Here is a 72,089-nt window from a genome sequence, read left to right on the forward strand (position 1 = left end):
TTAACTAAAGTGAGAGATATCTTCTCTAAGAGATACCAAAAGACCTTACTGACTGTACACTTATATTTTTTTGCCTGGGGGTAATCCCAAGAAATGCTCAAAAGATGTGAGGACACTCCTAATAAGACTCAGCCACTGAACCTTGATGGTTCAATGCATTTGAAGCTATGATGCTTCTCAGGCACGGTGGTGTTGGAGAACACAAGACTGTGTGTGGAGGTGCTTGGATGCCCCAACAGAGGAGTTGGGCGTGCAAATGCTGGGCACTGATTGGCACCATGCATGCAACAAAGCATGTAAGCTATTTTTCTGGTGATAGACTATGCTTTTGAAGCATGACAAACTTGCTAATAAATGAAAATCTGAATGAGTAAAATGAGTTAATAAATCTAAATTAATATTAATCTACTCTATCTGCATTCAAAATAATAACATTAATGTTTAATTAGTTTAGAAAGAGACTGATAGCCAGCAAATTAAGAAAGGCTGACCATGTAATTTTATATTTTGTGATCAATCACATTATTACATGGAGTCTGGAGAAATTAAATGTATTCCTAATTCCACTTTCTTTCTCATTTCCTCAGAATTATTTTTTCAAATTTCTGTTTCATAAAATGTCTTCCCAACGTGACTCGTCACCTCTCTCTTCACTACCTACATTACAACCTTTTCCCTAGACTATTCCTAGACTATTTCTTACTTTTCCCTATACCATTTCCTAGTCTCTCTAGCTGTATCATCTCCAGTTTCTTCCAATCTAGTCTATTCTTTCCTCCTGAAATCGCATTCAAAAGTGAAAATCTTGTGACTCTTCTTATCTTAAACTATCCCTTTCCAAATTACTACTAAGACCTGAATTTTTGAAAAATAAAACTTTTCTTTATTAATTTTTGTTACCTACACCAAACACCTAGATTATTTTCAAATATTTCTCATGCCACAATCTCCTTTTTTTTTTTCCTCCAAGTTTACATCCCCACACTTTTGTTAGGCACAACAAACTGGCATTTTTGAGCAAACATTTCTTTCCAATTCCTTTCTTTCTGACTAGAATGTCTTTCCTCTTTTTTCTCCTATGTACTTATTAAATCTTTATTATAATACTGTGATTTACCAAGCTCTTAAAACAATAGTCATTTCAGGCATTAAATATTCAAACACCAACCTCACCACCAGTGTGACCTTTCCTTCACTGGTGTCCTCAACTTCCTGCCCACCACCATTGTCTTCTCCTTTCAGATTGTTTGTTGCAAAATAAAGATAAGTGGAATTAATATAACTTAGATGAACAAGGGTCAATTGGAAATCATTGTTCTATCTCTCCATGGTGTTACTAAAGTCAATGTCTAAGGATTTACTACTATGTTGTATTTGGTGCCAGTTGAGCCTTCTGTGTTACTATTTAGACACACTGAGATGGTAGATTTCTCTGTTAATGTTCCATCAGATTTCCTATAATTTACTGGGTTGGCAGTACTATATAACATTTTGTGGTGACACTACATGGTCCAGGATCTATAGATCTGAAACAAATTTGTTGGCTTGGCAGTTTGATAAAGTTAAATTATGAAGCTATCCATTTTTGTTAGAGGGTGTAGGGTGTGGCACTGTGGTTCATGAAGAAATTTGGAATTTTGTCCCCACCCATCTTGAGAAAGCTGATGCAGAGGTACCAGACTACCTGGGAAGACTTTGTGGCTATTATTTTCTTTTGGAGCTTGGTAGAGGAGCTGGGATGTTTGCTTTTTTTTTTTTCTGCCAGAAAGATGGTGAGTGTGGGTGGAGGCTTTCTATTAATTTTTTGAGCTCTAACATAAACATCATTATATCTGTGACAAGCAATTCATGTGTTTTAAGCAAGATATAATTGTGCAGTCTTGGAAGTCCCTACCCTTTTCTTTTTTGGCACAATTAGAAGGTTTTGTTTTTTTTTTTTTATTTAAATCATTGTGATTTACAAAGTTATTCATTGTTGGGTTTTAGATATACAATGCTTCAGCATCAACTCCCACCACCAGTGTCATCCCACCTCCACCAATATTCTCAGAGCCCATCTCATACTACCACTCCCCACCTCAACCTACCATCATAACAGACCCATTTTTAATTTTGGTTGTTAAAGTTTGGGTTATGATTTCATTGTTGTTGTTTCTGGCTTAGATATTTAGTTATGTTATTTTTGTTTGTATTTTGAGTAATACTGAGCAGCATTCAGGAGTTACTCATGGCTCTCTGTTCAGATATTATTGTTGGCAGGCTTAGGGAACCATATTGGATACCAAGATCAGGGATTAAACCTGGGTGGGCCACATGAAAGGCAACTGCCTTATTTGCTGTGCTATCATTCTGGCCCAATTCTGCACTTTCTTAAAATCATCAATGTATCTGAATACCCAGGCCCCGATTCCCCATTATTTCACAATTATCTTATTCTCACTATACTCTGGGACCAAGAGTGTTCCCCACAACCTCCAATTAAACCATTGCCTTCCCCTTCCCCAACATCTTCCATATTAAATAAATATCTTCAAAGGTAGAGCATGTGTTTCAATGATTGTTCTATTCCCTTAAGTTATCCTTTTAGAATCAGAAAAAAAAATGTTTTCTGGAATTCTGGAAGGAAGATGAAATTGATCCCCTCCATCTTCTCACTGTAATCCCATCACTCCCACCAACATTGTCTTGTATTTTAAGGGAAGTCTAGGTTTTGAAACGCAAATATTTCATGCCATAACCAAGACTGTAGGCATATAAGGCAAGTTAGAAGGAAGTCTTGGCTAAGTTGTTCATATCTTGTCTGTCTAGAATCTACTGAACAGGTTGGCTTATCATGATGGGTCAGATCCAGAAAAAGAGGCTGCTTCAATGGTTTAACTAGATGTCCTGCATTTCTTGTTACTTGCCTCCAGATAACCAGTGTAGTTAAATCTTCTAATTCAGGCTGGGGTGGGAGAGGAAGGAGATGGGGACATTGGTGTTGGGAAGGTTCCTCTTATGACTGAAACCCAACTATGATCATATTTGTAATCATGGTGTTTAAATAGAGATATTATTGTAACCAAAAAGAGATTAAATCTAAGGTTTACTAGCCACAAACATTTCCTCTGTAGCTTGGAGGTTGCAGTTCACAATTATCTAGTCTGGACTCCATTGAGAAGTGCTAATTAGGTGCTAAATGTTAACTGAATTACAGCAGGGATGACTCCCACCAGTCATTTAACACCTCCTCAGGGGTCAACCTTGAATGTTGATTTCTACCTTAGTCTTCCGGTGCAGCTGCCTCTTCCTGACCTTTCTTCAACAGTCTATTTTATTTTTTATCTTTCTGTCCAATTTTGGGACAGTCACATCTGTTCATCACTTGATAGAAACAGCATCCATGGCATATAAGAAGGAATCAGTGACTCCTTTAAGAGGATAGAGCCAAGAATTACTTGGTGATTCTAAATTTCTCCTAGAATAGAGAGAACTCATTGTGTTCAAACAATCATTGGTTGATGACTTTCTATGTGCAAGAGAACCAGTAAGTTTCACACAAGGGTGAGCTGATGGCTTTTGTGCTATATACCGGTATATTGTTTTTACTTGCCAATGACATTTTATTTCATTTAAAACAATTTTTAATTGTAATCATTGTAATTTACAAAATTCTTAATAGTTGGGTTTCAGATAAACAATGTTTCAGGACCAACCCACCACCAGTATCGACTTGCTTCCACTAATGTTTCCAGAGTCCATCCCATATGCCACCACCCCTGTCCTTCAACCTGCCAGTGTAGCAAGCCCACTTTGAGTTTTAATTGTTAAAGTAAGGGTCTCATGGTTTCATTTTTGTTGACTCTGGCTTGGATATTTAGTTCTGCCTGTTTTTTTTTTTTTTTTGTTAATCCCGCCTTTTTTTTAATTAAATATCCTCATTTTCTAAAAATAAGCAACCAAAGCCTGTCAACATTTTTTAAGGTTGATTACTACAAAACCATTGCAAAGTTAAATGTAAAAACCATAGTACATCAGAAACACAATAATAAATGTATAATCATATGTAAGTTCTGCCTGTTCTTAACCCCACCAATGCACCTGAGATTTCTTGGTCCCTATCCTTTCATACTTGTGTTTCTCATCCTCCACTCAATTTCTTTCCTTTTCCTCACTATACTCTGGCATCAAGAGTGTTCTAGACAACTCCCAATTAAACCACTGCATTTTGTCATGCAGTTTTTCTAAATACCACCTATAAGTGTTATTATTCTGAATGCATCCATTTCCTTCTGGCTTACTTCATTTAACATAATATCTCCCAATTCCATCCATGCTGCTAAAAATTTCGTGATTATATCATTCCTTACAGCTATGTAATATTCCATTGCATATATGTACCACATCTTCCTGATCCACTTGTCTGCTGATGAACATTTAGGTTGATTGCGATTCTTAGCTATTGTACTGAGTTCTGCAATCAATAACAGTGTGCACACACAATTTTGGATTAGTGATTTTCTGTTCTGGGGATAGATACTTAAAAGTGTGAAGAATCAAATAATTAATGATGGTGGTGGATGGTGAAGGATGGAGGGATCTTTCTCTCTGCCATCCCAGGCCACGTGGCTCCGCAACCCCCATTCAGCTGGCGGGTCCCAGGTTAGGTGAACGGCGGAATCACTCATCCAGAGACGGGCATCAGGAAGCATCAGCTTTATTCATCCCTATCCACCACATGTGTGGTTTCTATCATAACCTTTCAAGCACAGCCATTCTTCGCTAGCCCTGCATCTTAACTCCTTTCAGCCATCTCCCTTTGGGCTCCATGCTGGTCAAAGACCAGAACGCAGAGACCCAAAAGCCAGAGAGCCGAGCCGGGCAAAACAGCCCTAATCCCCTGGCTCAAAGGTTTATCTATCTATTCCAAGACCCCTCCCAGGAATGGGCGTGGTCTTGCAGGTAAGGTCACACCAAATATTCAGTTCCCAAGACCCCTCCCAGTAATGGGCGGGTCTCAGATAGGTACACCTAAATCCAGGGTGGAGTTACAAAAGTGGGATTGCTGGATCATAAGGTAGATCAATTTTTAATTTACTGAGAACCCTCCATACTGTTTTCCATAGGGGTTAGACTAGGCAACATTTACACTAGCATTGGATGAGAGTTCCTTTCTAACCATATCCCTGCCAACAGAAATTGTTCCTGATATTTTTGATATGTTCCATCCTCACTGTACAAGATGATATCTCAGAGTTGTCTTAATTTGTATTTCCCTAATGATAAGTGATGATGAGCCTTTTTTTCATGTGCTTGTTGCCCATCTGTTGATCTTCCTCCCACAAGTGTCTGTTCATTTACTCTTCTCATTTTTTAGATTGTATTTGTTTATTTATTGACTGATTGGTTGATTGGTTTTGGGCCACACCCAACAGTGCTCATCAGGGGTTACTCCTGGCTCTGCACTCAAAAATCGCCCCTGGCAGGCTGGGGGACCATATGGAATGCCAGGAATCAAACTGAGTCCTGCCCAGTTGGCTGCATGCAAGGCAAACGCCCTACGACTGTACTATCTCTCTGGCCCCTCCCTATATTTTGATGAAGTTTTTAGGTCTCAAGGGGATAACCTTTGTGAGTACTTTGATTACCCTAGATATCAATCCTTTTATCTGATATGTTGAGCGCAAATATTTTCTCTCATTAAGTTAGCTATTTTTTAATTTTAGCCCATGGTTTTGTGTGTGTGTGTGTGTGTGTGTGTGTGTGTGTGTGTGTGTGTGTGTGCCCTACAGTAATTTTTTAGTTTGATGTTGTGCTATATACATTACCACTATTTCCTGACACAGATGTGGAAACTAGAGCAGTAGGCAGTTTGCAGGTTGACTAGATGGATTCAAAGCTCATGTTCTTACCCCTGCTCTTCTAAGACCTTTCACACTTTATTTGGGACACTTTCTCCTATGCATTTGGCACTGTGGCTTCAATCTTCTGTTCCCATTCACTGCTTCAGGAGTTAAGGTTGTATGTCCTCCTCTGTGGGAGCACACAACCTTAAGTCTGATGAATCATGAAAGGAATATTAACTGGGAAGCAAACTGGGAATATTTTCCAGAAGATAAAGACACTATTGAGATTTTCGAAAGATGCCAATCTACTGCTACTTTTCTTGTTCTCTCAAGAAGTCTCAAAATAAAAATTGTAGCAATATCTGCAGGTAACTCTTATTGAATATGAGCTGATACAGAGAAGTTTAGAAAAACCCAGATAGGGAGGTTCCAGCTATCAATTAATTCCAGTATCCTCTTTACTCCTCAGTGTTTTATGTCACTTCAACAACAATTGAAGACATTATATAGTAGATATATTTTTCTAAAGGGTTAATCTTATCTCCTATTATAGTAATACACAATAATAATTTTCATTTATTTTTATTTTTCATGTGGAATTTAATAGGGAGGTTCACAATTCAAACTACTTTTATGCTTTTGCAGTAGACAATATGGTAGTCCTTACTTAGTACTTTTTGGTTTTCAGCTTATATTTTACTCTGAAATTTGTCTATCAACATGTACTGTGTCAATAAAAAGAACTTATTATTATGCGTTTTTCCTGTAACCCAAACCACTATGAATATATACATATTAATGAAGATGTTTGCTTAGCTGTTTTTGTTTTGACTAAATATTGCCCTGAAATTGTAGTTTCCGAAGGAAATTTGAGCTTCCACTGACTTTCAAGTTGCCATTCAAGACACTTTCTCTGGTACAATTTGTTATTCTGAGGTTTTGCTCTGGGTGGTAGGTTTTTACACTTTTTCTTCCGAATGCATTTTCTTGGTGTTAACTATGTATCTGGCTTGATCTTGGTACAAACTCACTTAGCATTTTAATCTGAGTCTCACTTAATCCTTGTCACTCAGCGGATGTAGACCTCACATTTACAATGCGAGTTTAATCATTCTGGAAACATTTGGTCATGAATAAAAGAACACTGCAGCTGTTCCAACTTGCAGGCAGATGAGACCCCACTTTCCAGAGCTGTTCCAGGGGCAAGTGTATGCTCATGTTGACCTTCTCTCCTTGTTTGTGAGAGATACAAATATCACTCTTGGAGCTGAGGCATCTCCTAAACTCATCAACATTTTATTAAAATGCTGTTAATTTTCTCAGCTTCACTAATCAGTCTCGGGGAATTAAGGGACTTTGGGGGTCATCTGAGTTTTTCCTCTCTTCTTCATTTCTAGAAAAGAAATAATTTGTAATTTGGTAGTAATTGAGCATCAAAATGGCAAGCAAGAATAAAGGACAGAGAAGTTTGGTCCAATGTTTTTCTACTTGCTGTTCAGACAGATTATTATGCACAAATTCTGTCAGTGCTTTATTTTCTGTTGTCCACTGATGAATAGTTGGACTAAATATGTAAACATTGGCCTTTGGCTTCCTCTAACTTCCCCATATTCTTGTGTCTTCTGCCCAATGATCAGAAAGGCCATTGGCTTTCTCCCTTGCTTCTCCCAGTTCTGTCTGTTAACCTTGCAAAAGAATCTTCAAGAAGCTGAATTTATGGTCTCTTGCATCAATTCATTCAGATTGGCTAAACTTTGGGGGGAAATGACACCCGAATCTCAGTAACTTAAAAGCACAAACATTATCTTGCTTACATATTTTACACTGGGTTATTTGAAGATCTATCCTTTGTTGGGGTTGCCTGGAGACCAGATCTACCTCTTAGAACCAATATAGGAGCAGGAACACATGGTCTATGGAGCATCGCCCTTCGAATTTTTTTTTGTTTGTTTTTGTTTTGTTTTAGTTTGGTTTGGTTTTGCTTTTTGGGTCACACCTGGTGATGCTCAGGGGTTACTACTGGCTATGTGCTCAGAAATCACTCCTGGATTGAGGGACCATATGAGACGCGGGGGGATCAAACCACAATCATTCCTAGGTTAGCACTTGTAAGGCAAACAAATGTCCTACTGCTTGCGTCACCACTCCACCCCCCCCACCCCGAATTTTTGGCCCAGGTGTAACATGATCACCACCTGCTGTAAGCCCATCTTTGACAAGTTCTAGTTCAATCCCTGCATCTAGAAAGAGAACTCCAAACACTTGCCAACAGTACCAAAGACCACCATACTCCCAAGGAACTAAGTCTTGTGGAAATGGCTGGGCGCAATTATTTTCTATTCTCTTTCCAGGTCTGAGTTGATACACTCATCAGAGCTTTAACGTGACTTGTGAAATTATTGTAAAATGAAAATGTGTCATTATTGTTCTAAGTTACTGAGCTCTAATTTAAGAATGTTCAAAAAAATGCAGGCTCTTTTCTTCTTTCTCCTTTTTCCTTTTTCTTCTTCCTCCTCCTCATTTCTTCTTTTTTTCTTCTTCCTCCTCCTCTTCCTTCACTTTCTCCTCCTCTTCCTTCACTTCTTCCTTCACTTCTTCCTCTCTTCCTCCTCCTCTTCTTTCTTCTTCTTCTTCTTCTTCTTCTTCTTCTTCTTCTTCTTCTTCTTCTTCTTCTTCTTCTTCTTCTTCTTCTTCTTCTTCTTCTTCTTCTTCTTCTTTTCCCCTCCTTTTTTTATCCAGGCGTCAAACCTATATCAACTACTATTTTCTACCTCTGCAGAGGTAGAATGCCCCCAAATGCCTGTGCTAAATGTGACCATTAGCAACTCTACAGGTCACATCTTTACAATGCTTAAACTGTATACACCCAGGAAGGGATGAAGACAGGCTCTGGAGGGGAAGAATTAGAGGATGCTAAATGAAATGTGTAAACTGTACTAGAGAGGCCAAAAATGAAAATGGTGCCAACACTTAAAATGGTGTCAGGATAAGCAAGAACATGTGGGAATGTGGGCTGTTCATCAGTGAACCCCTATGGAGAGGTGATATCCAAATTCAAGACATAATCATTCTCCAACAGTGATTTAATGACATTAATTGCATTTTGTTAACTGAACTGTCTCGCTCTTGTAATTTCCTTAGAGAAAAATTGTTGGAAGCACCTTTTTCTTGCCTGAATTTCTCTGGGGGAGAAAATATGGTGGCCTGTTAATATATACTAGGGAAATTTTCATTTTCCTAAATCCTTGTCAGTAAAACAAAGCCAGAAGAACAGGTATAAATAGAGAGTGGACAGGAAGGTTATTCTCTTGTTGAGATGAACCCCACCCAGTATATTAAAGAGTAAGATTTTTGGTGTAATAAAACTTAAATTTTATTTTATATTTATTGGAAGCTGGACCACAGCCAGCTGTGTTCAGGATTTACTCTTGTCTCCGCAATCAGAGGTCAGTCTTGACAGGCTTGGCAAGCCAGATGGGATGCCAAGGATTGGACCTATGTTGGCTGCATGCAAGACAAGCACCTGACCTGCTATACTATCACTGCAGCTCTAATTTTAAATGAAAGTCTTGGAGGCCATTTATTGAACATTTCTGTATCTGAGATTATTCAGGGTTATATAAGGATTAAGTGATTAGAAACTCAAGGGGCTGAAAAGAGAAAGCACAGTAGTAAGGTGTTTGCCTTGCATGCAGCCAATCCAGGACAGATGGTGGTTCAAATCCCAGCAACCCATATGGCCCCCAGAGCCTGCCAGGTGTGATTTCTGAGTGCAGAGCCAGGAGTAATCCCTGAGGGCCGCCAGGTGTGACTCAAAAAGAAAAGAAAAGAAAAGAAAAGAAAAGAAAAGAAAGAAACTCAAAGCACATATTTCCATTTTTTTAGGCAAGAAATCTGAGCCAAGAAGATAATGAGTAAAGGTCTTCCTCTCCTCAATACTTTGTTTTCTCCTGGAATTTTTGAAGGTTGCTTAGGAATAGCATGGCTTTTGCTCAGCTCATGTCAGAAATTTTTATTTGTGCCTTATAAAGATAGACAAATATAGTTTCAGCAGTTATATAGGTCAAAATTTCATTTTCAGAGAGAAGTCGAGCCTAGAAAGGAAAAGACTAGTTCCAAGGTCCCAGGTCTCTGCTTTGCTCACATCCTATCCAGTCCCTCCTCCTGGTCTCAAACTCATATTTTACACATTTTAGAGTCCATGAGGCTAGAATCACCTTCCACTAATTGAGATTGAAAAGTCAAGCAGTGTTAATCTTCCACTGAAAGGGCCTTGCATCTACTGGTGGTAAACTTAATTGGATTTCCTATTAAAGCAAAATTTTCCTTGGTGATCAGCCATAAAGCAATGAAACAATTAGCTCTCATTAGGAAACACTAATGAATTACTTACTATGGACAAAGAAAGAGAGAAAAAAGAAAGAAGAAACAAAGAAGAAAGAAAGAAAGAAAGAAAGAAAGAAGAAGAAAGAAAGAAAGAAAGAAAGAAAGAAAGAAAGAAAGAAAGAAAGAAAGAAAGAAAAAGAAAGAAAGAAAGAAAAGAAAGAAGAAAGAAAGAAAGAAAGAAAGAAAGAAAGAAGAAAGAAAGAAGAAAGAAAGAAAGAAAGAAAGAAAGAAAGAAAGAAAGAAAGAAAGAAAAAAAAAGAAAGAAAGAAAGAAAGAAAGAAAGAAAGAAAGAAAGAAGAAGAAAGAAAGAAAGAAGAAAAGAAAGAAGGAAGAAGGAATGAATTAATTTAGTTAGGGCTGGAGGGATAGCACAATGGTAGGACGTTTGCCTTGCACACAGCTGACCCAGCACAGACCTTGGTTGGTCCCCCAGCATCCCATATGGCCCCCTAAGCCAGGAGCAATTTCTGGTACATCATCAGGCGTAACTTCTGTGTGTCACCAGGTGTGCCTCCCCCCCCAAAAAAAAAGAAGAAGAATTTAGGGTGAGGTTAATTTGCTGAATATTGTTTTTGAGAAGTCAATCACCACTGGTGTTCTTACTCCATGACCTTCTCAGGAAACTTAATCACTAAAACTAGTCCTGGTTCTTTCATTATAATGACAACCCAGATATGTAGAATCCTAATTAAGTTCAGCAAAAATGAGCAACTTCTACCACTAACATGTTCTACTTCAACCTGCTTATGTGAGGAAGAGAAAGGATCACAATCTGTATCAAAAATATCTATCTACAGAGGGAAATACGAGGATATTATCTGGAAGGAAAGCTTTCTGGAGCTGTGAACGGCCACAAAAATGATTCTCAAGATGATCATCAAACCAAATCAAACAGCAACCTCATTATAGCATTTGCCTATTCCTATTGTGTAAATTCTCCTGCTATATTTTAGCCATCTAGGAGACCTAATTTCCTAAATATATTATAAACAATCAGCCATTTTTGAATCGAGCAGACTCCAGAGAACATAAGACTTGATTACTGAATGCTTTGGATAGGGAGGTAAGACTCAAAAGCAGAAAAATAAATAGTAACCGGGCTAACTACCTGTTCACTGAAGCTGTGATTTAGCTTAACAACTACAATAGTAAATATAGAAGTTTGGGGAAGAGTGAATTCTAATATGAAATTCCTTTGTTAATCTCCTCCAAAAATGAGGCAGGATGTTCGTTGAGTCAAGCGATTTGCCATTTTATGAACTATATAACCATCTTCCCTCTGCAACTTTGAAGCTTCAGGTGAAGTCAGCCCCTCTCTTTACCCTGTGGAGAGAATATGGTAGGGAACAAATGCATTCCAGGAGATTGCTGGGATGGAAGAAGAGAAGAAGAAAGGCAGTACACACTTGGTGGTAGGTTGAGACCATCACAATCAACTAGATTAAGGCAATAAACAGAGTTAATGGGAAAAAAATGGCCCATTTCACTGCATTGATCCAAATGCCATCCAGGGTGCCCAGTGCAATTCCTCTGGCAGAGAAAAAGAGACTCACAGGAATCCATCTGACCTTCAAAAGCCAGCGGATCCTGGTGGGCGTCTCTATGACGGAGCCAAGGCAAATTATTCATTTTCACATTTCCTCTTAGCATCATACAAGCCAATAGGAAGACTAGAGGGAAAGGGAACAGACTGAAAGAGCTAAAGAACTTCAGCAAAGCGAAGAGGACTGACAGCAGGTAAGAATCAGTCCAAAAGGCAAGCCCAGAAAAGGGAAGAAGAGGAGAGAAATGTTTGCCCACCAAACAAGTAAGATTCTGGGCCCAGAAGATCCATAGAGTTAAGGAGGATGGTTATCTAGAACCCCCAAAGATTTGGGGGGGGGGGGTGGGCCACACCCAGTGATGCTCAGAGGTTACTCCTGGCTATGCGCTCAGAAATCACTCCTGGCTTGGGGGACCATATGGGATGCTGGGGGATCGTACTGTGGTCCGTCCTGGGTCAGCATATGCAAGGCAAACGCCCTACCACTGTGCCACTGCTCTGGCCCTACCCAAAGATATTTTTTAAATGAATAACACCGTTTTTCAGACCAGAGATTTAGAACTAAAGTGATAAAACGGCAGGTAAGGCGTTCAATTCCCAGGCACACATGGTCTCTTGAGCACTGCCAGAAATGAGTCCTGAACACAGAGCCAAGAGTAATAAGTCCTGAGCACCACTAGGAATGGCTCTAAAATCAGACGAGAGAGAGAGAGAGAGAGAGAGAGAGAGAGAGAGAGAGAGAGAGAGAGAGAGAGAGAGAGAGAGAGAAGGGATTCTGGAAATTGATTATCCATCACATTAACAACAGAATCCAGACCAGCCAACTTCCTCCCTACTCAGCCCAGCGAGAATTCCCAGCATTCTCTCCCCAAATTAGTGAGCAAATCCAAGTCTAGGGCTGCCCTGTCGGTTGCTGGGAAGAGACAGAGACATGGCCTGGGGCCACTACTGACAACTCCTTCTGATGACTCTAATGGTCCCCTAGTTGTCTTCTCATGATACAGTTCCCACTGCGGGCTCTCCCTGGCCTTGATTAAACTGCAGATGGACAACACAGCATCCTCCTTCAGCATTTCCTCTGGTTCCACGGGAAGCCAGTTCTGGAGGCAAAGTGCCTGCCTGCTGATGCCTTTAATTCATCTTGTTCTAAGCTCTTCCAGGCAACTACCTTTCACCTTTGGAACCCTGAAAAGTAAACACGGTAGAACAGCTTTGGTGAGAGGGGAGAGAGATTTTAAAGGACAATGTGACAATCAGCTAAGATATAGATAGATAGATAGATAGATAGATAGATAGATAGATAGATAGATAGATAGATAGATAGATAGATAGATTAGATAGATTAGATAGATTAGATAGATGATAGATAGATAGGTAGATAGATAGATGATAGATGATAGATAGATAGATAGATAGATAGATAGATAGATAGATAGATAGATAGATAGATAGATAGATAGATAGATAGATAGGTAGGTAGGTAGATAGATAGATAATAAAAAGCAGGAAGCCTGACCGAACAACATTTATTCAAGGAAACCAAGAACATCCTCTTAGACTAGCTGGAGTCCTTTGGTCCCCTTTGCACAGAGAAGAATGAATGTGCATGAGAGGACAATAGGCTTAGGAGAGAACTGGATGTTTTGAAACACTTGCAGTTTTTCCCCATGGAATAAGTTCTTTTGGCTTTTAGCATCATACAGCTCAGAAAAAAAGAGCTTGGCAATTAGCATGCAGCCTGCATACCCAGACCTCACAGTCAGATGCACCCTGGAATTCATCTCGGTGATTTTATTAAGTCTTCCTCAGCTCTAAATTACTGATTCAGAGCTCAGAAATGGCACCACTGGGGAGTAAGGAAAGGTCATCTGGATTGCCAACATTTCCACATCCCCCTGCCTTAGCTGACCAAGTACCATTGCAAGAATCTAAACTATCTGTCTCAAAAGCCATTCATTGCTTTTTCTCATCTGACAGGCTCTGATCCTGTTCTTTCCAGGAGGGTTCCCCTCAGGCAGGATCACCCCCTTCCTAAATTCCAAAAGGCAAACCAGCATGAGGCAAGCCGGAGTGAGATTTTACTAGACCATCTGGCAATATCACTCAGTTTAAAACCCTACTATAGATTTGTAAGGCTTCATGCAAGACAAACATCTTAATTGGATTCAGAAGGACCAGCAAGACTGAATTTCCCTCTTCTTCTTGAGCTTCCTCCCTTCTCAACCATCTCTACCCCCATGTTTCAGGATATTGAATATTGGAAGTCTTGAAGTCAAATTATTTTCTCTTCCCATCCCTAGACCATCCTATACACTGCATATAGGATATATATATGTGTGTGTGTGTGTGTGTATATATATATATATATCCTATATGTATGCATATATATGTTCTCTCCAGTTGAAACAATGATCCTCTTGTCCACTGCTTAATTAAGTTAAATGAACTTGTTCCAGATTGTATGCGATTTACCCTGAGAAGCCAGTCCTCACCCCAAGATCTCAGTGAGGAGCTTCATGGTTTGACAGGGATCCACCATCACTTTAATTCTATATTCTGATTGTTTAATTCTTGGTCATGATCACAGGAAGTTGTGTAGAGTCAGACACAGATTGTCTGACTTATCAATATGTCTCCACTTCTAGAAAAAAAAAGCCTGCAGTAGGCGTATAATCAACATCTACTGAATATATGTGATAACTAAAAGCACTGGGTCCCTTGAACAACATGAGGGTTAGGGCTCCATCTCTGCCCAGCTGAATATCCACATAGATCTTAACATCTTCTGCAGATAGGGAGATTCCTCTCCATGAAGGAGCCCAAGTGGCATTCTGGTTGAATTGTGAATGCAACCCTTCAAATATAGGAGAACAATTTTCTAGAAAATCATTGTATAAAAGGATCCATACAACAAAAACTCATGTTGCCTTTCCTATGTGACATTCATGTAAAAGGAAGAAAGAACAACAAAAATTATTAAAAATTCACAATTTTATAGACCTCTAATAGTGTATATTTATCTTTCCGTGTATACATGTGTAAATTTCTGAGCCTCTTATAATGGTTATGTTTCCAAAAGTGTCAGATGTGGGATAAAAAGTTTAGATTAATTTTACTCATAGAAAAGAATTCAAGAAGTCAAAGAAATAAATAATAATAAAAGGTCCATTGGAGAAGATCTCCATATTGAGTATATATTAAAGCCGGAAGTCATGCACTAATCAATTGATTCTCCTTCCTGAATATTTTTCGCTCCAATTAACGTTAAACCCCTTGTGTTAATTATGTAAGGCATTCTGTAACATATTACCTCCTTTAACAACAGCAATATGAGATTCTCAGCTCTGTTCATGGATATGTAAAAAAAAACTTCATAGAAGGGATTGATCAAAAATGGTTGATAGGGGTTAAAGGTCAGGTACAGTAGTTACAAGTCCTTATATAAGCACGAGTGTTTTTTTAAGAAAATAAAATCATGCTGTCATTATTAACTTGCACACTGTCTGCAAAGGAATACTATTTTATGAGGTAGATTTCTGATTCCTTCCACATCTAAGGCAGTTGTTTATCTCATTTCAGCTAACAATTTTCCTGTGTCATTTAGATCAGGGGCTTCAGGTGCAAGCTGTGAAAGCTAGGAGATGAGCACTAAAGTACTTTAAATCCTGTGTAAAATCTGGTTGGAGCCTACACCCTACAATTTCATACTCCCCATTCTCCAAAACACCCGTGACTTCACATGAAAAATACATCTGATGGCTGACCAAGAAAAGCACCTTCGGGGATTCTTTGCCCTTTGAAAAGCTAAAAAGAAATTCAACTTTTCAGAGAAGAAGACTTAGGCTGCTGATTAGTTTCCATCTTCTCCAAGTTCTTGTAAGAAAATGATTTAATACAGGCAGGGGTCGGGTGGGGAGGAGGGAGACTTGGGACATTGGTGATGGGAATGTTGCACTGGTGATGGGTGGTGTTCTTTACATGACTGAAACCCAAACACAATCATGTTATGTAATCAAGGTGTTTAAATAAAAGAAAGAAAGAAAGAAAGAAAGAAAGAAAGAAAGAAAGAAAGAAAGAAAGAAAGAAAGAAAGAAAGAAAGAAAGAAAGAAAGAAAGAAAGAAAGAAAGAAAGAAGAAAGAAAGAAAGAAAAAAGAAAGAAAGAAAGAAAGAAGAAAGAAGAAAGAAAGAAAGAAAGAAAGAAAAAAGAAAGAAAGAAAGAAAGAAAGAAAGAAAGAAAGAAAGAAAGAAAGAAAGAAAGAAAGAAAGAAAGAAAGAAAGAAAGAAAGAAAGAAAGAAAGAAAGAAAAAAGAAAGAAAGAAAGAAAGAAAAAGAAAGAAGAAAGAAAGAAAGAAAGAAAGAAAGAAAGAAAGAAAGAAAGAAAGAAAGAAAGAAAGAGAAAAAATTTAAATCTTGAACAATTCCATTTGGATAGCCCGTTGTTCAAAGTGGAACTGTAGTATGGAGAGAACCATTTTCATGACACAAGTTAGCATCCAAGGAAAAAGGAAGGGGAGGTCAACTGAGCTAGGAGAAGGAAGTTGACCCTTAAGAGAGCTTGACTCATATGTCTCTCTATTCACTTGAATTTCTAGTTGCTGAACAGACCCTGTCACACAGAAATGCCACCCACGCCCAGCAGCTGCTGAGAAACCCTGACTTCTAATCAAACCTAATGACTTAATTGTCAGGATGAGGGAGCCTGAAGAAGAGTGAGAAGGAGGAGGAGTGAGCTAGTCTTTGCTAAGATATTTGAGAACTGCCTCCTAGGGAACCAACCCCACTGGGAGGGTTTGAAAAGCATTTGGTGGTAGCAAGCCTTCCCCATCTGTTCTTATAAAACAGTCGACAAATATTTCTTAGTAGCAGGAAATCAACCAACACGAAACTAAGCACCCACGATGTTCTTAGTTCTGTGTTTGGTCTAGTCCAAGAGTTAAAGGAAGTATTTGAGACAGAGTCTATCTCTCTCAAAATTTTTAATCTTATTAAAAAGCCAACATATGTGGAAAAAAATAATTACTCAGATCTGGACATAGAGCTCACAGTTAAAAACAAAACATGTTGAACTCAAGTCACTTAAACCACAGCGAAATATCAACTTACAATGCAATAACCTACTGTACTCAAGGTTTGGAATCAAAACAAAAACAAAACCTCAAACACCAAGTGAGCTCTCTTTACAGGTAAAGTATTACAAAATGAAACCTAGTTGATAGTTTCTGATTTATTTGATTCAATGAATCCATTCTGGTACCTAAAAGAAATGAAAATATATATCCACCCAAAAAAAAGTATGCAGAGGATGATAGCATTTGTATTCATAGTAATCCAAACTGGAAACAATTCAATGTTCAGGACTAACAATGATTTAATAAATTGTAATATAGTTTCACAATGGAACATAAGGGATGAAGAAGTACTATTTAATGGAATATCAAAATTGAATCTCAAAATGTTATGTCAAATAAAAAGAGCCAGACACTAATTCACTGTAGGATTCCATTTATAAGGAATCCACAAGTAGGAAAGACTAATATATTGTGATAGCAATCAGAAAGCTGTTACGATACAAAATGACATGGGTTGGAGAAATAGTACAGGTGTTAAGGCAATTGCTTTGCCTGCAATAGACCCTAATTCAATCCATGCAACTGTATATGATCCCCAAGCACCAGTGGAAAGCTCATCCCTGAGAGTTTAAAGTACTACTCTGTAGGACTCTATCTGACCCCCAAAAGAATACAAATGACAGAGAGATGCAGAGAAAGCTTTTCTTAGGGGGCAACAGGGCATGCCACGTAACTTATTTTGAGTGAGAGCCATATAAGTATAGAATTAGAAAATTCATCATATATGATGCATAAAATTTATTCTGTCCATTATTTCTTAATAAGTACACATATACAGTGCCATCAAAAATCATGTAATAAGTAGATGAATGATTTTCTAAGAGTTGAGAAAATTCCCTGTCCTCCCTTTGTAGGCAAAAATCTTTATCCAGGAAACAGGTAGGCATAAATATAAACATAAACCAAGACCTCAAAAGGGGGAACAACACATGATGCACATACACCATACACACACATACCACACAAACCAATAATAATGAAAATCAAAGAACCAAAAAATAGGAACAAAACATGAAGCAGTGTCATCCCCGTCTAAGGGAGAGAAAACCAACCTTGCTAATGGAAACTGCCATGGCGCCCAATTCTAATAGATTCCATTGTGATGTAGGTTGGAGATATTCCATCTCTGAGATCTTCCACTCTTTTGCTTTTCATAACTCTTGCATCCAACATGGAGGAAATGTTCAGAGATCTGACTTAGAGTTCTCTGCTCCTACTCTCCAAGAGGTGTCAGGGAGACCATGGAACTTCTCTGGGATTTTGCATCACTCTACACTATATCATGCTGCCTGACAAGGATACAAATACTTTGTGAAATAATATAGGTAAAATACTGCAATTAATATCTCATAAACACTCGGTTACTTACTATTAGTTTTGTAAGGAAGCAAAAAAACTGCTTCCCCAAAATAATTCTTTGACAGATAAATTAAGTTATGGCAGGAGCCCTGAAAGCAGAATTAAGGTTGACTTTGAAAAAGATGTTTTCATGTAAATTTTTGAGGTTGTTCTTCTTGTTACATAAGGGGAGATGTCGATGGGAAAATTGATATTTTATCTATCTTCTTTTGTTTGACCATGATTTCCTTTGGTAATTTTCAAAGAGACATCTCTTTATCCCATTCCCTACCTTTAATTTAATTAAGGTGTTTTTTTATATCAATGCTGAAAACATGTGAGTTAGCTACTCAAGTTTACTGCAATTATCCACTATATACAGAAGATACTCGTGCTATTAATAAGTTCCTTTTTGCTTCTTGTCTAGATCTGATACTTGTTTGATCATTTGTCCAACCTCTAAAGAACCCAGCTGGATGATTTCCTTTGTCTTTTTCCTGAAATTTTTAACTATGTCATAGCAAGCTAAATATTAAAACTATGGCCAAGGAAATACATAGAGCATCAAAATATTAACACATAAATGTAAGAAAATGTGTATAATTGCATGTGTGCTTAAAGGAACATGAGTTGTAAGCAGTTTAATGTTTTGGTAATAAGGTATAAGAGGCAAAATACTTCAAAGTCATTTCCTATGCAATAATGATACTCTCAAATCGTATCCACTGCCCTTTTGGAAAACCATTATGAGTATTATAATTCCCAACTTTTGATTGGAATCACTTCAGATATTTCTCACTTTCTTAAGCTGTCTTTTTATCATCTTTCTCACACCTGGGGAAAACTATGGATCTTGTAGGAAGAACACATTCCATTCGAAAGCCTTGATATCTCATCATTCAGCCCTTGAAGCAATGATATTTTACTCCCTAGTCATAGCCAAGAATCAAAGTGATAACATAACTTACTATACATTTGTGTCCCCATCATGTTTAATAACTGAGTCTCTGTTTCAACATGGTCCCAAACTGTTATTCTTTCAAATTGGAAGTGCCACTTGGAGCGATTTTTGCTCAGAGTCTATAATCACTGGGGAAATGAAGGAAATAGCTTTTCAGTTATCACTCTTATCTCCACCTGAGGTTGTTCCCACTCGTGTTGTTAATAAAGCAGTACCAATCACAGGGACTCAAAGACACTCTCCCCACTGGCAATGTTGCCAGGATACTCAACGCAGTCTACACCAGACAGAAGAGCCCTGACTGAGTCACCCATCATACAAGAACCATCTCACACAGATCTTAATAAATGTCATTGAGTGGCACAAAAACAGAGAAAAGGGACAGATGTTCCAGAACAATTTGATATCTGCCTACCCAACACCTTTTCCACATCAATTCCTGTTCTAAAATTCCCTCAGCAGACCAGTCTTAGATTTCTTACCTGTGACACCAGGAGAGAGAAAAGAATAATTGTGGTATATTCCCCACCAATCTACTGGAATTAGTCTATGTTAATTGATGGTCAGTTAACCAACTAATTAGTCAATGCTATTATTCATCTCTTTCCAGAAGTAGAACATCTTAAGTGTAGGTTATATAATTTTTTTTTAATTTAATGGCTCTAAAGACCATGGGAAGCAGAACAAATATCAGAACAAATAAAACCATAGATTTGGGGTGTGGTGACAAGGGAAGCTTACTTTAAATATAATTGAGGAAAAGAAATTCTATGACAAGGAGAAAGCTATGAAGGACTGATGTGGGTGTTTGACATATTCAAGGTCCTGAATTTGATACTGGGAACAATAGATTCCCTTTGAGCACTACAGGGCTAGTTTTGGTGATTTCCAACAGAGCTGGGCCCTCACAATACCACATGTTTTGGGCCTAGCACTGAAAAATCAGGCCCATACTGCAGGATTGAGTTTCATCAGCAGAGGCCCCTGACTACTACTTGGGAAGTGTTTCCCCAATTCCCATTCCACACATATACATAAAAGAAAACTGAAGGGACACCAGCAATTTCTAAGCTCTCTACTAACCAAGAATCATTCAATCTACCAGGAAGATTTCCTAAAGAGCAAGAGTAGTTAGTGCTTTGGTCAACCAAGACAAGTAGATTATGCATCAATACTAAATACATGAAAATGAGCCCAACATAGGTATGACCACTGACTAACAAGCTAATGGAAGTACCACTTTCTTTTCTCTGTTGCTCAGCAGGTATAAGTTGGTGTCTAATGAACAAATTGTGTATAATAGTCATTGGCAGCATAATTGCTAGAGTTCTAAGCACATGGAGAGGGTGGGCAGCAATAGCAAAAGGGAGCTTTCCAGGGCTGACAGAAACTCTGGAAGGATTCATCTTCCTTTGACACAGTATCTCTGAGTCTGTAACTGCAATGGGAAGAGGAACCGAGTTTATTCTGCCTACTCCTTGGTTCACTTTAATTCAATTTTCTGGCCTAAAGATTGTGCATGTCCTATTCAAATGTCAGAGGTTTGGGGCCTAACTCAATTGCAAAATGAGCTTTTATTAATTCCTATGAAGGGGTTACATCAGCTCCCAGCCTAGACCTCAGACAACATACATTTTTGTTGTTGTTGTTTGGTTATTTTGGGGCCACACCCAGTGGTGCTCAGGGGTTACTCCTGGCTCTTTGCTCAGAAATCACACCTAGCAGGCTCGGGGGACCATATGGGATGCCAGGATTAGAAACATCATCATTGGTCCTGGGTCGGCCGCTTACAAGGTAAACACCCTATTGCTGTGCTATCTCTCTGGCCCACAACATACATTTCTAATTGAAAGTATGACTGTAACATACAATCATGAATTTTTGTTTTGTTTTGTTTTGTTTGTTTTTGGGTCACACCCAGCAGTGCTCAGGGATTACTCCTAGCTCTATGCTCAGAAATTGCTCCTGGCAGGCTTGGGGACCATATGAGATGCCGGGATTCGAACCACCGTCCTTCTGCATGCAAGGCAAACGCCTTACCTCCATGTTATTTCTCTGGCAATCATGAAAATTTCATCTGTGAAAAAGAAAAACAAATTATGAACAAATCTTGTAACTATGGTACTTAAATTTAATTTTTTTTAATTTTAAAAGAGTAAGATGACTCCGTGAAGGAAAAACATATCAAGAAAAAAACATATCAAGTAATATATACACTGGTAATATATATTCAATACACTGGTAATATATTATATATATATATTATATATATATATTATATATATATTATATATATATACACTGGTAATATATATTCAAGCACACACACACACAAAGACAGATGCTTCTATCTCATGAGCTTACAATGACAGAACGTTTTTTGTAGACACTTAAAATGTACTGCAGTGTCCCAGATAAGTATTCCTTCCTCCAAATGTGGGCTCTAAAATTATCCAATCTTTCAAACTCATGATGCTTTCATCATAATAAAACTGAAGTAGATGCATTTCCCTAAACCTTTACCAAAGATCACTAAAACACAAACACACCTTCACGTTGATGAATTTATGCTGCAGTTATAAAATATTTGTGCTGTAGTTATAAAATAGAGAGGAATGTAGTCTTTAAAATAAGATTTAAAAAGAAAACAGGAACTGGAGCACAGCAGGTAGGGCATTTGCCTTGCATGTGGCCAACTGAATTTTATTCTCAACATCCCAAATGGTCCCCTTAGCCTGCCAGGAGTAATTTCTGAGCATAGAGTCAGGAGTAACCCCTGCGTGCTGTTGGGTATGCCACCCCCAAAAATATATATAAAATAAAATAAGAATAAAAATAATAGAATGCTTAGTGCAACAGTTTGAACTAAAGAACCCAAGAAGACCTGTTGAAGCCCTAATTCCCCAATACTTATGAAGATCACCTAGCTTAAACAGGCGATCACTGCAGAGGTTAACAAGAACTCTAGAGCTTGTTGATATGAACTTCAGTTCTGCCTATTTTTCCCTTTTGGTTTTTGATTTGGGGGTCACACTCAGCAGTGCTCAGTGGTTACTCCTGATTCTGTATTCAAGAATCACTTCTGGTAGTATTCAGGGTATCATATGGGATGCCAGGGATTTGAACTCTCATGTAAGACAAATGCCCTCCTAACTGTGCTATTACTCTGGCCCCAGTTCTGCTATTTTCTAAAATATAATTTTTTTTTTTTGGTTTTTGGGCCACACCCGGCAGTGCTCAGGGGTTACTCCTGGCTGTCTGCTCAAAAATAGCTCCTGGCAGGCACAGGGGACCATATGGGACACCGGGATTCGAACCAACCACCTATGGTCCTGGATCGGCTGCTTGCAAGGCAAACGCCACTCTGCTATCTCTCCGGGCCCCTAAAATATAATTTTAAAAAATCCTAGTTTTGTGAGGTGAAAATTCACAGGTCTACCTGCTCTTCTGCTTCTTCCTTCTCACCTAAAAAGCAAACTTCAGCCCCTTTTCCTCTCCAGAGGCTGCTGACTACTGATCAGGTTACAGAGGGAGACAGATATGGTCATTTGAATGGGGATGAAATTGGAATCTAGGGCCAGCTCAGTGGTTTGGGATTCTAAACTGTTTACCTATGTGGGGATTTCTAAATATAATAATAATATGTAGCCAGGACTGTTCATCACTAATCTACCACCATATCATCTCAGACTAAGGATTCTTAAATTGACAATGTTCTATCAGCATGGCCCTTGATTTTGTTATTGCCTCTATTGTTCCATGTTTCAGATTATTACATCTGTCTCTCTCCTACTGGCTAACCATGCAGCGTGATGTTCTCTAGATCCAGCCACAAAACAGCAAAATGAAAAATTTCACTTTTTCTTATAGCCAAGCAGGATTTCATATTGACCAGAGTCTGTGGTTGTTTTGTTTTTTGTTTTTTTTTCATGTACATATATAGCTTTCCACACTGGACTATTTTCATGCTAGACTATTTCTTTGCAAGACTAGAAATGTAATTGTTTTTCCTTTCCCATGATGCTATTGTTGTTATTGGTTGCAGAGCTCACATACTTGGTTTCATTACTCTCTACTTACCCATCATGCTTTTGGGGTGGGGAGTCATATACTTTCCATTGTAATGCAGGTACACACTTGGTTGGAATGTACTGGAGACATATTGTGGCACTGAGTATCTCCAACATCTTTGGAGGAAAAACGTTGAAGGAACGTTGTGGGCGGTGCCAGAAGGAATGACTCTCAGCATATAGTGCTGTGCTGAATATGACTGAGATGGCTAAAGGTGCTATACCAGAATATGGTGATCTAAGCTTAGAAGTTTAAGGACACAAAGCATTTCTCTATATAACTTCCCTACTTGTATCTCACATGGGACATGCTTAGGACAGTCAATGTCTTCTTGAAATAGATGGCCTACAGCTGAATTTATTTTTGTTTTGTTTGTTTTGTGGCCACATCTGTTGGCACTCAGGGGTTACTCCTGGCTCTGTGTTCAGAAATCATTCCTGGCAGGTTCTGTGGACCATAAGGGATGTCAGGGGGTAAATCCAGGTCGGCCACATGCAAGGTAAATACCCTACTCTCTGTGCTATCTCTCCTACCTCCACCTAAAGCTTAATTTGTACTATCAACTCAAGAATGGGACATGATCTGAGCCAGAGAGATAGTGCAGTGGGTAGGACCTTTGCTTTGCATATGTCTGATGCAGGTTCCATCCCCAGTCCCCTATCTAGTCCCCTGGAGCCCTCCAGAAGTGATTCCTGAGTGCAGCCAGTAGTAGCCTTTGGTCACTGCAGTTTATGACCAGAAAAACAAACAAACAAAAAAGATATTTTATGTAGTTTGTCTTTGTTTGTTCTTCTACTTTGTCTCAATTTGAAGTTATAGGATAAGGTAGAGTTTCATCTTTCACTCCTTAATATAATCTCAGAAAAAAAATCTGTATAAATGACACGTAGACACTGTTTTTATATCATATAAATTACACAGTTACTCTGTAATGTTGAAAAATGCTTTCAAACAAAGCTAACCTTGAGCAGAAGAATAGTAGAAGGAAAAGGGCTAACGCATGGAAAGAATAAATGCAAGGGAAGTTGACCTATAAATTAGGAAGATATTACAGCAAGGAATAAAATTATAAGAGTCACCAAAAAAGATTGATAAAAAGATCATTGAAAATACATAACATTATGTCTAAAAGAAATGTCTTATGAGAATGTATGAGGGAAATGGAAAGCCTGTCTAGAGTACAGGCGGGGGTCGGGTGGGGAGGAGGGAGATTTGGGACATTGGTGATGGGAATTGCACTGGTGATGGGTGGTGTTCTTTACATGACTGAAACCCAAACACAATCATGTATGTAATCAAGGTGTTTAAATAAAATATAAAAAAAAAGAAATGTCTTAGGTTTAGACGTTTTTCTGGAGGCTGCCATTTAATGGTGTTTAAGATGAAAGGAGAATGGGCAGGATGGATGGACAGATAGACAGGATGCTAACTTTCCCAGTGCTGTTTCTAGTTTTCATGCAACAATATTACCTTGATTGATATTTGGCTAAGAAATTAAGAAACTATTTACATACCCTCCTAAATGTGGCCCCTGTGCTCATCTTTTTTTTGTTTTTGTTTTTGTTTTTGGGCCACACCTGTTTGACGCTCAGGGGTTATTCCTAGCTATGCACTCAGAAATCGCTCCTGGCTTGGGGGGACCATATGGGATGCCGGGGGATCGAACCACGGTCCGTCCTACGCTAGTGCTTGCAAAGCAGACACCTTACCTCTAGCGCCACCTCTTCGGCCCCCACTTGTGCTCATCTTATAAGATAAAGAGGGAAAGTTCGGTGATTATAATAATAATTGAACTGATTTTTCATGCTGTATGGATTAGGTTGAAAGAATTTCAAATCACTTCTAAAATTTGTAATATTATTTCCTCACTATTTTCTAATATCAGGCCCATGGAACCAGAGATCTCTGCTGTGGCTGTCTATCCACAGCCTTGTTTCTGACAAGCCAAGGGAACGGTGGTTTTTCTATCAAGTTGCTCCTCAGGTATGCAACTTTTTGCTGAAAGAAACATTTCTCCCAAATTCCATTCATCCATGTTGGTCCTGGTGGTCATATGCACATCCTAGTAGTAACACATAACTCTCCTGTACTATTTTTACTAAATCAGGTTTGAGTGGACTTTGGGAAGAAAATGACTAATGACTTACCCTCCTCCCCCAGTGTAACAGAAATAACTCAGACACCACACTATGAAGCAGCGAGTTAGAAGTAAACCATGAATCAGAAAACATGATTCTTAAATTTTTGCCTCTTTTTATTTTGTGTGTATTTTGGGCTATACCTAGCAAGGATGAGGTCTTACTCCTGACTCTGTGCTCAACATCATCTCTGATGGTGTTTGAGGACCATATAAGGTACTGGGAGTGAAACTGCCATCAACACATAAAAGGAAAGTGCCTTAATTACTATTTATCCCCCAGCTCTTTCTTGGTGTCACGATTACATTCCTTAAAGTATGTCCCCTTTGACTGGTTTGCCTGAAACCCAGAGTCTATCTTATGCCAATAAACTGAGGTGAGGACTTTTTAGTAATCAGGTCAAGGATTTTTTTTTCATTTTCCCCATTTTTCTGAACCTATGCAAACAAAGGCTCTTGCTACTATCACACCTTTACTATTTTTTACTTTTATTCTTTAAGGAAAAAAAATACAACTTACTAAACTTAAAAACAATTGTAGTAGAATGCCTGTCTTGAATACAGGCAAGGGATGGGAAGGGGGAAGGGGGTAATGTTACACTGGTGAAGGGGGGTGTTCTGGTTATGACTGTAACCCAAATATGATCATGTTGCTTAAAAAATATATTAAAAAAAAAGAATGAATGAGGGAACTGGAAAACCTTTCTAGAGTAAAGGTGGGGGGGTGGGATGGAGGGAGATTTGGGACATTGGTGGTGGGAATGTTGCACTGGAGATGGGGGGTGTCCTTTACATGACTGAAACCTAATCACAATCATATTTGTATCAAGATGTTTAAATAAATAAAAATATTTAAAAAAAAGTATGTCCCCTTTGATATCATGTGTGTGTTTTTTTTGAGGGATATTTAGGGCTGATCCCTGGCTCGGTGCCAGGCAACCATTGGCAATACTGCTCAGAGAACCACGAAGTGATGGGGTTAGAACTCAGACTTCCCATATGGGCTCAGCCCACCGAGTTCTCTCTCTTTCTATGTCTGTCTCTCCAGTTTTTCCTTTAATATTCTTTATTACTGGTTCTTCCTACCAAATCTCATTGCACTTTTATTTATTTTAACTAGGTTTTATGTTTTCACTGTCTGGTATTTTGGCAGACAGGTAATCTACCCAGGCATTTAGACACCTGCTTACAAATAAAGTTTGTCTCCATAGCAGCAACTCAGAACAGAAGTCTTTGGCACTGATTCCTTAAAGATTTATAGAAACTTCTTTCTTCACATTCTGACATTTTGTTAGATGGGCTGTTTTAGGGCATGTGTAAGTGTCAGTATATGTGTAAGAGGAAAAGCTAGAGCCAACAAAAGCTGAGAAAGAAAACAAGCGAAAGCCAAATCTCATCATTTTAAATCATAAAATTTCTGTGTACTGACTCTGTACCAGGGATCAACAGTTGAAAACTGGGTTAGGACACAAAGCAAGTTTTTAAATTTAAGATGCATACAATAATATCAAGCATCTATTTCAAACATTATGTTGTGAAATTAGAAATCATTAACAAGAGTAAACATAAATGATACACAAATATATAGAAAGTAAAAGACATACCCATGAACAACCAATGGATCCAAGGAGAAATCAAAACTTAAGACAGATAGCACAATGGGGAAGGCACTTGGCCAACCTGGGTTCGATCTCCAGCATCCTATATAATCCCCAAGCACAGCCAGGAGTGATTCCTGAATGCAGAGCCAGGAGTAACCCTTAAGTATTACTGGGTGTGGCTCAACTAAATAAATAAGTTTACTTTTATAACAACTGAAAAATAAAATCTTGAAACAAAGAAATAAAATTATAAATAAAAAGAAGACAGGGCTTTTGATATAGTTCAGAGGTAAAACATAAACTTTTTGTGTGTGACGCTCTGGGATTGACTCCCTACACACCCTGCATACACGCACAAATAAGAGAGAAAATATTACAACTATAGTCACAGAAATATAAAAGGTTAAGAAGCTCCCATGAACCAGCATAACCAAAATATTATAAACCTAAAAAAATTAGATTACAGTTCCAGAATTATAATCTACTAAGAGTGAATCGTGATGAAAAAGAATATCTGAACAGACCAGTCTAAGTAAAAGATTGAATTAGTAACCAAAATCTCCTCACAAAGGAAAAGTTCAGGCCCAAATGGCTTTGCTGGAGAAATGAAGCAAACATGAAAGAATGAACATAAGGAACAATGTCACCATCCCAGTTGGACCCCCATCAAGGCATGTTCCCCAGAGCATTATTGGGGAAATCCTTGAAGGTCTCTGAGCACCTCTGGGTGTGACTTCAGGGAATCCCAAAACATCATGGGGATGACCAGGCAAAACATCATGGGGATGACCAGGATAATTTCTAGCACCATAACCGCAGGCTCTGATTTTGTTGTGGGTTTTGTTTGGGGGGGAGGAAGTTTGGTTTTTGGGTCACACCCAGCAGTGCTCCTGGCTCTATGCTCAAAAATCACTCCTGGCAGGCTCAGGGGACCATATGGGATGCAGGGATTCGAACCACCGTCCTTCTGCATGCAAGGCAAGCACCTCACCTCCATGCTATCTCTCAGGCCCCCAGGCTCTGATTTTGAACCTTTAGCCCAGTCGACTGAGATCCATTAGGAATGGCCCCCTCAGGTACCTGAGCATCACTTGGGAGAACATCTTTTCCCAAAATCAAGATAAATCTTTCTCAAATTATTTCAAATGTCTGAAAAGGAAAAAGCACTCCTAGACTTATTATAAAAGAGTCAATTATACTCCGAGAATAAAGCAAGAAACATGCGCTACAAGAAAACAAAAGCCCAGAATATAGCAAGGTCATTTCTAGCTGGTATATTGCACTACGACAAAAATCAATTGTACTTAGGTGATAATGTGAAGAAAGTGACAGCTAATGCGAGGTAGTACATAATAAGTGTGTGTCATTGTACACAGCACATTGTACTTGTTAAACTTATACCATGTTCTGTGTCATTTATACCTCAATTAAAGCTGGGTACCAAAATAGGAGAACACAGGGAAATTCCACAATGAGTTTTGGGGTCAGATGTTCAAGCTGTGACCTTATCTTATTTCTTCTCCACCCATGAAGATCTAGTAACAACTAATCTGTTCCTTTCTCAAAAAAAAAAAAAATAAAAGAATTGATATCAAGTACTGAACATTCTTGTGTGTAAATGATGCGCCAATGCCCTATTTTTCCTAGAGGATGAATGAGTGCAGAAAATCAAATATGTTCATAGAGACTCTGTACCCAAAACTCCCTTCAATCACCAGATCCTCCTGAGTAGGTCTAAGCTGTCTCTGCCAGCCCTTCGACTCTCTATTTGTACTAATGGACAAAGCAAAGGCTCCCTACAAACAGGAAGGCAGGACCTCAACAGTGCCAGAGGAATCTCTCAGTGAGTGCCTTTCAGAAAATGTGATATTTTGGACAGAGTGGTAGCACAGATGTAGGGTGTTGGCCTTGCATGCAGCTGGCCCAGGACTGACCAAGTTTGATCTCCAGCATCCCATATGGTCCCCACACCTGCCAGGAGCCATTTCTGAATGTAGAGCCAGGAGTAACACCTAAGCACTGCCAGATATGGCAAAAAAAGAAGAAAGAAAAAGAAAGTGGGCCGGAGAGATAGCATGGAGGTAAGGCGTTTGCCTTGCATGCAGAAGGACTGTGGTTCAAATCACAGCATCCCATATGGTCCTCTGAGCCTGCCAGGAGTGATTTCTGAGTATAGAGTCAGGAGTAACCCCTGAGCACTGCCGGGTGTGACGAAAAAAGAAAAAAGAAAGGAAGGAAGAAAGAAAGAAAGAAAGAAAGAAAGAAAGAAAGAAAGAAAGAAAGAAAGAAAGAAAGAAAGAAAGAAAGAAAGAAAGAAAGAAAGAAAGAAAGAAAGAAAGAAGAAAGAAAGAAAGAAAGAAAGAAAGAAAGAAAGAAAGAAAGAAAGAAAGAAAGAGAAGAGAGAGAGAAGAGAGAGAAAGAAAGAAAGAAAGAAAAAGAAAGAAAGAAAGAAAGAAAGAAAGAAAGAAAGAAAGAAAGAAAGAAAGAAAGAAAGAAAGAGAAAGAAAGAAAGAAAGAAAAAAAGAAAGAAAGAAAGAAAGAAAAAGAAAGAAAGAAAAGAAGAAAGAAAGAAGGAAGAAAGGAAAGAAAGGAAAGAAAGAAAGAAAGAAAGAAAGAAAGAAAGAAAGAAAGAAAGAAAGAAAGAAAGAAAGAAAGAAAGAAAGAAAGAAAGAAAGAAAGAAAGACAAATAAAGAAAGAAAGAAAGAAAGAAAGAAAGAATGAAGGAATGAATGAAGGAAGGAAGGAAGGAAGGAAGGAAGGAAGGAAGGAAGGAAGGAAGGAGGAAGGAAGGAAGAGAGAAAGAAAGAAAGAAAGAGAAAGAAGGAAGGAAGGAAGGAAGGAAGGAAGGAACGAACGAACGAACGAACGAACGAACGAACGAACGAACGAACGAACGAACGAACGAACGAACGAACGAATGAACGAACGAACGAACGAACTATTCCGGATGCCCAGGATCAAACCCAGATTGGCCCAGGAAGCAAAACCATCAAGGCAAGTGCCTTACCCACAGTATTATATATCTAATCCCCTAATTTACTATTTAACATAAATAAATGATTAATTTGTAAAAACTTACATCATCTTCATTATGTAGAGTACATCAGGAACTGTGGATAAGTCCTTCCTTTACTTATCATATTTTTCACTCTATAAAGCTGTCCATAAGATGCACATAGTTTTTAGATGCTCACTTCCACTGCACTCGGGCTTCAGCTCCAGGTGGTATTCACTCCATAAGAGACACTTTTTTTTTTTGGGGGGGGGTGGTTCAATGTGTCTCTTATGGTATGAAAAATACAGTACATTTAAAGCCTAGAAGGAGAAAATGAACAGATATAGAAAATAACCCCAATGCAAGCCCAGAGAAATGGCAGAGCCATCAAACAGGTAAAACTGGAAGTTCTGAGTGTTTGAAATGAAGAACAAACATGGCATTCAAGCATGTTAGAGAAAGCTTTATTGAAAAGATGGCGGCTTTGCCAGTCCTTGAAAAATAGAATCCACTTGGGCCAGGAAGTGACATAAATAGTAGAGTCCAGGCCAGACCCTGAGTTTAATTCCCAGTTCCAAGCAGTGCTGAGCACTACCAAGTCTCACTGGGTAAATAAATTATCTAATTTTTTATTTAATATTTAATCATCAATCATATTTAATTAATATCAATTATAATCATTAAGTCAATATTTTAGTTATTAAATAGCAATGCTAACTATAATGGCTAATCAATAATAAAATAATGATTCAATGATAATGATATATAGTTTTATATGATATGTAATAAATAATATATACTATATATAATAAATATGAATATTTAAAACTTAAATATTTGACCCAGAAAGATAGCTAGGTATCAGGGGCTCATGCCTTTCATATGTAAGGACCTAGACTTGCTGCCTGATACTACATGATCCTCCCCAAGTACAACCAGGCCTAGCTTTTTTGGCCCCCAGGACTATTGTACCAAATCAGCACCATATTGCAAGACCTAAGCACTGAAGCTCACACCCTGTAGTGGCTAAGTATTCTCCAGGTTTCTGAGTCCTTGGGGTGGATATACTCAAAATAAATCACAATAAATGGCACTTGGAGATACATAGATACAAGAGGAAGAAACACAGAGAGCTACTAAAGCAAATAAAGGAAGGAGGAAATTGCAAACTGTGTTTGAAGAGCATCCCATCTGCTCAGTGTGATAAGGAATGATGAATGTTGAAAAGAGGTTATTAAGTTGAAGTTTACAGAGGCAGGTGAGGACCCATCACAGCATCCCTGGGGAAAACATTCAGAAATCTACCAGCTCTCATGACTTTGGGCCTCTGTGACTTCCCATGTGGCTTCTGTCTGTAAATTGTCCTTTGTGCTCCAAATGGCAGACACTGCGTACATGTGTAGAGCAACATGATTTAATCAGATAGTCTCTGCTAAGTGTTTCTGTGTAATAAAACCCAGAAAAATCATCAATGTGTCCTAAATGAGCATTAGTTTCTGCATAGTAATCATCTTTGTTTCCTAAAAATTATTTTAAAAAAAAGATAAATAAAATATGTGGTTTGTGGAAAGCAAGATAATACTATTCATTCACATTTCAGGGAAATTGGGGTTTTAAAAAATATCAAACCTTATATTTTTTATATTTTTTTATATTTTTTATATTTATATTTATATTTTTAGAGAACCCAAGGCAGATATGTCAGTAAAATTTAGAAAGTTTCTGTTGGCTCCGTCTCCTGGGTTGGCAAATTCAGTGTTAGCGTGAGCTCATCTGAAACTTGCACAAATTTGTCAGAGGTGCCACCAGTTGGAAATAGGTCTGGTAAAAGAATGGAAGCAAGGATATGGAGAGTTTTATGTTGAGCAATATGAGTCAGAGGGAGAGGTTAAATAGAGAATAATCGCACTCATTTGTGGGATATTTAAAAAAAAAAAGGGTTGTATGGTAATACTGTCCAGAGACAAGGGCCAGGAGGACCAGTCCATGGTAGGAAGATTGCCACAAATAGTGGAAGAATCATTTAGGGCAGAGAAGGGATCACTAGGACAATGATAGTTGGAAATTATCCCTCTGGACGAGAACTAGGTGCTGAAAGAAGGTAAAGTGATATGTGATATGCATGGTACTCTTTCAGTAACAATATTGCAAACCACAGTGTCTAAAACAAGAGAGAAAGGAGGAGGAGGAGGAGGAGGAGGAGGAGAAGAAGAAGAAGAAGAAGAAGAAGAAGAAGAAGAAGAAGAAGAAGAAGAAGAAGAAGAAGAAAAGAAGGAGAGGAGGAGGAGGAAGAGGAGGAGGAGGAGGAGGAAGAAGAAGAAGGAGGAGGAAGAAGAAGAGAAGAGAGGAGGAGGAAAGAAGAAGAAGAAAAAGGAGAAGAAGAAGGAAGAAGAAGAAGAAGAAGAAGAAGAAGAAAAGAAGAAGAAGAAGAAGGAGAGAGGAAGAAGAAGAAGAAGAAAGAAGAAGAAAAGAAGAAGAAGAAGAAAGAAGAAGAAGAAGAAAAGAAGGAAAGAAGAAGAAAGAAGGAGAAGGAGAAGAAGAAGGAAGAAGAAGAAGAAGAAAGAAGAAAAGAAGAAGAAAGAAGAAGAAAAGAAGAAGAAGAAAAGAAGAAGAAGAAGAAAGAAGAAGAAGAAAGAAGAAGAAGAAGAAGAAGAAGAAGAAGAAGAAGAAGAAGAAGAAGGAAGAAGAAGAAGAAGAAGAAGAAAAGAAGAGAAGAAAAGAAGAAGGAAGAAGAAGAAGAAGAAGAAGAAGAAGAAGAAGAAGAAGAAGAAGAAGAAGAAGAAGAAGAAGAAGAAGAAGAAGAAGAAGAAGAAGAAGAAGAAGAAGAAGAAGAAGAAGAAGAAGAAGAAGAAGAAGAAGAAGAAGAAGAAGAAAAATGTCTGCCTTATAGGCAGGCAGTGGGGAGGGCAGAGGGGAAACTGGGGACGTTGGTGTTGGGAAATGTGCACTGGTGGTGGGTGTTGTTCACTGCAGGACTGAAACTCAGTCATAAATAACTTTGCATCTGTGAAATAAAAAACAGCTGAACAATTTTGTAGCCACAACGTTTAAATAAAGTAATTCATATTGTAAAAAAGAGAATAGAAGCAAGTAGAGTGTGTGAGGAATTTAGAAGACTTGAGATTCAAGCTGAAAATGGCACTCCTATGGCTAACTAAATAATAATAATAATAATAACTTGGTCAGGCATACTTGACCAAGTTAAATACCATAAAGTGGTAGAACTAGGATTAAATCCACAAACTCCCAAAGCTGTCTGATTATAAATCCTATTTAAACTACCTCTAGATTGCTAGCTGGTATTCGTCATGCACTGCCAGAAGATATCCAAATACCAAATACCAAATAGATACATGCACAGCTCTGTTCATTGCAACACTAAGTACAACAGAGAGTATATGAATACAATCTAAATGCCCAAACACAGATGAATGGGTAAAGAAGTTGTGATACGTATACACAATGGAATACTATGGAACTCTAAAAAGATGAAATTTGCAATTTTCTGCAACTTCAAAGGAACTGGAGAACATCATGCTAAGCGCAATAACTCAGGTGAAGAAAGAAGAACAAGCAAAACAAGGGACTAGATGATATGGAACAATGACAAATACATGGCTTTAGATTACAAAATTCAGGTTACTAAGCACTGGGTGGAAGACACATGAAGTGATGGACTAAAAGAAGCATAAAGACTGTGGTGGAGTATATTGGGCACTTTGATGGTGGAGAAGATGCAGTAACTTTGTAGAGCAACAGCATAAATGTTAACTCTTTGGGGGGGGCACACCTCTCAGGGGTTACTCCTGCCTGACTCTGTGTTCAGTAATTACTCCTGGTGGTGCTCGGGGTGACTATATGAGATGCCCAGGATCAAACTCAGTTCTACCACATTGCCCGTCAAACCCCATCCCCACTATACCCTCGCTCCTTCTTACACTATTTAACCATATTATCTAGCTAGAATAATGGTGATAATGAAGAATACCTACAGCATAGAGCTGGTGTAACGATTTAATACTTTAAGACGCATCTATCTGAGGATATGTGTGTACCTCAAGCAATATTTAGCTTACTAAGGAGTTATTCAATATAAGCATTAGCATATGTAGAATGGTTGAGCACATGAGTGACTTCTTTCACCATTCCCATTGAGTGTTACTTAGCAGCTTTCTGCTTCCATGCTAACGGCCTGCACCTACACAAATGTTCCGGTGCATCTCGCTTCCTTCTCCCACGGTTCCCACTCACACACATCCTGCAGCACCCAAGGCTGATGATCTAAGGCAACAGGTTCCTTCACTGCAGAAAGCTCTGCCAGTCCAGGGGCTGCATTGCCCAATGCAATCTCATCAGGAAAACCAAAGCCAAAAAAATCAACATAAAAAACAGGGTGCTCTAGAGAAACTTGGACATGCAAACACATACAAACCCGGGCTGCATGCAAACACCCACATGCAAACTTGAGATGCAAACACAACATCACAGCTTTCACCTACAGTTCCCTGAGGGGAAAAAAGAAATGCTCTATGTCCAGGTTGCAATGACCCGGCTATGCACCAGATAGATGGAAATGACAGGCCAAAGTCCTGGCAGTGTCTCCAGGGCACCATGCCCGGCCTGGCCTGGCCTGCCCTGCCCGCCTGTCTGCCCTCCTGGCTGGAAGGGAGAGCTGGTCCCGCCCACTTGCCAAGGCCTGGAGCTCGCGCACGCGCGTGTGCGCGTGGCCGGACAGTGCGCGGGCACGAGCCGCGCGGGCACGCGGACGCCTGGCTGTCAATCACGCGCAGGTTCTGCTGGCGAGGCGGGAGCAGCGGCGGCGGCGGCGGCGGCGGCGATGGGACCCCAGCGAGAGATCTGCAGCTAGAAGGCTGCACTTGCTCCACGGGTCGGGGGATCGGAGGGGCCAGGTAATGCATGCTGAGCTTGGGGGTCCAGGGGTGCGGTTCCCTCAGCCCCTGGGCTGGATTCGCCTTTTTCTAGCTCTCCCTCTCTCTTCCCTTCTTTTTCCTTCCTCTCTTTTCTGACACCACTATTCACTTGCTCTTTCCTCCTTTTGCACACACACACACACACACACACACACACACACACACCATATGTCTTCTTGCATGCACACATTTCTGCAAAATCCATGCAATATTATAAAAAAATAATCCATCCAAACCTAGACCCAGGAGGGGGGTAACTAACCCACTCTGTGCTTTGGCTACTGGGGGGTTTGTGTTATGTAAGAAGTAGGGTGGGCTATATAGCAACAAGGGAAGAGTTTCTTTCCAGTGGGAGCAGGAAAGTTGTCTATGAATCCGAGTAAATAAATGAGGTATATATTTGGAGTTTGGAAAAAAAGATATATTTTACATTTGATTTGGGGGGGGGGCAGACTAAATTGGGCATCTTTGGCTTCTGACTCCTTTGACATGTCTCAAGGTGTTTGTTGAGTGTCTGGCTGGGCTTCAGATCTCCACTGTGTTGTTCTGAAAGGAAGCCAGGGTGGGCCTCAGCCCCAGAGCCATGACCACTAGGAGATCAACAGCTGGAGTTGAACAGCTGGAGTTGGTTTCATTAGATTGGGCTCAGGAGCAAAAGAAATAAATAAAAGTGTATTTTTTTCTGGGAGAGCTTGTTGTTGGCTTTCTGCCCGGGGCCTGCTTGGGGTGAAGGGCATAGAGAAATGATTCCTGCCCAGAAAATCTGAAGATGACAGATAAAAAAGAAGGAAGCTTAATTGCAGACTTGGGGAGGAAGAAGGAGCTGAGAGTGAAACGTTTTGGTTTTTTGGTTTGTTTGGGTTTGTTGTTGTTGTTGTTCTTTTTGCTCGTCCATTCTCAAGATCTCTAAATAATTTTTCTCTCCCCAAATCTGTTTATCCACACAAAGAAAATTGGAGGAAAGGGCAAGGAATAGAGCCTGGAAGAAGTTGTGGCTGGGGTTAGTAGAAACCTGAAAATTACTGAAAATAGTTGGTCAGGTCTCAACTGAGGCTACTCAGCTCAGATCTATGAGTTTTTCCTACAGATGGATGGTAGACTGTTTATTAGAAAGAATTCTTACTGCCCTCTTGAAAAATGGGCATTCTTTTCCTGGAAGCTATTTTATTTCACAAAAACTCAAGTTCCATAGGAAACCCATAGCTTTATAGTAGGCAATGGCTTTTAAATTAAATCTTGCATGGGCACCTGTTTTTTCTTAAGCAGATGGAAAGTTAAATGATCCTGATAGGAAGAAAATGGATAGAGGAGTAAAACTCAACCTAATGAGGCATTCGTGCAAAAGACCATCTGAATTGGTCAAATTTCATGATCAACAGGATGCTAAGGTCCTAACAACAGTGTCATCAGGAAATATCAAATAGTCCAATCCCGGAGGATCTGGGAAGCAAGGCCTCTGTGTTTTAGAATTCATAAAATCCCAATGTTTTTGCATGTTTGATTACTAGAATAAAAATCAATGCAAATAAGAATGGCATTTGTATATTATATTCCAATTTGGGCAAAAGTCTTTTTTCCTAGATATCAACTAATTGGCTCTCTAGACTCTCCTGAGAACTCATTAAAAACTTCTGAATTGTTATACTTCTATTTCAAATGCTAACTCTGATTGGGAACCAGAAGTCTTTGTTGTTGTTTTTGTTGTTGTTTTTAGCCAACAATAAAATAATTGTTAGCAAGTTCTAAGAATGACTTGTAAGATTTAGCTTATGATCTTAAATGAATATGCAGAGATATTTTTTTCTTCAATAGGATTGGAAAATGTGCCATTAACCAAAAGGCCAAAGAGTCAACAGCAAGAGGAGGAGAAAGAGTTGTACATCTAAGGTAAGACTCAAATCTCACCACACTTAAAGTCAAAGCAACTTGTGTTTTGCTTGGAAAGAAGGGATGGAGAGAAAATAGGCATTACCTTTATGTGCTCATGTTTTGCTAGACTTCATAAACAGTGCTCAACTACCTCGTCTAAATAGTGTAAAGTAATAAAGTGACTGCCTCTCCTTGCTTTTCTTTGCAAACTATAAAAGTGCCTGCATAGCTGCTAATTTGGAGGAAATAAAGAACAGTTCATCCAGAATCACAATCTCTCCTGGTGCTTCAAGAAAAGAAAAACAATCTTGTAAATGAGCTATTGGTAGAAGCAAATTTTTCTGTTTTAAGATCCTCCTTACATAATGTCAGAATGCCCGGTTTTATGCTATGTTTTGATATTTGAAACTATTTAAAAACTGTGCTTTGCCATATTGTTTATACTCTAGTCAGTTCTGGTATTCAATGTTCCAACATGGATCCCACCACCAGTGCAACTTACCCCCACCAACGTCTCCAGTTACCCACCTTTACCTGTCCCTTAGCAGGCACAAAACTATATTGGCTGTGACAACATAGATCTCCTGAATGGAGTTACTCAAAGTCATTGGGTGACTGTTGGCTGCGCTGTTCAATGCCCATTGAAGAATGCCTGCTTTAAAGGGGAAAATGCTGCTTGCAAATCTCTGAGTCTGACTACATTCACTCTCAGTCTTTCAGTGTGACTTGCTTTTGTGGTTTGGTGCAGGGGAAGTGGACTGAATCGGCCATGTGACTGTACCTTGCCTCACTGGCCCTCTGGAAAGTGGCTCTAATGGGCTCTTCCCTCATTATCTCACAACAATGCAATGGGAGAGAAAAGCAGCCTGAAAAATTGAATGATCTTGCAAAGAGAATAAACAGAACAGAGCTTGTGCCTGGCCTCACAAGTGACTCACGCATGCAGCCCTGGGAAAAGACTCATCTTGGCAGCGTCTCCTATTCTCTGCCTCTCTTCTCTCAAGAAAGACCGGGAAGGCAAATAATAAAAAGTCCGTAGGGTTCTTGGAGTTGCAGGAGGCATTAAAAACTTCTATTCTCAGGGCCTTTGAACATTTTTCAAGTGAAATAAACAGTAACCATATTAAGCTGGAAATTATATGTCTAACAAATGGCTACTCTAATGTATGGTCACACACAGAGATCATAATAGCGCCTAAATGAATTTGTTTCCTAAGAGATAGAAGATTCAAGGGATTCTGAGCAATTGTACTACCTCCCCAAGCCCATGGCAAATGCCTCTTTGCGGGGGGGGGGGCATTTTTATTGCCTTTATTCCTTTATGAGTGTTTCTTTTTATAAGAAACAAACTGCACCAGGCATATTTGACAGCTTTGTCTAGGATAAATTAGTCCTGAAAAATATCAAAATAGGGCCTAGAGAAGGTAGAAGTGGGAAAGGTGCTTGCTTTGTACATAGCCAACTCAAGTTCAATCGCAGGCATTCCCATCTGGCCCCCTGAGCACTGCCAATTGTGATCCCTGAATGCAGACAGACCCTTGAGCACCACCAGGGGTGACCACCCAAGCTACTATCTACCCCCACTAATATTGGTGAAACACTACTCAAAGGTTTCAAAGTGTTAAACATGTAGAGTCCCCTATCCCCACTAAGCTTATAGTCTACTATGTACCTGCTCTTTTAGTCCTTAAACAAATAATCCTTGAGCTAAAGCATCCAGTCATAAAAAAATGCTATAAAGAAGCAAATCTCGTCAAGGGTCAGTATTTTATTTGCTGATGGTAGAAATTCCCTCAGAAAAATCTGGAATGGGAGTTCGGATATTCTCCTTCCATGGGTTTTGAGGGGTCTGATAGATGTATTATAGTGTTAAGAACTGAGTATTCATTAATGTCTAACTGTATTCCAGTTGAAGCGGGTAATTAAAAAAAAAAAAAAACAGGGACTAGAGTGAGAGCACAGCAGCTAGACTGTTTGTTTTGCTTGTAGCCTGGGTTCAGTTCCCTAGCATACCATTGGATGTGACTCAAAAACCAAAAAGAGGAGAAAGAAGAAGAAGGAGGAGGAGGAAGAAGAAGAAGAAGAAGAGGAGAAGAAGAAGAAAGAAGAAGAAGAAGAAGAAGAAGAAGAAGAAGAAGAAGAAGAAGAAGAAGAAGAAGAAGAAGAAGAAGAAGAAGAAGAAGCTGCATTGATGCATCTTCATATATCAGCCTGTAAAATGTCTCTAGAAAAACAAAATCCCTATGCCTCTTCATACATATGACCACTTCCCAGACACACATGCTGCTTGTGCTCATTTATGTTGACTATTCTGGGAAGCAGGAGGCCACCGACTCTATTGGAGAATTCACAAAATGTATGTCACAGGGACTTAATTAAATGCAAATTTTGAAGACCTGGAGAGACTGTAGAGTGGACAGCCAAGGAAGGCCATGGAAGGCTAGAATCAATCCCTGCCACCACATTCTATGGTCCCCTGGACCCATTAGGAGTGATCCCTATGGAGCCAGAGAGGTAGCACAGCAGCAGGGCATTTGCACATCTGATCCAAGAGTAATTTCCTCAGTATAAAGTCAGGAGTAAACTCTGAACACCACCGTGTGTGGTCCCCAAACCAATAAAAAAATAAATACAAAACTGGAAAGTGTTCTTGCTTGCCCTCCTAGATTCAACTCCTAATAGTGGTCCCAAGTTTAACATAACTAGTTTTCTGGGGTGGTTTCCTGTTACCATAGCTCTTGAAATGTCTCAATAGGACTCTAAAAAAACCTTGATCATCAAGTAAATGCTAAAACAATCTAAAACAAACAAACAAACAAAAAAATTAAATTCAATTAAACCCTTTGGGGCCAGAGCGGTGGCATTAGAGGTAAGGCACCTGCCTTGCAAGTGCTAGTCTAGGACAGACCTTGGTTCAATCCCCCAGCATCCCATACATCCCCCAAGCCAGGAGCGATTTCTGAGTGTATAGCCAGAAGCAACTCCTGAACATCACTGGGTGTGCCCCCCACCAAAAAAAAAGCCATAAAAAAAAATTAAACCCTTTGACCTACTTTCTCTTCTCAACTCTATTTTATTGGATAATAACTGGTAGCTTTTAAAGACACTTTATAAAGCGGCCTCCCTATTTTTTTGTTTTTATGAAACTAGGGTATCAGTCAACCAAGTAGATTCTGAACATCTGTAAATGTTTTTATTATTTGGACCCAAAGATATTTTCTTCCTCATGGGAACATCACTCTGTGGAGGTCTGGTACGGGCAAAATCCCCTCTAAGATTTTATTCTTTAAAATTTCTGGTTTTGTCAGGGATCATTCTCCTCTAGTCCATTCCAACAAGGTATATGCTTGGAAAGAGGAATGTAACCTCTGACATCTACTATTTTTAGGCAACAGACTTGATATCGGAAGTCACTTGTTTAAACACCACACAGCCAAGTAGTATACTTAATGCCAATTAACTGAACTAACTAGTAGTTTCTATGTTCCTTTCAACGGAAGCTTCACCATAATAGTGGAGGGGAGGGAGAATGAATGGTGAACTAAAGGTACCCAAAGAGCATTGGTGGTGGTGAGATGCAGTCACTGTACATCAGGACCATAGTCATGAACACTATTGTAAACATATCTCCTTAAATACAACACCAATTAAAAATATAAATACATCAATAAATGGAATATTCACAATACCCGTAAGATGATACTATAAGGTGGAATAATCTGCTAGTCAATTCTGGACAAACTAGGAAGAGGTGAAAATTTGGTAAACCAATTATTTATGCGACCAACATTATCAGTTCTTTCTATAGATTCAACAACTCCAGGAAAACTGAAAATGGAAGGAATTGGAAATTATCTGGTTCAACCATCTTATATTTTGGCTTTATAGTTTTGAGGTTTTTTGGGTTTTTTTTTTTATGGGCTTAACCCAATTGTGCTCAGGACTGGCTTCTGGTTCTGTGCTTAGGGATCACTCTTGGCTTAGAAATCAGAGAACTTAATGAGTATCAGGGATAGAACCCAGATCAGCTCATGCAAGCAAGTGTCCTGTCCATTCTATTCTCTCTCTAGCCCCCAACCATCTTACGTTAAGGTTGATGGGCCAGACCTTGCCTCAGCTGTTCTGTCCAACACATTTCATATCAATAGCAATCACTAGTGCCCTGAGTGGCTGGCAGAGCCAGCTATGTTTTAGAGAGTTGCACTTCTGGAAAAGAAAGTTGGACTCATTGATATTCCTTTTCTGGAATGTATCTCCCATCATTAAAACCGATTTTGGATCTATACTTGGAGTATAGATAGCCTTTCATCACTCAAGCTATTGTTATTGGTTTGCCATTAAGTTCAACAACTGTGAATTTATTCATAGGCAAAACATGATATGCTTTCAACCTCTATGACACTCTCCATCTTTTCTCAAATTTTAGCATCTTGTGTTTAAGAGAATTGAACTACTGAGTCTCATCTTATAAAGCAGAAACATTTAACAAATGTTCTAGAAATGCACTGGGCAGGAGATGAGTAGTATGTGAGACACAGCCCTGCTCTGCCCCAAAGCTCACTCCTGAGGCTGAATACAGCAGCATTGGAGGAAAATAACTCTGTTACTAAGAAAGATTTTCTTTATATTCCTGTCCTATATAAGTATCTGTTTTTATTCATGAGAAAAATCTTAAATGCTCTATAGAAAACCTGGAAATGATATTTATATAAGGTAGTTCTAATTATAAAAGTATATGATTCAGCCCATGCCCCTGCTTAGTGTCTTGCTATCTCTCTTCTGCTTCCTGACTCATGATGGTCTAATCTTTAGAAGATGATTTTTTTTTTATGCCTCAGTTTCTTCAGTGGCAAAACAGAATTAGTAATGCTTATCTCATCACCTCTTATCTGAAGTCATATTAGCATGTCAGATGTTAAGGAAAATAATTCAAGCAAAGTACCTTTGAAATTGCTCTACTTCTATGTCACTAGTAATAGTCATCTATTTAATAAAATGCTATTAGGCCTGGTGAAATTCCATTTGGGTATCAACATGGGAAGTTTTAAAAAGATTTTTCTAGAAAATGTAAGATCCAGGCTGCAATCACTGAACTTCGTAATTTGCCTGTCAAGGTGACAGGCAGCAGGTAGGGCAAGAAAAGGAGTGTGAGAACATTGGTGTAAGGCAGTTGACATTGGTGTTGAAATGATTATTCTCAATAACCAAGGACTGTAAATCACCATTCTTTAATTAACTAGAACATATTTTAAAGATATTTTTTCTAGAAAAATCACATCTGGTGAGGAATATGAAAACTTTAATCAAAAGGAATATATATATTTCCCTGTTTATCATGGTAGAGCTCACAATAGCCAGGGTTGAAAATAATAGATGTGCACATTACAGAATAAATATATATATAAGTGTATATGTATATATGTGTAAATGTAAGTATAAATACACACAAGAGTTTACTGTTCAGTTATAATAAAAAGATGAACTGCCATATGCAACTTGGATGGACAAAGAATATTGATCTTAATTAAATAGAACTGATTAAAAAAGATAAATGCGAGAAAGATAAACACTTGTCATTTTTTAAAAAATGACAAGAAAGTAGCAAAACAACTGAACTAAATAAAACAGAAATTAACTTTTAGATTGATTAATTAAATTAACTTTTAAATTACCAATTACCAGAAGAAGAGGTTGGGTTAATCAGAAAAAGGAGAGAGTTGTACACCAAAAAATAAAAATAGATTTTTAGTGATGAACATCAAGTAATATACAATGTGAATTGAGAAGGATACACACCTGAAACCTACAGAATTTTATAAATCAATGTTACTTCAATACTTTTAATAGAAAATCAAGGTAGGTCTTTATCGATGTCTTCTTCCATAAGAAAATATTTCATACAAAATGGTCAGCCCTAAATACCCAAATCAGTGTCAATGACAGTTGAATCAAGAGACTCAAACTATAAAAAGCTATATACAGGGGCCGGGCGGTGGCGCTAAAGGTAAGGTGCCTGCCTTGCCTACGCTAGCCTTGGACGGACCGCGGTTCGATCCCCCGGTGTCCCATATGGTCCCCCAAGCCAGGAGCAACTTCGGAGCGCATAGCCAGGAGTAACCCCTGAGCATCACTGGGTGTGGCCCAAAAAAAAAAAACCAAAAAAAAAAAAAAAAAAGCTATATACAAAATAGACCTGTTATGCTAGCAGTCCAGGAGGCTAAGGGTGGAGGTAGGGGCTGCATGCTGGGAACTATGGCAAAGGTCATCAACACTGGTAGTGGGAGCAACCCTAACTCACTGTCACTATATTACTGAAATACAACTGTGAAAACTTGTAAAAAAATATTTTAATAAAAAATAGAAAACATTTCAAAGAGCTGGAGAGATTGTACAAGGGTTAAGGTACTTGCTTCCATGACTGACCCAGATTCAACCCCTTCACAATATATGGTCACCTGAATACTCCCAGGAAAGTTCTCTGAGCACAGACCTAGTAGTAATTTCTGATGCACTTAGGTGTGGCACAAAAGAAGCAAACAAACAAACAAACAAGAAAAGAGTTCAAATAGAGGGTGGCCTTCCTCAGGCTGGGTTTTTATTTTTGCTCCTGAGCCATGGTCCTCATGTATGTGTGTGTTGTCATTCCAGTGGGGAAGGATGAGTTCTTGCAGCAACGTCTGTGGGTCCATGCAAGTGCAGACGGCTACCGAAGGCGGCTACCAGCGCTATGGGGTCCGGTCTTACCTGCACCAGTTTTATGAGGACTGTACCACCTCCATCTGGGAGCATGAAGATGATTTCCAGATCCAGAGATCACCCAACAGGTGGAGCTCTGTGTTCTGGAAGGTAAGTTAAAAATGGAAATGGAAATTTGAGAGTGAATAGCTTTTTGACTATGGTCAACACTGCCCAGTTCCAGCTGAGTTTGGGCATTGTGAATGTGCCTCGCCCCTGATGATACTTACTATAGTTTTTTCCCTTAAAAAGGAAGACTATAAATCTAAGGCCTAAGAAAGTTTCTGAACGCACAATGGTTTATTTGCAGGTTGATCAGTTTTGCCATCAGTAATCATCATAGCCATTGTTGTTATTGATTTGCCATTAAGTTCACCAACTGTGAATTCATTCATAGGCAAACATGATATGCTTTCAACCTCCCCAACAGTCTCAATAAATTTCATTCGACAAATTACAATTATTTAAAAAAATTTTCAATTGGGATAGTACACTTTTTAAAATTGAGATAGTGCAATGGTTAGAACACAAGCCTGCCTGCTCCTGACTCAGATTCTCTTCCCAGCATCACGTCACTGGGTGTATCCTGAGAAGTCCCCAAACAACAACACCTTTGCATCGAACCATAAACCTAGTTGGTTAAGATTTGCAAATTGAGCCTCCAGGTTTCTAGACCACTTGAGAGCCTCACCTTCCAAAGTAAATTAAAATTTTTACATCGTGACAGAGTTAATGGTGTGACATGTCAACATATCAGCGCTTTGCTAGTCAGATTCAGCATCATTGAGTCCTCGGAGCTTCAAGTTCCACAAATAGAGGAGCCTTCATCTACAATTTGCTCAATCACTTGGCATGCAAATCGTGATCACCTCTTCTGTGCCCCTCAGTGAAGGGGCCCAAAGGAGAAAGAAAAGATTGCAGCAATGGAACTTGCTGCCCACCCTGGATAACAGACCTTAAACAAACAATATTTCACAGAGACACAAAGTGACAAGTGCTAGGAAGACATTTGTCAGGATGACATGGGGAGTGATGGGGACCTGCTGCTGAGATGTGCTGATTGTAGAAAAGCTTTCAGAGGCAGTGACATTTGAATAAATGGCAGGGTGAGCTGAGGGAGCAGGTCAGAAAATTGTCTCTCTAATGGGCGCCCATGCTAGGCTGAGAAAATTGCAAGGCCAAAAGCTCTGAAATGGGAACAAGTTGTGGGAAATGGGAAAATTAGCAAGAACTCCAATCTGACTGTAGTGAAATAAGAGGCAGGAAGGATGGGGATGTGCTCAGAATTATAACCTTGTGCATGTGTTTGTAGAATCAGGCCATATGAGTAAGGACTTTTGCCAGGAGAGACAATGGCAGACATGTGAATATTTTAAGCCAAAATGATGCTTGAATTAGAATGATAACAGGCTGATCATGGATACTTTATAAAGCATAGAATCTATAAAAACAAGGACAAAACAGGTAGGTTATTTAGGAAGTGGTTCAAGTATGTACACAAAGGTCATAATGCTGGCTTAAAGAAGGTTGAGTTAATAGTCAGCTGTACCTTTGTTTGAATGTCAAGTAACTAGAACTTAGGAGGAAGAGAAGTCAACCATGACTTCAGGCTTGCAGCCTGAGCTATCTACTGGATGGTATTATAATTTGGGGGGATGGAGCACTCCAAAATAGGAAAGTGGAGAACCAAGAGTTTGTTTTGGTCACCTTATATTGGAGATGCCTATTAGACACACATGTGACTAGTTCTAGCGGAAACTGAAATGTATAGATACAGGGTCAGAGTAGTACCAGAGTAAAAGCACATCCCTTGCACATAACTAACCCCAATTTGATCCTTGGCACCATATGGCTCCTGGCAACACCATGTGTCCCAGAGGCCCCTAAGCCCTGCCCAGTTCACCTATGTAATGCCACTGCAGGGCCAGACAGCACCACATACTCTGTTCCTCGCATTGAACTGGCAGTCTGGTTGGCCAAAATCACCATGAGAGTCCCCTAAGCATTAAATGGAAGGCTCCCCAAATACACCTTGAAACAATAAATCCATTTGCCTGATCTATTTGTCATGGATTGCACACTATCAGCATCTAAGATGTATAATGAAATGGAATGGAATGGAATGGAATTCAATAAGGATTCCATAAGAATGGAATTACCTAGAAACACCTATGACATAGGAGAAGGTTTTGAGGTGTTCTACCTCTTGGAAATAGAAATCAAGGATTAGTATTTAGAGAAGATTCAGAGATGATACATCCTTATGTAATATTTCAGGTCCCCTCCACATTTTTTATGCCCTTTCTTTGGTATTTGAGATCATTCTCTACTTTCTCACAATTCCCAGAATTTTTAACATTGATAATTGGCATTACAATTTCACCAGTGGCAATGTAACACAAGAATTATGAAGAAAACTCTATCTTCAGATTATGTGAGTTCAAATCTCAACTGTTCCACTTCATAACTCTGTAACTCTGGGGGAGTTCTTTTTATTGATTGATTGGTTGGTTGGTTGGTTGGTTGGTTGGTTGGTTGGTTGGTTGGTTGGTTGGTTGGTTGGTTGGTTGTTGGGCCACTTCAGCAGTGTTCAGGTGTTACTCCTGGCTCTGCACTCAGAAATTGTCCCTGGCAGGCTTAGGGACCATATGGGTGCCAGAAATTGAACTGGGCCCCTCCCGGGTCAGCCGCATGCAAGGTAAATGTCCTACTGCTGTGTTATCTCTCCAGCCCCTGGAGGAGATTATTTATCTAATATATCTTTTAATAGTGATACATAGCCTAGAGGAGAATGTAGTGTGTACATATTTATAGTACCTGCCATAGAATATTATAAAAATTAAATAGGACATGAAATTTAAAAAATTAAATAGAATAGTACTTATAAAAAGCCCAGAATAATGTGTGGTTTAAGTGTATGTAACTATTAAAACATCCCTTATGGAACAGTGGATGTCAAAATAGAAATAAAATTGAAAATATGGTATGACATAATCATTAATATGGATTGCTCAAAACTGTGTTAATTTCGAATTTTACTAGTGTTCCATGTTATATATTACAGTTGGCAAGTCAGTATCCTTCCCCCATATAAACAGTGTCTCCAATGAGTCCTTACTGTCCTGGACCAATAAAATTATATGGCCAAGTTTGGCCCATTTTATATTGACTTAGATATGGAGGGTGGATGCTTCCTGCAGTGTTAAAACTATTATTTGCCAAGTATCTAAAATGTCATTGACATTCAAGATGATATAAATGCTCCTGTGAATTCATGACTTGTGAAACTGTAAACAAAACAATAATACACAGATATAGATACTTTTGCATGCCTGTATATATTTATACATGTGTATATATGTCAAGAGATACCTGTGTATATATTATGAAATCAACCATCACTAGTTGTTTCCAGTCTTTTTCATGTGGGCCATTCTCACTGGTGTGAGACAATATCTTATTATTCTTTTGAGTTGCATTTTTCTGATAATAAATTATGATGAACACTTTTTTATATTCTTATGAACCATCCATGTTTTCTTAAGGAGGATGTGCCTATTAACTCTTCTCCCCATTTTTGGTGGAATTTTCCTTTTTGCTGGGGTGTATGAGTGCTTTCTATATCTTGTATATTAACCCTTTATCTGATACATTGGAGAACCTCAAATAATATTCCAATGTCCGGCAAAGCAGATTCAGAGTTATTGATGAAGTAGATAAAGCATCAGGTAAACTGGATCAAAGACAATATTATTGAGATGTTATCGGAAGCAAAGTATCTGTCATTGATGACTAGGTATTATTCAAATAAGAAAGAAAATCACATTGGAGTTGATGATGAAACTGTTGGGTGTGACCTAAGAGAGGAGTTTTAGTAGAATTATGAGGAACTGTGTTTGACTCCTAAGGGATAGGACCACTCTCCTGCAGTGACTAAAAATGATTGCAGACTATATAATGAATGTTGAAGATGTCAATGAATATATTGGCATATAAGGATGGCATAGCATCTCTGTGGGATAAAAGAGTTCACTCAGAATACCACAGATTGGCAATGTGAGGATCAAATGAGCTAAAACTCTTAGAAGGATCCTGAACATACCCTGGCATCAGCTCTTGTTTTTGTAAAGCTCCATATACTTACAGAAAGTGGAGGCACAAGGGTTGGGGCAGATGGTCTAGTCTCATTTGGTTGAGAACTCGAATCTTTAGAGGTGGGAAGGAAAGTTGAGCAGCAGGGCTTGGGTTGATGAAGCAGAAAAGCCAGTTTTATCCTCTCCATGCACTTCTTCTGAATTCCCTCTAACCCAGAGAGCTACTTTCACAGTAAGTTTCATCCAGCATTTTCCTACCATGTTCCTTCTTGCTTCAAACAGTCATTATTGCCTTCTTGCTGCTAGAACAGCTGTGTTCTTTCTGCTGCCAACTTTGAATATTGGAGTAAACTACAATTTCCGACTTCACCAGTTCCACAGAGATCCAACAAAAAAGAAACGTTGGTCAAAGTCACAAAAGTCTCTGGCTGGGAGCCCTTACCCACAGACTTTCTGGGATCCAAACTGTTCTTCCTGTTCATTGTTTCTTCTGGAACAGGGCCTAGATGTCCATATACTTTTCCTACAGCCTATGAGTTATCAGAAGTGCTTAGGAATGTCAAGATAGTGGAGAAGTCTTTGTGGTGTCTAAACTGACAGTCTAAGTTTCTCTGATTTTTCTAGCTAACTCTCACCTCAAACACTCCTACTGTCCCATGTAACAACAAATAATTATTTTCTCTAATAAGCCCTTAAATGACCTGTGTTGCACATATAATGGAGTCCCTTTCTTTCAGACCAAGAAACCTGTCAACTTAGAATAGTGACCAGAGACCATTTTTAGGATAATTTCTGGCCTTTCCTTTCCAATATTTCTTCCTACTTGTCTTCCAACATGGTACCAGAATCCTCATATTCTCCTTACTCTTATGTCTGTGTCTTATACTTTTGATCATAGCCTCTCATCCCTGTTATGTTCTTTTAGATGTGTCTGTTGGCACTTGCATAAGGAATATTTGGGCTTAGTTCTACAATAGTCTCCTTCACAGAGAGCAAGTTTTTATCTGATCTTCTTATATAAGTAGGACATGGGGGGAGGCCAAGGGAGGCCAGTCACTTTCTAGTTCTTGATGCAAGCAGGAGATCTGCCCTCTGCAAGGCTGAAAGCTTTGCCTTTTAGCTTCTGAGTGCTATTCCAAGAGTGGATTTTTTTTTAAATCTACAAAGCACTGCTCAGATGAGGTACTGACTTCTTAGAGAATCAATCACCTGGCTCCATATTCAGTATCCTGGCGCTTTCAGTCTGTTCAGAATATTTATTGAGCCCAAGGCTGGAATGAGCACCTTGGGGAAAGGAGATAGAAATAGAAGAACTTCTTCTTTGGCCTTGGTTGCCCTTAAGAATCTCAGACAGACAGATGGGTCCATTTTTTTTCTTGCTGCCCTCAATTTTTGAGAACTGCTGCCAGTTCTTGAAGGAAGAGGTAATTTAGTGGCAGAAGAAACATGTCACCATAGATATTTAAGTTAGTTCGCACATTTAGACTTCTCCAATGTGAGTCATTTTCCAAAAGTTAAAATAATGGTTTGTTTTATAGGTAAATTTGTCACTACTTTTAAAAATATGTAGAGAGTCTTCCCAGTTACTAATTTTTACAATCCAGCATTGCCTACAATACTTATATCCTCTGTAGAATACATAGATTTTCCCCCAGAAGATATAATATTGCATTTCTTTCATTTTTTTTGTTAGTCTCTATAACATTGCTTAAGGAAAATCTACCTATATTTTGTGACTAGAACTCTACTATAGTTGTGGAGGAGGAAGAGTAATAATAATAATAAAAGTGACATATAAAACAATAATTGGAAGAATTCATATGGGAAGCTGAACTTACAGGTCACAGAGATCTGCTTTAGAGACAAGTTAAACCACCTCAAAATGGACCAAGTGCTGGTGAGAACTAAGTGACAATACACAAAGCATGAAGCTTTGATCATAAAAGACATTCAATTCTTATTTCCCTACTTTTCTAGAATGTTTGACTTGTAAATTCTTTTTTCTTTCAATATCCAAAACTTTCTGATCATTCCATGCAACTTAATAATAAGTAAGCTAAGTTAATATATGCCAAATATTTGAGTAAATGTAAGATGTGTTTCAGAATAAATTAGTATTACCTATTCTTTATTCCAACTGCTGAATGACTGCTGTAACGCTGTTGTTTTGAAAACATAATTTTATAAGATGTGTATTTCCAAACAATAGCATAATAATGGCTACTTATATTCTTTTGGTTTCATGGAGGCCTCGCAATTTGGTGGTCTTTACTGTTATCAATGATTATTAAATAGAGGGAAATGGGGAGATTAACAACAGTGATGTTTTGAATATGTTTTACATATTTAAATTAGCTTCTGATTTATTTTAAACTCATTTTAACTAAAAGAAGCCAGTTTTTTTTGGTTTTTTTTTTTTTATGTTTCGATCCTAGCTGGCAGTTCTAGAATCCACATGTGAGTCAGTTTATTTTACATTTCAAAGCTTAAATCACCAACTGGTATGTCAGTTTCCATTTTTAGTGTGTCCCCTTCTGTTCTCACAGAAGCTGAGCTGAGGCACTTTATCCTTCATGTATTACTCTTAACTCTTCTCAACAACTGCCTAAGTACTGTTTGGGGGATTGAGAGCACTAGTCTGGGGGTGGGATCAGATTTGTTGATTTGTGGGTTCTAACCCCACCTCTGCACCTTGCTAGCAATCCATGAGACTCCATTATCACTCCTGAATTGAACTATCATGGCTCCTTTCTCCACTTCTTGGGAGGGAAATTACACAGAATACTAATATCCTCCAGTCACACCCCAGTAGTGTACCCCTCCTTTGAGCAAGTTGGGTTTTTCTTTTCATCCCTCTGAGAGAATGTGACATAAAGGTGCAAGAGGCATGCCAATAAAAGTCTGAGAAAGGACATTTTATGGAATGTGCGAATGGGAGTGGATTGGGGAGGCCAAGTAAATGTTTAAAGAAGATTCCTCAGGATAATCAGGGACAACTCTATAATGAATTCTCTACAAATCTTCCCTGTAGAGTGGGAGATGACTTGGTGAGGCTAAAGTTCTAAGACAGTAATTGGTTAGAAGCAGCAGTCTTTCATAATCACTGAAGTGGGGATGGAGGGCTGGTATTTTCAGGTCTACGCAGTGTGTTTGTATGGGTCTGTGCTTAGGCAACTTGCAAGTAGACTTGTTTAATCTAACTTCAGAGCCTTGAAAGGAGCCATGAATGCCAACAGGAAGTCCCACTCTGCTGCTTTCCCAGGTGGATGGAGTCAGGCCAGCTACTACCTATCAGGGTTGCCTTTCTCTTTTCAAAAAAAAAAAGTCAACTTCAACAAAGTCTATTACAATTTAGCAAAATTCTTTGCAAAGTCTTATACAAGTGGAAAGCTCAAAGGACATGTCCAGACCATGCTATTGTAGCTGGTTACCATCACAATCAAAAAGGTCTTTTCACCTCCCTTTTCTGAGGGACAGGGAAATTGGGCCACACCAGGCACATTCCTGGCTTTGTGCTCAAGACTGACTCTAGTAGTGCTCAGGGGTCATATATGTTGCTGAGGATTCAAACCAGTGTCAGTAGAAACAAGACAAATGCCTTACCCATTGTACAGTCTCTGTGGCCCTGCCTCTTTTTTTAATGAAAAAATAATGTTGACATCTTAATGTTGGGGTAACTGAGAGATTCACTTGTCTCTAAATACATAAGCTCTCACTGAAGGAATCAGGGAGAACTGAAGTCACTGATTATCTCCTTTGCTTTGTTTTCTTGCTCCAGGTCGGACTCATCTCTGGTTCAGTCTTCGTGATGCTGGGATTGACTGTTCTGGCCGTGGGCTTTCTCGTGCCGCCCAAAATCGAAGCCTTTGGTGAAGCTGATTTTGTGGTGGTCGACACCCACGCTGTCCAGTTCAATGGAGCCCTGGACCTATGCAAGCTGGCTGGAGCTGTTCTCTTCTGCATAGGAGGCACATCCATGGCAGGGTGCCTGTTGATGTCTGTGTTTGCCAAGAGTTACTCCAAAGAAGAAAAATTCCTTCAGCAAAAATTTAAAGAGCGCATCGCAGACATGAAGGTCCATACTCAGCCCATCACAAAAGCTCCAGGTCTGGGAGAAACAAAAATTCCAGTCACTTTGTCCAAAGTGCAAAATGTCCAGCCTATATCGGCAACCTGAACCCCTTTGCACCCCAGACTTTCCTCTCTAACTTACACACATGGTTAGCGTAGAGCAGGACAGGTTTGGAAAAGACAAGGTTGTTCATGGGACTAGGCCCAGGGCTCTGAGCTGCCCTGAGCTGCAGAGTGGGTGGGTAAGCTCAGCCTTGCCTGGTTAGGGGGGTTCCTGGCAGGTCGATGTCACATGTTCACCTGTGTACACACACCTAGATGCTTACAGGGGTGTTTCTGTATGTCCCTAGGAGCCCTCTGGAACTCTACCATCCATTGTGACTTAGTGTCTTTCTATGTATTATTGGATTGTGTCCACAATGTAGACCAGCCTCCAATGGCTGCCATTTTTGTTTTGTTTTGTTCAGAATATTGTTTTTGTTCCAGATATTTCTTGTGTGGTGCTGCCTTCCATTCCTGTCTCACTCCATGTAGATAATGTCATGTGTTTTCACAGAAAAATCGAGCACCCTGAATTTGACCCAAACATTCAACATTGAACTCTGTCTTAAGATGATGGTCCTAGAATTAGATCCAGAAGTATTGGCATTCTGAATATCTTTTCTTTCTCCAGATTTTCATCATTTATAGTGTTAAAATATACACCTTTGAGATTTTAGAGTAAAAGGGATTCATAGGAACACCTACTGAGACAGTGCTCCTGAGTACTGAACTAGAAGTTGAGGAACTGGACTTCCTCCTGCTACCTAGCTGGGTGGATTTAGGGGAAAATCAGTGATCTCCCAGGTGTCCACTTCCACAGCTGCTTAAAAAGGGTCCTGATTCTAAAATCTGAGATTGAAGGTTATGTCATTGTAATCTCCATCCCATCCCTAGAATATTAATAGGGTTCTCCTGTTTCTCACCCCATGGGATTTCTTCAGGCCTAAATTCCTAAAAAGTTGCAGTAGCACCTCCCCATGACCCACCTTGATAACTGTCCACCTGCAACAGTTTATATAATATCATATTTTTATAAACACAAAAGTAAGCCATTCTCAATAGAAAATGTTCCCCCACACCCCCATAGACACCAACTTGAAAAAGGAGTTTCTTTAATGAATAAGAACATATTCTTCTCCAGCAAAATAGTCATCTTATCCCTTTGAGCTTTTATTTCATCTGTGGATTTAAATTAAGGCAGAAGAAAGTGGAAGATGTGACCTTGGTATTTCCTCTGAGTTGGTGCCCCTTCAAGGTCTGTCTTTTTTATTTCTCTCTCCTTCCTTCACTGGCCAAATAAAATATGTGAACAAGCAGAACCTGAATTGCATTGTCATTCCTTCAATGTGCCTCTTTTCTGAACACATAATTTTCTATTCGGTGCCTGAATGAGTTCTGACGTTCCCCTGGCTAAATGAGAAAATAAACGAAGAAATTAGCCCTCTTTATGCACACTGTTTATTTTGTACTATCCAGCTTAAAACAGCACAAATCAGCATCTCAACAAGGCTCATTCATTGTCTAGAGTTGCGAGAAATTGGGCCAGTTTTTTCTGATTCTTACTTGCCCATGAAAATACCACTTCCCTGGGCTGGAACAGTGGTGCAGCAGTAAGTGTTTGCCTTGCATGCAGCTGACCTAGGATGAACTGTGTTTCTATCCCCCAGAGTTCCATATGGTCCCCCTAACCAGGAGGAATTTTTGAGCATATAGCCAGGAGTAACTCCTAGACATCACCAGGTATGCCCCCCCCCCAAAAAAAGAAAAATACCACTTCCCTCCTTGAAAGCAGAGTCAAATCCCCAAGCAACTGTTCAAGACACTATTTCTGGGAGTTTTCCAAGACTTCCCAATCTTCACTGGCCAGTACTTCAGGGCCTACAGCCTGGGATCCTTATCAGCATTTACAACATGTTTTTCAAGTTCTGTCTTGGACCAAAAAGAGCTGACAGAATACAATGGAGCCACTCTGAGAACAAAACTGAGATGGGTTTTCTCACCTTCTAAACTATAAGGCTCAGACCAGCCTGTGTTAGTTTTTCCTAAACCCAGAGTCCTAAATTTTCAAGGTTGGGAGAGGCTGGGAGCCAGGAGGAACAAAATTGTTCAAAACAAAAACATTGACATTGCTAACAGCCAGTTCCACCAACTGATTTCTAATGATATGGTCTCACCCCTAACAGAAAACACAGCACCACACATACACACACACACACACACACACACACACACACACACATATACCACAGACACAGCAGCTTAGGTTGTATCATTCCAGTGAGTAGATCCTCTTGAGGCTAGATCTATAACAAGGGTCTTCAAACTAATGGCCCGCGGGCCACATGCGGCCCGCAGAGGAGTCTGATCTGGCCCACCAGCAGTGAGCGCTGATTGGTTGCCAAGATACCTGCCAGCATATACATTCAGTGTATATCCAAATATCAGGAACCATGCACTCAAAATGGTCACCATCTTTGGTAGCACTTATGCCTGTGAACAGACTTTTTCAAGAATGAAACATCTGAAATCTCCAACCAGATCAAGATTAACGGATGCCCACTTGCATCACTTGTTACGGCTGGCAGTGACAAATATGGAACCGGACATTGACCATCTCTTTAGCCAAAAGCAGGCCCACAGTTCCTATTGAAATACTGGTGCGTGATCTGTTTATTTATAAATGGTTTTCATTTTATTTATATAAGATATGTGCAGTGTGAGTAGGAATTAGTAGCTCATATAGTCCGGCCCTCGAGCTCTCTAAGGGACTGTAATCCGGCCCCCACTTTAAAAAGTTTGAAGACCCTGATCTATAATGTAGCAGGGAGGGCACTTACCTTACAGGAGGCCTACCTAGGATGGATCGCCAGTACTCCATCAGATGCCATGAGTCTGCCAAGAGTAAGCCTGAATGTAGAGCGAGGGTTATGCCCTGAGCACCACTGGGTGTGGCTCAAAAACAAACAAAAATAGATCCTTAGTCTCTCCCCTCATGTCTAACCTACCTTTCTAAATCATTCACACATTAAACCAAATCCCATAATTTGGAGTTACAATTTGAACCTAATTTACAAAGCACCCCTTCCTGCCAGCCATCTCCACTAGCACCTTGGCACCAGACTATGAATTTTTTAACCTCTTGTTCTGGTGCCTGAATCAAACACAAGGCCTCAGGCATTCAAACAAAAGCTCTACCTAATTCCTCCAGGCTATGAATCTCTTCATTCAGTCTAGTCACCTTCCTGACTGTCTTGAACCCAACAGAATCTTCTGATGGTCTTCAGTGATGTTTCTATTTTGTCCTCCCACCTATTAAATGGTGTGCCTAGATGCTTTTAAATTTAACAAGCTCTAGAGTCCCCAAGTTCATCCTTTGCTTGACTTGCTAAGCACACAGCATTGCAAACCACATTTAACAGAAGATGGTGTCTTCAGCTCTTTCTGGGTCTCCAAGACCTCCTGTGATCTGATCCATCCCCATTTCCAGGAATGGTCTTTTCTGGCCCATGCTCAAAACCCTACCTTGTCCTTGACTCTTCCATTTTGTTTTCCAGATGGGCATACACTTTTAAGCTGTCATATCTGCATCCTTATTGTTGTACTCTTCTTGCAATAACCAAGTGACCACTCTCTGGCTCTTGAAGTCATCATTCAAGCTCACATAAAAAAATAATAGCTATAAAAAGGAGTTAATATGCACTGAGTGGAAGGCAAAATTGAAGCATTATTGGAAGGATAACTTGTCCAAGGACAGGCAGTAAATAGCAGAGCCAGGGTTCCCTCATCTAAGTAGCCTGGCTCCAGAGACTGCCCTTTTATCCAATATGCTTTTTTGTCTCTAGAAATATCACTTCTCTGCAGCTCTCTCCCTCCCTGCTCTGACTTAATGTCTCATCATCAGCATAGCGAGCTTTTGTACAAACACATTGTATTGCACTCATCTCTCTTTATTATAGTAATTTGTTTATACATCTGTTTCTTCCATTAGAGGCTAGACTATTAGCTGCTTGTGTACAGAAAGCATAACTTAATGAGTGGTGAACCCTCAAAAACAAATACATAAAAGCTACATGACACGCTGATGCCATCATTCTAAACAACTATTGCAATTTTTTAACTTAGGTCCAGGCATTGTGCTAGCTCTACAGAAAAGAGATGGTTAATAGGGGTACTAGCAATTTTGTATACTATGTGTGTGCATATATATGTGTGTGTATATATGTATATATACACACACATATATATAGGCAAAAAAGAATTTCCTGGAATAAAGTTCTAATTTATGATATAGGTAAGGGTAGTGGTGCAAAGCATAACTCTGCACAGCCTATCATTTGTGGTCGAGGAGACCATTCTAATGACCAAATGACCTTTTTGATATAAAAAAGAAAAGTCCTGGGGCTGGAGCAGTGGCGCAGTGGTAGGGTGTTTGCCTTGCATGCACTAACCTAGGACAGACCATGGTTCAATCCCCCAGTGTCTCATATGGTCCCCCAGGCCAGGAGCGATTTCTGAGCACATAGCCAGGAGTAACTCCTGAGCATCACTAGGTGTGACCCAAAAAGCAAAAAGAAAAAAAGAAAGAGAAAGGAAGGAAGGAAGGAAGGAAGGAAGGAAGGAAGGAAGGAAGGAAGGAAGGAAGGAAGGAAGGAAGGAAGGAAGGAAGGAAGGAAGGAGGAAGGAAGGAAGGAAGGAAGGAAGGAAGGAAGGAAGGAAGGAAGGAAGGAAGGAAGGAAGGAAGGAAGGAAGGAAGGAAGGAAGGAAGGAAGGAAGGAAGGAAGGAAGGAAGGAAGGAAGGAGGAAGGAGGAAGGAAGAAAGAGAGAGAAAGGAAGGAAGAAGGAAGAAAGAGAGGAAAGAAAGAAAGAAAAAAAGAAAGAAAGAAAGAAAGAAAGAAAGAAAGAAAGAAAGAAAGAAAGAAAGAAAGAAAGAAAGAAAGAAAGAAAGAAAGAAAGAAAGAAAGAAAGAAAGAAAGAAAGAAAGAAAGAAAGAAAGAAAGAAAGAAAGAAAGAAAGAAAGAAAGAAAGAAAGAAAGAAAGAAAGAAAGAAAGAAAGAAAGAAAGAAAGAAGAAGGAAGAAGAAAGAAGGAAGGAAGGAAGGAAGGAAGGAAGGAAGGAAGGAAGGAAGGAAGGAAGGAAGGAAGGAAGGAAGGAAGGAAGGAAGGAAGGAAGGAAGATCCTTCAACCATAAATCTGCTTGCTGACATAAGAAAGCCAACATATGTGATTCCTAATTCAAATGATGGAAGAACTCTACCTCCATAGGCAACAGCAGAGCATACTGTTCTAGCCATCCTAAATAAACTACCATATGCCAACCAGAATCAATCATCAGATAACTGAGTCAGACCTTGAAAAAGAAAAGATGTACATATGGACTCCATAAGAATATGATATTTCATAAATCATAGGATGGTTCTCTTCAAGACTAGCAGGCCTTGCAGCCACTCCCAGTGATGCCTGGTGAACAAGACCAGGAGATTCAGTGCTAGAGCCTGAGAATGTAGAGTCAGAGACCATAAAAACTGCCCTGTTTAAGGAGAATCTGCCAGGAAGCTTCCTTGAAGGTACTTGATAGGGGATATGTGTTTATGCATCTCCCAGATGCTAACTCAGGCTCTAACTCTAGCTATATGTCCCCAGTCCAAAGAATGGTTTTGGGGTTTGTTAGGGTGAGAAAGGGAGGAGGTGGGTTTGGACCACATATTTCCTATTCCTGGCTCACTGCTCAGTGATCATTCCTGGAAGTATTTGAAATTAAATAATAAAAATAAGAGCATAATTCAATGATAGTAAATTAAGAAAATGATGTAAAGGGTCAAAGAAACCAGGAGCATGATTTTTTTAAAATAGTTAGCAAAATTAATAATACTAAGTTGTACTCACAGGCAGGGAAAAATGGGGAAAAATCCAAATAAATCATAACAGAAATAAAAGTAAATAAATTACAACGGATAATTCAGAAATTTAAAAGAGTTTAAGAATGTGCCATAAACAACTTTATTCCAATAAGCTGGAGAATCTTGAAGAAAGAGATGCATTTTTAAAATCATAAAGATGCACAAGACTAAATCAGAAGGAAACAAAATATCTGAACAGAATAAAAGCATAAGAAAATTCAAAAATCTTCCCAAGACCAAAATCCCAGGCCAAGCTGAGTTCACTGGTGAATTCAACAAGACCTTTCTTTAGTGACGACTTACTGCTTATATGTTTCATAATAGCATAGTTTCAAAATAGCAAAGGAAGAGGAATTTTTCCTAAATCTATGTAGTCACCATTGCCCTAAATATATAGTCATATCATTAAAATTTAATGATATTAAAAAATAATTAAAGAATTAAAGATACTAAAAAGACAATTTCAGGCAAATATACCAAAAGAGTAATAATGAAAGATCCTCAATAAAATCTTAGTGAACTGAATCTAGCAATACATTAAAATGATCTTAAACTACAAACAAGGAGATGTATTCCAGGTAGATGTATTCCAGGATTCAATATTTGTAAAATCAATTAACATAATAATAAAATGAAAAACAAGTCATATGACCACATAACATATGCGAAAAAATCACTTTGACAATATTTAACTGCCACTCAGGATTTTTTAAAATCTCCCAACAAATAAGATAAGGGAAATGTACCTCAAAGTAGTTACAGCTGTATACAACAAATTCATAGCAAACATCAAACTCAAGACAAAAATCTGAAAGCCTTCTTTGAGATTAGCCACAAGATAAGGATGAACATTTTCTCCACAGTTCTTCAATATATTTTTGAAAGTCCTTGACAAAGTAATAAGGCAACAAACAAAAATATATTGAAAGATCCAAACTAGGAAAGAAAGTATTATATTGAAAATCCTTAGGAATCCACTAAAACAATCCTCAGAAACAATAATATAATTTAGCAAAGTCAGGTTGGAAAATTGTCACACAAAAATGTATTATATTTCTTTATTCAAATAGAAAGCTTGAAGAGAAAGAAAAATGACCAATGAACTTTAAAAATAGTGTCCAAAGAGCAAACAAAATGTGCAAAAGCACTAAGTTGCTAATTGTTCATTTAACAAAGTAGATGAAAGTACAAAAACTTAAAAGTCACTTTAAAAAATAGAAAGAGACATCAGAAAATGGAAAAATTCCATATTCATATTTGGAAGGTCAAAATGACCATCCTACCCAAAGCATTATGCAGGGTTAGTGCAATTCCCATGCAAATTCTGAAATGACATTCTTCAAGGACTAAGAACACATGCTACTAAAATTTATGTAGAATCATAAAGTGCCCCGAATAGCTAAAGCAATTCTTTTTTTTTTTTTTTTTTTTTTTTTTTTTTTTTTGGTTTTTGGTTTTTGGGTCACACCTGGCAGTGCTCAGGGGTTATTCCTGGCTCCAGGCTCAGAAATTGCTCCTGGCAGGCACAGGGGACCATATGGGGCGCCGGGATTCGAACCGATGACCTCCTGCATGAAAGGCAAACGCCTTACCTCCATGCTATCTCTCCGGCCCCATGCAATTCTTATATAAAAAAAAAAGAAAGAAAAGGACATGAGAAGCATTGTACTCTGTTTTTATGTAATACTATAAAGCTATAGTATTACATAGTATATATAAATCAAAATAGGGTGAAACTGGACTAAACATAGACTCTCAGTTAGTGAATAGAAAGGAGAGTCCAGAAACAAATCTTTAAATATACCTTATCAAAAAATAGAGATGAAATGCATGGAATATATATGTCCATTAAAAGGATATACAGAGAACCAATAAGCATTTGAAAAATTTCTTGGTAATACTAGCTATCGAGAGTATGCAAATCAAAACACAGTGGAATATCTTCAACTAGTAGGAATGGGAAATATAAAAAAGAAGTTGACACTGTCTAGAATACAGGCAGAGGGGTAGGGGAGGATGGGGATGGGGGCCATTGGTGGTGGGAATGTTGCACTGGTGAAGGGGGTGTTCTTTTTTATGACTGAAAACAACTATAATCATGTTTATAACCATGGTGCTTAAATGAATTTTTTTTTTTAAAAAAAGAAGGCAACAGTTTGTATTGATGTATTGGTCATGATGTTAACCCTCTTTCAGAGTTGGTGGGGCTGCCTTGTTTTACTCTCTATGGAAAGCAATATAAAATAAAGGTCGTCTATAATGCCACAAATTTCTTATGCTTATTTTTTTATTTATTTATCTATGAAAGAATTCCAAGGGTGACTAATATTTTTCTCCATTTTACAGACAAGGGAATCTAGATGCAGAGAGATGAAATATAACCAGGGGCCTAAGAGAAACTACAAAGAGCAAGGTGTTTGCCTTGCACACAGCCAACCTAAATTCAATCCTTGGCACTCCCTGTGATCGCCCAGAATCCCACCAGAAATGATCCCTAAGCACAAAGCCAAAAATAACCCCTGAGCACTGCTGAATATGGCCCAAGGACTAACAAGAAAAGAATATGTAACCATAAAATGGTTATGCTACCGTTTAAATCCAAGTAGCCTGACCTGAAGATTCCCTTCCTCCTCCAAATATACTCTGGAAGAAAGATATAATGACTCCTCTCTGGCCAAAATGTCCTAGGCTGAAATAACCTTCACTCAGAGTTCTGTTCTCTTTGGAAGCATAACATAATAATAAGACAATCTTAAAGACATAAGCTACTGCTGTATGGAAATTCAACCTAAACCACTACAAGTAGTAAAGACAAACCTTCTTCAGTAGTTGAGTTTACAAACGTTCTGTCAATATTAATCTTGTTTTCCCAGAAATTTTATGACATGTTATTCTGCTGATCTGGGAGCTCCTTATATGTCAGTACTATGCTTTACTTGTGTTTCTCTCCCAACATCTGATACAGTGTCTAGTAGAAACTCAATGAATGTTTGCTGAGTGAACATATTTTGGTTCGCAAAACCCCACAATAGCTATACTAAGCAGCCTCCTGGTGAAGATCCAACTTTCTTGTAACCTATCAACCCTTCTTTTTTTTTTTTTTATGGGGAGGTATCTGGGATTTCCTTTGGTTTTTTTTTTTCATGGTTTATAGGGTTGTTTCTTTTTTTTAATCTTTATTTAAACACCTTGATTACAAAAATGATTGTAGTTGGGTTTCAGTCATATAAAGAACACCCCCATCACCAATGTCCAAATCTCCCTCCTCCTCACCCCCTCCCTATTAACCCTTCTGATATTGGGAAGAAGCAAACTTCCCAGAAAGCATCAGAAATGCTATGATACTCTCAAGTGCATGTATTGGAATATCCTCAAAGCCATGGCAGATACGCGTTTGAAACTCTTTTTTTTTTTTTTTTTTTTTTTTTTTTTTTTTTTTTTTTTTGGTTTTTGGGTCACACCTGGCAGTGCTCAGGGGTTATTCCTGGCTCCAGGCTCAGAAATTGCTCCTGGCAGGCACAGGGGACCATATGGGGCGCCGGGATTCGAACCGATGACCTCCTGCATGAAAGGCAAACGCCTTACCTCCATGCTATCTCTCCAGCCCCCGCGTTTGAAACTCTTATTGAAGGAGGAAGCAGAGTATAATGGTGACACACAGAGACTCTAGTATCAGTTTCTTTGTGAGTCTGGCTCCATCACTCTGAAGAACTTTAACCAACGTTTCTTAACTCTGCACCTCCGTCCTCTCATCTACTCAAGATTACAGTAGCATGTACCCCATAGAGTTGCTGTTGAAGAAGATATGAGTTAATGGATCTAAAGGAGTCGAAGCAATAATTTTCTAGCTGACACAATAAATGCTGGCTGTTCTGTGCCAAGGCGTGGCACGTTGGAATTGTATTTGCCTACGAACACATTTCCAGCAGCCTTACAGTCACCTCTACTGTCAGGTCTGAAGTGATTTGGAACCTGCCAGCCAAGGGATTGACCTTTTCAACATCAAGTTTAATTAAGGCTGGTGAGTAGCTAAAATGTAATGTTTCATGTCTTTCCATGTAGTTTAGTGAGAAAGATTTATTAACTCATTAAAATGTCTTGTTAGTTATTTTCAGTTCCTCAGAATAACTGCGGCTTCCACTGCAGCTACTTATCCCAGGAAAGACCAAGAATAGAATCTGACTTGATTGACTTCCTGGTATCATGTTCCAAATGGAGGATAAAAAGGTTAAACCTATGCAGTTGGTGATTAAAAGTCTCCTGCCTCTGGTTACCAGCATATGGTAGTGGATGTGTCCTAGGGAGGTCAGAGCAGGTAACTACTATGAACTGTATGATCTCTGTCTAGATTCAGTCAACAGGGCTGAGTAATGGGCTTCCCAGGAGCTGGGTGATGAGATTTGCTGACTTTGCTTTCTGCAAACCCACTGTTTAAGGGCATCAATCTGCAACTAACTCACTCCTCTCACCAGGTGACCCATCCAACTATTGCCACTTCCAGTGCATAATACCACTCACCCTCTCCACTGCCTCATTCCAACCTCTGAGCAAATTGCAAAGGTCTACTGTCTTTTCTCTGGTTTTGAAGAAAGAAGAAATTCCCAGTCTTTATCTCCTTTATCTCCTTAACCTCAACCTGTAAAATGTATTTAATTCTAACATGCAATAATAAATCCCCATTTATCTTTTTTGGTGTATGCATGCCCCCTGACCTTTTTTTTTAAAGTGATGTTTAAGTTGAAATTACATTTTAAGAGTATGTCATTGAAAATCAACATTGGGGGCTGGAGCGGTGGTGCAAGCAGTCAGGTGTCTCTGACTTGCCAGCACTAGCCTAGGACAGACTGTGATTTGATCCCCCGGCATCCTATATGGTCCCCAAGCCAGGAGCAATTTCTGAGCACATAGCCAGGAGTAACTCCTGAGCAGCACTGGGTGTGGCCCAAGAACAAAAAGAAAAAGAAAAAGAAAATCAACATTGTAAATGAGAAACTACCGATAACAGAACAGTCACAGAACCACAATAAAAATTAATAAAAAAGAAAATTAATATGTTTCTATATGTCATTAAGTATGTATAAAAAGTGCCCATTCTGTGCCATACATTTTTCAAAAGCTATACGCAACCAGTGTTGTTAGGGATGTGGTTAAAAACAAAGAACCTCATTCACTGTTTGTGGGAATATCATCTAGATCAAATTCTATGTAAAAAGATAGGAAAACTCCTCCAAAAAGTAAGAATAAAACTCCCATATGATCCTATAATTCAATGTGTTGGTTATCTACCTCCCAAACATAAAACCATTAATTCAAAGAGTTGTATGCACATCTATGTTTATCTCAGTGTTAAGTACAATCGCCAGAATACGGTAAAATAAAATGTTCTACAAACAGATAAATGGATAAAAAGTGGTATTAGATATACAATGGAATGTTATGCGGCCATAAAATATACAATTGGGGGCCAGAGAAGGAGTGCAGGGGTTAAGGCACTTACCTTGTGCAAGCCAACCCCAATTTGATTCCTAGCACTATATTTGATTCCACCAGAAATGTTCCCTAAGCATAGAGTTAGTAAGTCAACTGCTGGGTGTTGTACCAAAACAACCAATCAAAAAATAATAATAATTTTGAAGAAATTAACTTCCAGTTTTCTGCCACATGAATAGAACAGAAGTGCACCATGTTCATTCAGAAGAATAAGGACAAATACTGGCTGATATCACTCATCTAAAGTTTACTGAGAGTTTGGTGGTAGGAATGGCCATGATTCATTGTCTATCTAAAATTCAACTAGAAAGAACTTTGTAGATCACAATGGTTTTGATCAAATAAAATTGAAAGAAAAAGGTTTGATTCTTAGGAGTTGAAATATTGTAATCAAATTTTAACTCTGTATTTCATAGTGATTTAATAAAATCAAATAAAGTATACAAGAGAGAAAACAGAGAAATAGTTTAGAACAATGAGAAACTCTCAGCCTTCAATTACAAAAATCAAACACCACAAAATTGTTTATTTGTGGCTGAGGGATTTGAAGAGGTGAATTAGAAGTAATGTGAGGGTATTTGTGGAGCCTATTACACATTTTGGTGGTGGTGAGGTAAGTAACATTTCACATCAATACATGAACATAAACCGGTATGATCATGTTAATAAAGTATAGCAGAATAATTTTTGACGTTCTCATTCTTTCATTCACATTCTTTTCCCCTTTGCTCCAATTTATGAGTTTCTTTACTTTATTCTTTGCTTTTGGTAACCTCCAATTGAGTTCTTTTCTTTCTAGAATGTTCTGGTTAAATTTGAAGCAGTAGATAGTAAGAGTTAATAATATAACCTAGGAAGAGATGAATCCAGACATTTCTATATACTAGATGTGTGACTTTGAAAACATTATTTAACTTCACGTCTCACACAATTTATCAGTAAAATGGAAGCAATAATAGTACCTATATCTCGTGGCTTTTCTATTAATTTTTCTAAAACAAACTAGCATCTTTAGAAGAGCTTATTAATAGCAAAGTATAAAATTGATATTGTAATTTTTCTTGTAATTATTTATTATGATAACTACTAAATCCTAGTGCATATAGGCGCAATCACATACTCATAGTGCTAAGCAGAGACAAAAATCGATAAAGTTCTTTTGGCAATGGCTATTGATGAGAATAAGAATAGGGGGAGGAAAAAAATACTCCAAGCATGGCCTGGATTTTTAATAAATTAAAGCAGGCACTAAAGATTTTCCTAGCAACCAAATTTCTGAACATGTTCTCACCATCATCTCGGGTTCCTTATTTATGATGACAATTTCCTGCTTTCCAATATTGTACACTAAACAGGAAATTAGTTGGAGGATGATGATCTACAGCCAAAAGAAAGGAAAGCAATTTTCGTGGCAAGTAACCAGACACTCTTCCTAGGAAATTTTCTTTGTAAAATGGACAACACAGAGCTCAACATTAGTAGTCTTAGAAGTTTTATTCCTAGAAATAAAAGACAAAGTCGCATTTGCTGACCTCAAGGACCCAACTCAGCATCATGGTTTTGTTGGATATTCCAATAAGAAATTTCCTTTCAGAGGTTCAAAGAAGAGAGGAAGTGGGCAAATGTGGAGAGGCATCCTCTCTGAAGATTCTTTTTTGTGGGGCTAGCATAAGCTGTCCAGGAACAGTAAGTGTTGAATCCAAATCCTTAACAACAAAATGTTGCTATGTAGAGAGCTCAATAAGTCTAGCATTAATGCTAAAGGAAACAGTGTTTAAGACCTCCTACTAATATATGCACCAAACAGTAATCTGCTCACCCACCAATATTTCACAGAAAGCTTTATCGCTTTGAGCACTTCAAAAATGACCACATTTACACAATAAAAACTTTCCACTATATAATTCAGATCATCTGTGACAATTCCATTTGGGGAGCCATGGTGTGGAATTAACAAAGAATTGAGGCTCCAAGGCAGATATAAAGACAAAATCCCCCAAACTAGATGCATGTATGGTAAATGTTGCAATGCTTTCCCAAGTTAATGTTAACATTATTCTATTCTCCAGCACACACATATTCACATACCATCAGCAGCAAGAACCATACCTCCCACTTTTTGGGAGTCAATCCTGAGATTAGTAACAGAAGTAATGAACTTAGCAGGTCTGTGGTTAAGACCAACAATCAGAGCTTTGGGAATAATTTCATCAATAATATAAAAGCACCAAGAATTAATTCTGGCTCAAAACCGGGACAGTAAAGGAAAGGAAGCCAGGAAAACATTGGCAGGAATTTTGGAAGAAGATGCCAAAAGCCAAGTCAGAAAGTTAGTAATCCTAATATTGAACAGCTGTGGGGTGCTTATTATGTGCTGAATTCTGCCCCTGTGTTCTCCAGATAAACCCTCTTAGGTGAATAAAGTAGCTACTCTTCATCTCTACTTTTCCAAGATGAGAAACTAAGTCTCAAAGAAGTTGGAAGTAGGGCTTGACACACAGTAAAAGCTTGAAGACCTAAACTTAACTCAGGTTTGCCTACCCTAGTGCAAGTTCATATACTTAAGCACTGGAGCCCAAGACACAGAATCAGGAGGTGAAACAAGAAGAAAGAAAAAGCAAGTAAAAGACAGGGCAGGATCCAGGCAAACCTTGAGTGCCAAGAACCTCTAGGGATAAGCTATGGACTCTCCTACTTGAATGTTGGTACGTGTATTAGAAGTCTCTCTGCCTTGGGGCTGGAGCAACAGCATAGCTGTAGGGCGTTTGCCTTGCACAACGTTGACCCAGGACGAACCTTGGTTCAATCCCTGGTCGAATATAGACCATATCCCATATGTCCCCCAAGCCAGGAGAAACCCTTGAACACCACCGGGTGTGGCCAAAATAAACAAACAAATAAATGAATGAATGAATGAATAAATAAATAAAACAAAAAGAGAACTCTCTCTGCCTTTGGAGAAGCCGAATTCTCTCTTGATCGTGTTCCTCTTTCTCTTGTTCTCTCTCTCTTTGGCTCTCTCTGGTATTCCTCCCCTTCCTCCTCCTCTTCCTTTTCTTTCTCTTCTCCCTCCCCTTCCTCAGGACTTCCAAATAAAATCTGTCATTACTTCAAAAGAATTAAATTAATTTTTTTAATTTTTAATATATTTTTACTTAAACACCATGGTTTAAGGTTGTTAGTAATATGGGTTTATTTACCACAGATAAAGTTAAGTTGTTTATGATTGAGTTATAGGCCTGAAAGATATCTCAAGTAGAGGAGCACATGCCTAGCATGTTTGAGATCCAGAGTTTGTTCTGAGCTCTACATAGATCCCATACCCAGCACTACTGAGTGTTGCTCTTGTGACCCCCTAAGCACATCATTTTCAGGGCCTACCATTAGGTCCTGCCCTATGAAACAATAACATACACAGATAACTATTTTGCCATGTATTGTGTGGATGTCAACACTCAGGGCAAACAGGGGGACAAAAATATGAATCTGTGGAGTCTACAAGCCTGGTGCTTTTTGGGGGGAGGGGGTCACACCCGGCAGCGCTCAGGGGTTCATCTTAGCTCTACACTCAGAAATCACTCCTGGCAGGCTTGGGGGACCATATGGGATGCCAGGATTCCAACCGCCGTTCTTCTGCATGCAAGCCAAACGCCCTACCTCCATACTATTTCTCCAGTCCTGTGGCCTGGTGCTTTGAATGACTGTGTGACCCATAATTCTCTACTTGCAAAAAGGTGGAGTTTATGTGAAAAATGATTTTCTATCATGCTAAAACTTGAGCTTTTGTGGCAACCCACTAAAGCGAACTGGAAGAGTAAGATTCAACCATTACTATCATCAATTGAAAAGGTATCAGCTCTGTGCCAAACACCTGCGATGTAAACCCCTGATAGCTCTCCCAAATAGCAGAAAAGGAGTTAGTGTCCATAGCCTTGCAAGATAAAATGTGGAAATGACTTGTGACATTCTTCTTTCTGATATGAACTCTGCTTGTATCTGAATGCCCTCAAAGCTTGGACATTGAACACCTAAGAACTGGGAGCTTTGGGACGTGTTTGGTTTCAATCATAGTGCCCCAAAGTTGGGACTAGTGCCCTCATGAGAGAGACTTCACAGAGCAAGCCAGCAGCCCCTTCCATTAAGAGAGATGTAGACAAAGTTCGGTCAAGAGAGGTCAGTTGCCAAAACCTAGCCACTCTAAAACCACTGAGCTTCTAGAATGGGTAAATAATTTACTGTTGCTCATCTACTACCCAGTCTGGGGTAATTTGTGGACCAATCAAAATCAAGACAGTGCCCCTCAAATAACAGTCATTTATTAATGAACAATTATAAATTTGAGCTTAAGAACCCTTAGTGATACATGACTGAAACCTAATCACAATCATATTTGTAATCAAGATATTTAAATAAAGAGAAAAAAAGTAAAAAAAAAAGAACCCTTAGTGATACCAAGACTTTCTATATATCCTAGCTTCATGAGAGAGAAAAAGGATAACTCTTGGCAGCTAGTGATACCCCCCATCCACAAATCTTTTTAACATAATTTTAAATGCTATGTGATGGTTTAGTCATTAATTTTGGTTTATGTTTACACCATACCCATCACAGTGCCAACATCCCCCTATTGTTGTCAAAAGTTCATCCTTTCCTTCCCTTGGCAGACCTAGTTTTTAGTTCTGAGTCCAAAATATCTCAGAGTAAAAACACACAAATCATACTATATTTATGCAGATATGCCTTACTTAAAAATATTTATTTGTAAGTGGTTGGACAACCACTTGAGTTGATCTTATGCCAAAATACTCTGGGGGTAAGATCTCCTGTTTTCTTTCCAATTTCTTCCATATTTTGCTAGGCCTTGGCAAACAACAACTGCCACACACACACACACACACACACACACACACACACACACACACATCTTTTTTTAGCATATCTCCCATCTCTAAAGAAAAAGAAAAGGGAAAATACTAAACCGTCGGCTATTTTATTAATGACTTTATAGGTGATACAATAATTTTCACAAATATAACTGCTAATGAACTCTCCCCTTTTTTTTGTTTTTGTTTTTGTTTTTGTTTTTCAGCCACACTTAGTGACCCTCAGGGATCACACCTGGCTATGAGCTCAGAAATTGCTCCTGGCTTAGGGGACCACCCGGGGATCGAACTGCTGTCTGTCTTAGGCTAGCACATGCAAGGCTAGACACCTTACAGCATGTGTCACCACTCTGGCCCTTCTCCCTTTTTTTCCACTTTATTTTTTCTCTATTCTCTTTCTATTTCTTAATAATTTTGCTTTCAGTCAGCCTGAAACAAATGCATTAGGATCAGTTGTGTCAACTATGTGATACATTTTCTTTAAATAAATTAAAAAATATATTTATCTGTGCTTTTAAAAATCTTAGAAAACCTACAAGGACTGCTAACAGAGGGTTGATCCTGGGGAGGAAATTAGGATCAGTCAAAGGAAATGTATCAAAGGTGATTTTTGTTGTATCTGTATAGATGCTTCAGCTTATGGGTTATGGTCATTCCTATGAATAAACAGAAGGGGAGATAGGACCACTAAAGAATGAATAAATGAATAATAACTTATTCTCTTCGCCTATTGGTAATTATCTCCAAAGGCTAGAACCAGCTCTTTTGTCCTTTATATAGTTTACTTAGCACTTCATTATACCTCTGTGGTCTACCTCAGTTGTCACATGAGCACTTGACTTGCAGTTGTTCCAACTCAAAAAAAAATTTATAGAGAAGTAAAATAGCTCATTAATAATTTATGGCTGATTAAAACTGTAGCAATTATATATAAAGTGCAGCATGAAAATTTTAAAGAAATGAATTTATATAATATCAAATTGTCCACCCCAGCTTTGCAATATTTATGGATATAGAATTCTTACCAAAAAATGCAAAAGGAAGCATAAAGAAAAGCACAGCCATTCCTAAAACATTTCCATCAGAGTATCATTATCATTGAGCAAAATACAGAACCCAAAAATGAGTCCACAATAATAACATGAAGCCCATTCATGGAAAGAAACCGAGTCAACAAATACAACAAATGGGAAGTTGACACCCAAGGAAACAGAATAGTTATTATTCTACTAACATTTACTTTTTATATATTACTTGAGTTCAATCATGTTCTAAATCACTGAAATGCTAGAAAGGGATAGAAAGCACAGTAAAGGAACAAGACTTGCAAATAGAAAAAAGAACAGATTTGAAAGAATAACTTCTGCAAAAATGTTTTCAATAATTCTCAGAGACAAAAAATAGGAGGGCTGGAAGGTCCAGCTCACGACATGAAGCTCACCACAAAGAGTGATGAGTGCAGTTAGAGAAATAATTACACTGAGAACCATCATAACAAAATGTGAATGAATGAGGGAAGTAGAAAGCCTGTCTAGAGCACATGCCAGGGTAGGGTAGGGGAAGGGACACTTGGGATACTGGTGATGGGAATGCTCCACTGGTGAAGGGTTTTTAAAAGAATAAATAATAAATAAGCAACATTCTTGTGGAAAAATTACATTGTAAAAAAATCACATTAAAAAAAGAAAAAAGAATTAATGTTTCCTAAATAAAAAGTTTCTACAATAAAATGAAAAATGAAATACAATTAAAAAAACATATGTAAATAATAGGCAATTACAAAGTAAAAAAAAAAAAGAATAACTTCTAGAAAGGAGTCCACCACTTTTGTAGTTGTATTGAAGTATAATTACAAAACAAAAAGGATGTGTTTGAAATGTGTAATGTGATGATTAGGTGTGTATGTACACTGTGAAATGATGATCACAATCAAGGTCATTAGTACTTCTATCACCTCATATCATTTTCTCTTCTGTGTGTAAGCAGAGAAAACTCTAGAACAATCAGTCTAACAGTTTAACATCAGTCACTACTACACTTGAGCTCCTGTGGTCAGTCTGAGCATCAGTGAGTGAATCTACACATGAGCTTCCCAGAATTATTCACCTTGTAAATAAAAGTTTCGCCTAACAACTCCCCCCCTCATCCCTCCCTCTATCCCCAGTAATCATTCTACTTTCTGCTCCTGTGAGTTTGCATTTTTTCCATTTCAACATGTAAATGGAATCATATAATACAATTTCCATAATGTCTTCCGGGTCCACCTATGTTGTGACAAATCACTAGTTTTTGTTCTCTTGCCTGAATAATTCATTATATATATTTAGACATACAACCTTTCCTTTATCTGTTTATCCTTCCATGTTCACTTAAATGTTTCCATGGCTTGGCTATTGCACATAATGCTGCAATTAACTTGCAAATGCCTCTTTGAGACGCTGAGTTCATTGCCTTTAGAATTTTACCCCGAAGTGGAATTGATAGTAAATTTATCATTTGGGGTTGTTTGTTGCTTTGTTTTGCTTTGCTTTGTTTTTTTAATCTTCATGTTGTTTTCCCTAATAACTACATCAATTTACATTACTACCACTAGTACACAACTTTTCTTCTTTTTGCACAAACTTTTTATTTTTTTTAATTTTTTTTAAATTCACCCTTCTCTTCCTTTTTGTTTTTTTCTTGGCTGATCACCTTGCACACCTGGTTATAGTGCTCTCAAACTTAGTTGTGGTGTCACCAGGACTCGCACACTTGGTATGGTGCTTGCACATGCTAAGTTTCAGTTTCCTCGAGATAGGACATCTTGTTGTGGTACTGGAATCACAAATGGAGCTCCTGAGATCACACTGAGAATAGGAATAGTGTCACAAATCAGACTCACTGACTTTGGCATCAACACTCTACCGTTAAGTCGCCTATGTAGCCATTGATAGATGTGTAGATTTTTTTTAAATGAAATGATATACTCTGGAATACTACTCAGCTATTTTTTATTTTATTTTAATTTTTGAATGGGACACACACACACATTGTACTCAGGACTTAGGTTCTATGCTCAGGAATCATTCCTGGCAGACCTCAGGGGGTCATATATGGTGCCATCATTGAAACCAGGTTCATCTGCATTCAAGGCAAAGTGCCGTGGTTGTATGACTCTAGCCCTCTACTCAATTAATTTACAAAAGATAATATCTTGAGGGCCAGAGCAATACTACAGAGGGTAGGGCATTTGCCTTGCATGCAGCCACCTGGGTTTGATCACTGAAACCCCATATGGTGGCCCAAATAACATCAGGAATAATTCCTAAGTACAAAAACCAGGAATAACCTCTGAGTATCATTCGGTGTGGCAAAAGAAGACAATATTTTGCTATTTGGAAATAAACAGACCAAAATATTTTAATCATTATGGAATTATGGTAGGTGAAACCATTGAAAAAGACTGGTAATATCATTCATATGTGAAATATAGGGACACAGATCAAATAAATCAATAAAATACAATAAAACAAGTCATGGATGGAAGGAAGGAAGGAAGGAAGGAAGGAAGGAAGGAAGGAAGGAAGGAAGGAAGGAAGGAAGGAAGGAAGGAAGGAAGGAAGGAAGGAAGGAAGGAAGGAAGGAAGGAAGGAAGGAAGGAAGGAAAGAAGGAAGGAAGGAAGGAAAGAAGGAAGGAAGGAAGGAAGGAAGGAAGGAAGGAAGGAAGGAAGGAAGGAAGGAAGGAAGGAAGGAAGGAAGGAAGGAAGGAAGGAAGGAAGTTAGTTATAAGAGGGAAAGGGGAAAGCTATCAGAAAGTAAAAGAACAAGCAGAGATGGTCAAAATAACAGTAGTGAACAGCATTAGAACTTTGGAATTGGGTATGAAGGAAATAAGCATTGATCAAAGTATAAATTTGTACTCAAAACTAATTTTGACAGCTCTAGACCAATGATACAACCATACTATTTTCAAAAAAGAATAGTACTAATAAATGAGTAATTAAAATCCAGAGAAAATGATGACATTTTCCTTGCAATGGGCCACAGATAAAAAAATTAAAGGGAGAGGGAGGCTGCAGCTGGACCCAGAAGACCCCACATGCCAGGATT

General features: G+C 38.8%; 1 protein-coding gene across 1 annotated transcript; it reads left to right on the forward strand.

Annotated features, from left to right (window-relative positions):
- Window positions 1-34,751: 34,751 nt before the first annotated feature.
- Window positions 34,752-53,049, forward strand: NRSN1 (neurensin 1). Its single transcript, XM_049765061.1, has 4 exons — window positions 34,752-34,898; window positions 36,732-36,806; window positions 43,437-43,634; window positions 51,396-53,049. Exons 3-4 carry the CDS (start codon window positions 43,446-43,448, stop codon window positions 51,792-51,794), a joined length of 588 nt encoding a protein of 195 aa, XP_049621018.1. The 5' UTR covers window positions 34,752-34,898; window positions 36,732-36,806; window positions 43,437-43,445; the 3' UTR covers window positions 51,795-53,049.
- Window positions 53,050-72,089: the final 19,040 nt, after the last annotated feature.

Source organism: Suncus etruscus, chromosome 18 (genome assembly GCF_024139225.1).
Source record: "Suncus etruscus isolate mSunEtr1 chromosome 18, mSunEtr1.pri.cur, whole genome shotgun sequence".
NCBI classification, from domain to species: Eukaryota; Metazoa; Chordata; class Mammalia; order Eulipotyphla; family Soricidae; genus Suncus; species Suncus etruscus.

Bases quoted from the DNA above. Each gene is read 5' to 3' on its own strand.
- NRSN1 (XM_049765061.1), top strand. From the start codon at position 43,446: ATGAGTTCTTGCAGCAACGTCTGTGGGTCCATGCAAGTGCAGACGGCT. The intron at 43,635-51,395 runs GTAAGTTAAAAA...TTCTTGCTCCAG, and splicing joins GGAGCTCTGTGTTCTGGAAG to GTCGGACTCATCTCTGGTTC.